Source organism: Excalfactoria chinensis, chromosome 5 (genome assembly GCF_039878825.1).
Source record: "Excalfactoria chinensis isolate bCotChi1 chromosome 5, bCotChi1.hap2, whole genome shotgun sequence".
Classification (NCBI taxonomy): domain Eukaryota; kingdom Metazoa; phylum Chordata; class Aves; order Galliformes; family Phasianidae; genus Excalfactoria; species Excalfactoria chinensis.
The window spans coordinates 12,917,172-12,978,146 of NC_092829.1; the positions used below are offsets into that span (position 1 = coordinate 12,917,172).

General features: G+C 38.6%; 1 protein-coding gene and 1 long non-coding RNA gene across 2 annotated transcripts in view; one reads left to right on the top strand and one right to left on the bottom strand.

Annotated features, from left to right (window-relative positions):
• Positions 1–1,923, bottom strand: part of BDKRB2 (bradykinin receptor B2) — an 18,088-nt gene extending 16,165 nt beyond the window's left edge. The window contains exon 1 of the mRNA XM_072338922.1: positions 1,836–1,923. The gene's annotated coding sequence lies outside the window, so the exon portion shown is untranslated. The remainder of the gene's footprint in view (positions 1–1,835) is intronic.
• Positions 1,924–3,820: 1,897 nt separating this feature from the next.
• On the top strand, positions 3,821–58,385 carry LOC140252679 (uncharacterized). The gene is made up of 4 exons (XR_011903687.1): positions 3,821–3,884; positions 54,197–54,361; positions 55,844–55,902; positions 58,257–58,385. It is a non-coding gene; the product is annotated as an uncharacterized lncRNA (long non-coding RNA).
• Positions 58,386–60,975: the final 2,590 nt, after the last annotated feature.

Below are 60,975 nucleotides of genomic sequence, written 5' to 3' on the forward strand. Positions count from 1 at the left end.
CTCTCTCTTTTAAATTTCACATTAACACTGCTAATGAGCTCAGGTGTACATTTGTTGCTGACGGTTACTAGGAGGGAATGTGTTTGTTTTGAAAGCAAAGCTCAATTCACTAACAAGTCTTCCTGGATTTGCAGTAAGATATTTTTTCCTACTCTGAGAGCAGTGGGGTTTGGGTTTCTAAAAGCTTTTTGCCTCCCTCATTCCAGGAAGAAATAGACTAGATCTAAAATATAGAATAGATCTAAAACTGACCGTTCTTAAGAGCTGAATTTTAGCCTCTTCATTACTAACAAGCTAAAATTCTTCCCAGTATCTCTTGTTTTCTATCTATCTGAGACAAGACTTAAAACATGGTAACACTTGCTCTGAGAATACAGTTCTGAGATATTATTTTTCTAGTGTAGATCTGAGATCCTTAGTTGAGGAAGCTCTAACTCAAGAGGGAAGGCTGGGCTTTTCTATTGGGTTGGCAGTACAAAATGTTCAGGTAACTCTGACTTACTCACTTACTCTTGTTCTAGCTTGTACAGGACTCAGTGGAAAATCTGACAGAACTGTTCTGGAGATATCTCTGCTCCTCTAGCTATCCCATCATCTTTATTAACTTAGGTACACTTATCTCCTCTGTATGTTTGTGCTCTTTAGACTGAAAAGACAGATACACTTGGAAGTGTCTGAATGATTCTGAAGTGTGAATATGCTTCTCTTCAATTTTTTCCTTAATGAATTTCCAGGAAAGAAAAAAAAAAAAAAAAAAAAAAAAAAAAAAAAAGCAGAGAAGAGGGGAACCATATGACAGATGTTACACAACATCCTGATACTTCAGATTTAGGGATTCTGCTGCAAAAAGAAATACATTATTTTCTAGCTCTGATCAAGCTTCTCTAAAAAACTACGTACAACTGTTCAAGATAAAAACACATTCTAAGCTTAGGAGATGGCATCTGTACAATTACATACAACGTATCAGAACCAAGGATTCTAATGACAAATTGTGAACTATTTTGGCTGCGTGACTGTTTTGTTATTACCGTTACTATACACCGCTTACAATACTTAGTAATGGAAAATACTTAGTAATGGAGTAGCACATATTTCAACATTTGGTCCTTTTGTTATACCATTCTAATTACAATTCCAGTTCTAAGCTTTTTATTTTTATAAGCATCTTGTAAATCATGCTTTTGCAGTATTTTTTCATTTTAATATAAATATCAGAAGGAAAGCAATAGAGATATTTGAAGGTGAGCTGAAACCTTTCTTTGTTACATGAGAAATAACTCAGGATGTTTAGTCTTAGCCATTCAGTCAGTACAGATGAGACAGGAAGGCAGCACAAACACATCCACGCTGTGGCACAAAGTTGACAATCAGAACAACAAACAGTGAGAAGACGTTGAGGGCACACAGAAAGAACTGTCACTGCCTTTTCCCTGGTTCTTGTTAGGTAAGTTCTCAGCTGAAAATGAAGTTAGCTACTTGTACTTTCTGTTCTTTCATAGCTAAAACAAATAGAACACGCTGACTGCCCTCCAGAAAGAACAGGTTGTTTCCCTCACGTAGCCCATATCCGACAGTCTGTATGTCTCTGGCATCCTGAGCGCTCTGAAATAAAGCTTTGCAAATATTTCACCTTTGCAAAATGTGCCAAGTTAGCACACTGCATCAGTGATAATTATTTTCTTCTTCTGTTTCTGGAATGTTAATGATGCCAGTTCTTTCCTAATTGAACTAGAAACATATTAAGAATTCAAGAAGCGGCTATGAAAAAGTAACGAACTACTGGATTTAGATAATGAGAACTTTTCATATGAAAAAGAAGTGGAAGCACATACCTTGACTGCAAATTTGCTACCGAAGAAGTACAAACAAGTGAGTGCAACACTTCTCAGTGAGCAGCCACGCTCCTTCTGTTGTATGAATGAGTGTAACTTCTGATTTTCTGCCCCTCCCTGAACAGAGCAGACTCATCCCTCTGTTGATGACATCATATTCCTGGACTTTCTGCTGTACTGTATTTCATTTCAGGATTGCAGCTTTTTTGCTGTAACCAGCATGAGACCATTTGTATTTGACTACGGGTGGTAAACAATACAAATCAAGTTGAGATAATGACATCCCACAGAGTGTGTATGAAACAGCCATATGTGTTTGCAAAGAGCCTCCAGAATTGTAAACATACATGCATACAATCTCAGTCCTGATCTCAGGTGATGGTGTGTGTATTTTATTGTTAACTGCTGTTAGACATAAACAAGAACTAAACAAGCTAGCTTCTTGCAAGACTCGAATCTTTAAAACAGAAAATAACAAATACCTTATTTATGATCTTACATTCTTCTCTTTCATGGGAAGAAATGTAGTGTTTATATTTCTCAAAAAGAAAGAGCATTGCTCTTCCTCAGCAGAAATCCTTGTCTGCACTCAGTCATCAGAGAACTGAAATCCCAAATGCCACTTAAAGTTTTAAGCAGTACTAGAATTTCTCCAAGACTTTGGAAGAAATGTCCGTAGGAAACAGAGTTATACCCAAAGAGTCTTTTTCCTTTGACAGTGACTTTTATTCTGAATTTGAGATAACAGCAGAGCCGATTTTTCCACATTTGTTAGAGACATAGCTGTTTTTCTTCTATTTATGCAATTAAACTGAAAGCTGAAATGACAGTCATGGCTGCAGCATTCCACACAAAGAATACGTCTTCATTCAGAGGAAAAATTAACAGAGACCAGCCTGCTCACTCTGTTTCACACACATTACTAATTCTGAAAGTAAATGTTTCAAGAAAAAACTTAGAGCTAATTATAGCCTATGCGGTCTATTTTGTTATCAGTTTTATCTACCAGACAAAGCATTTGGCCCCTACTCTCCACTCCTTCATCTATTGTTTTCGAATACTGCCCATAGTTCTTCCAACAGGAATAAAAGCTTTGATTTCCAGTCATTTCCCTTTTCTTTTTCTGAACCTGTTCTAATACAAATAACACATTTTTTCTTTATTTACTGCTGAAAGTTGACTCATATTTTCTTATTAACCATGTCGTCTGCTCCATCCCTCCTTGCCCTGCAGTAGTTTTAGCTTATCAGAAAATCCCCAAACTCAAATCTTCCAAGGTCTCAAGGTTTTCATCCTGAACTCCTTGTTTAGTCCTAACTTTTTAGTATCGAATAAAACATTTTAGAACCATATTTAAGAGTTTCTTCTTTTGTTTTTCCTTGAACATAACTTCATCTTGCAACTGAAATACAGTAAACTCCTGCTTTGTTTTTAAAATCTTTTGTTTGTTCATAAGAAGGATTTGCCAAGCTCATTTGTAGCATTGTAACGAAACCCAGAGTTCTACTCTGCTAAACCTGGAGAGTGCAGGTGGCCTTTTGAGGAGCAGATGTGGGGAGTTCTACTCTTCATGAGGCTGAAGCATTTGCTGCCAGCAGCTACTTGGCTACCAGCACTAACTTCTGAAACTGGAAACAAATACACTTGCCCTTTTCAAGGGCTTTAGAGAGGCTAAGCTGTGCAAGGGAAGAATCATGAATGGTTCATGAGTGTGAGGAGGTGATAAGAATGTGAGCTGGGCTTTGTCTGTAGCTATTAAGAAGCTAAAACACGGAATCTTCAGTATTTTAGCATAAAGCTGCAATAGCATGAACTCAGACAGATGATGAAACTTTCTCCTTTCCTATCACACCATTTTCTTGTTTTCCAGAGGGTAACTGTCTGAATGGCTTCAAGAGACCACAGCTGAGAGTCGTAACTTGTAATTGTGGAAGATTTAATCAGCTTGAGTTTGGTTACAAGTGAGCATTACTGTTTGGTTAGGATTTTGCTAGGAAATTGGAGGAGAGGATAGCTGAGCATTCCCTTCACTGGCTTAAACAACAAATGGTGAGTAAATGAATATAATAGAAAAATTAATTAATTTGTTGTTCAGGCATGTTACAATTGCTTTCTCTGGGGAGAGTCTTGCTTAGTGACTTTACTGTCTGTTTGTTGACCTCTTTTAAGTATGTTTTTCTCTCTCTCTGGCTATACTGCTGGCAGTTTGGTTGTCTTTGTATCCCAGGGTTTGGAGAAGAATAGTAGTTCTCTGTTTCTGGTTGGGATTTACAGCTTTGGTTACTGGTATTTGAGCAGGAATCCCTTAACAACTTGCATCCTTTTTCAGGCAGGTGGGAGAGGCTATGCTCAGATCTTCCATTGCTTTCTGTGGATATCAAATGTTGTCTGTGCACATAGGTCAGGATCTTAGAATAAGCTTTTTCTTGCAGCTATGTATGTATGTTTACTTCCTGTAAAAGTTCCCTGTTTTGCCCAAGACTTGATGACTAAAACACATGGCTGAGGAGACTTAGCTACCTTCTTTATAGTGTCTTGTTCATGCGTTATATTCCTTGGCTAACTCTGATACTCTAAGGTAAATTGTATCTGGACCATTCTTTGTCAACAGTGAGATTTTTGTATGATCACTGTTCAGAAAGCTGTTTTGTATGTATTTACTCCTTTTGGTCAGCTGCATTTTTCTGGAATAAGAACTCTTTTCTTTTGGTCTCTTATGTATTTCTGACATTTCAAAGAAAATATGTTTATCTTAAAACTTAATTTTCCTTGTTCATGTAGAAATGCTCTTTCCCAAAGGCAGTCAAAGAATTTTTGTGTCTTTTCTGTATCATAAAGGATATTTACTTATCAGCATTTAGAAGCTGTGTCAGCTACTGAGTGTTTGTAAGGGAGTTATGTTTGAGAATCTCCTAAGAAGGTGAAGGTTGACTACAGATTAATATTGTTTCTCCATCAATATTTTATTGTGGAAATAAGGGAAAAACACACTCAATCTTTTGTCTGAAAACTGGATTTGTTATGTGTGGTATCATAAATCATGCAGTCAGAACTATACTTCTTCAGCTCTGTGAGAAGGGCAGCATTTCTCTTTGGAAGTAATAGAACTGGTCTCTAGAGGTAGCTCTACGGAAATTCATAATTGGACTTGAATGCTGGGATGTTATCTTAACACTAAAACTACTCTCAACTGAATATCTGATGTCTGAAACTGCATTGTATGATATCAAGCAAATGATATTAGAGTGAATGAAGAAAGCAACTGTCCCTGCTTTTCTGTCCATGTGGGTTGTAGCAGGTAGTACTATTGGGATGGCAGAGTCCATCTGTGTGAAGCAGAGGTGTTTTGTTGGTTTTTTTTTTCTTTTTTTAAGCCTGTGTGTGACATAACTATTAGAGGAAACGTCATTGTAAATGAGACTCTTGGATCTGCTTCTCTGACACGGACCATAATTTGACTGCACTAATAAAGATGGTATTATTGCCTTCAGAAGGAGCTGGAAGTCTAATGCCTTATTTTGCAACTCAGTTAAATGCTCATTATGTAGATCCATTCCTACAATGATGCCTGGCATTTATTTTCTTTGTCATGCTTGAAGCCTGCCTTCCTGAAGAAGTTGATGAGTAGAAGCTATTGTCCATAAGCTTAAACAGCAGCATGGAGTAAGTCCTGTGCATGTGATTATATGCTGTCTGTGAAAATCTGACAAAACAAAGACTGTTATGGTTCTACTGGGGTGCTGTGCTGGTTGGCCTGCTTATATTTTAAAAGCTAATGGATTTTTGGTCAATCCACACATACTGAATTTATGTGAAAAGAAGGTTTAGTTGATGTATTTGTATTGTATGCGATAAGTTACTGGGCAGTTTATTGTTTTTTATAGAACTTCCTACGTGCCCTTATATTGGTTCTTGGTGTTCTTTCATCATTAGGTTTGTACATCATTGTGTGTGTCTTCCTCTAGCATTGCTTTGCCAGACTCCTGGTAATGTATTTTCCACCAGCACAAGTTGTTATGAATACATGGAATTAATTAGTGAAATATGTTTGTGTTTGCTGGGAGGTAGAGGAAACACTGCTTGGCAGGGAAGTATTTTTCCCCTTTCCTGCGGCTCAAATGTCATGCTGAAAGTTGACAAATGGATTAGCTTAATGCTATCTTGTCTCTTGATCACACCAATCTTCTGAACTTCTCTTCATTGCTATGCATCAATCTGTGATATGGATTCACCTGCTCCAATGGGTCTTTGTCAGTCCCAGAGATGAGTGCAGTATTTCAGGTGGGTTTCATGAGAACAAAGCAGAGAGGGGATAATCACCTCCTTCACCCTGTTGGCCATGTCTCTTTTGATGTACTGGCAATGTGCATTTGCAAACCAGTAAACCAGTTAAACAGATATGGTTGCCATCATCCAGTAAAACCAAAGCTAAAGATATGGATAGCAAAGACTTGATAATGAGAGTAATTAAGTACAAGAGTAATAGCTCCAGGTAGCATAGGAGTTTTAACTATTGTAACCTTATTATTGTGGCAAATGGCTGGCTGTGACTAGTTTCTGCTACAACTAGCAATAAGTGTGACTCCATCTGCTTTATCTAACTGCCGATTGTTTCTAATTGTGAAGCAGTAGTCCCTGCGATAATGTTTGGCTTCCTTCATTGTAGGCGTTGATTACGTTCTGGACGAGATGCAGAAAAGGACAGAAAACTATTGAGTTGTAACAAAGCTTTGTGTGAGATTATAAAGGAAGAGAAGAATGTTCTTTTTCCTGGATTAGTTAACTCCATTCTTTCATATTCATGAAAACCTAGGTATGTGTGTACAAGTAGTCTGACTGGGATTGTGTGACATATAGGATGTGGAACTCTGGCTACTGAGCCTCTGCTATATCTTCCAGTTTCCCTCAGACTGATGATAACAATCTAGTTTTTGAACATGCATTTATATAGCCATGGCAACCAATTGTTAGTGTGGAATAATCTTTCATCCCAAAGTTCTGTTTATCTTACCCTTCAGAAGATGTGGTCTATGCCTGGCTTCTTATCTTCTCATTTTTGCTGTCTTTTTGACATCACTTAGAAAAAGTCCAACAGAGGGCCATAAAGAACATGAGGGGCATTGGAGCACCTCCCCTATGAGGAAAGGCTGAGAGACCTAGATCAGCCTAGAGAAGACTGGGAAGGCATCTTGTCACTTTTTATAAAACCTCTAAAGTGCAGGAGCTAAATGAATGGGGCCAGGTTCTTTTCAGTGGTGTGAACAGCAACGCAACAAGGAGTAATAGGTGCAGACTGAAACAGAGGAAGTTGCATACAGACAGGAGGAAAAACTTCTTCATTCTTCACTTTAAGGGTTGAAGTGAGCTGCCCATGGGGGTTGTGGAGTCTCCTTTTTCTTGAGATGTTCAGATCCACCTGGGCATTTTCTGGTGCTGCCTACTTTAGGGAACATGCGTTAGCAGAGAAGTTGGGCTAGGTAATCCCCAGAGGTTCCTTCCAACCCCTAAGTTCTGTGTTTCTGGCTGTTGCCTGTATTCTGATTTGAATAACAGGAAGAGAAACGGCACCAATACCAGGCTATTAACTTGTCATAGCTCTGTTACCAGAACAGAGCCTTCAGCTAATGAATCATCTGTGCCATGAACTTGGTATGAGCAGTGCATTCTTCAGTGTTTACCAGTTTGTGATTATTAATTTTGCCCTGTTGGACATGACTTCTTAAACTATTGCTCTGTTGATTCTTGTAATGTCTTTAGATTTGTACTCCAGTCATTCCTTAATATTTCTGTTACAAACCTCTGCGTGACTGGGCTGGTTTAAGGGTAAGACTGATCTAACTGAGTTAGGACATCAAAGGCATATTGTTCACATGGAACTAAACCAAGACGGTATGTTTTTGACAGTTTCCTTTTTCCACATAGAGATCTGTGCTCAGTTCATGGAAAAGTAATTTGCCAAATATTCTATGTTTACTCTTGTAGATGAAAGATATGTTTCTTGCCCTTCCACTAATGGATTATTTATAGTGTCGTGGGGCTTTTACTCATTGATTAATTTCCCAAAATAAACTACAACTACTAGTTGCTTTTGTATACTTTCCCCACCCAGCAGTAGGGCAAAGCCAGGAACAGAGACTTCAGGCAGTTTAGCCTCATGTTAATCCTGGAGATGTTATGGAAGAAGTCCTTATAGAAACTCATGAAACATGAAGGGGTGCTTGGGAGCCATCGGTGTTGATGTACTAAAGGCAAGTAAGTTCTGATCATTTGGGTTGCCTGCTCTTATGAAATGGCAGCAGGCTGAGTGGGGAAAGAGAAGTGGTGGATCTTATTTAACTTGACTTAGCAGAGATTTTGATACAATCTTCTAGTTCTTGTAACTAAATTGGAGAGATAAGCAAGAAAAGATCTTGCGGCATACTGGGTAGTTAGTATGAGCATAGCTGGCAGTTTAAGGGTTGCAGTTATTCTCTACTTAGCATTTTTGAGGCTACTTCTAGGGTAAAGTTTCTACTTCAGCCCAGCTTTACCCTCTCAGACAGGTTGAAAGGGTTCCAAAGCAGAATCACTGAAATTATCAGAAAGCTGAAGCAACTGATGTACATGCAGAGGCTGAGAGAGGTGGGGTTTTTTCCAGCCTGGAGAAAGTTGAGCGGAGATACTGACAATATTGAACTGCGTAGTGGGTGGTAGAAAATACAAAGCTGGAACTCGTCTTAACAGTAAACAGCAAAGGTGAGCATCAAAGGATCTAAAATACGGTAAGGAAAGTTCCAGTCTGTTGTTGGGAATTCTGCATATTTGGAAATATTTAAAACGCAGCCTGACAGGTCCTTGCACAGTCTTATTGAGCTTTGATGTTCGACCAGCTGACCTTCAGAATATTTTTAACAGACTTCTGTCATTTTTAGAAATTCTGACCATTGGAGAAATGACAGTATTTACTAGAATCTTTGGGATGTTTTTCTGATGTCTGACTGCTCACCTTCCTTATTGTTTATTTGGAATATTTGTGTATTCTAAGCACTGTAGTTTGTTTGCTATGCTGGAAAAACCTTCTCTGAAGCTTTGTTCTCTGTGTAGATATCTTTATCCGTAGTACAGTTATTTCTGGTCTTTTATTTGAGAAGGACGGACCTTTATGTTAAGTTTCCCGGTATCTGAACTCGTGTTTTTCAAACTCTTCTCCAATGTGTTGTTTTCCCCATCTGCTGTCAGAAGTAGACAAGAATCCACCTTTGGAATAGAACTAGACCTCTTTCTTACCCTTACTGAAGAGGAGCTCTAATATTTCCCTTTTTTTCTTAGTCATCTCATAATAATACATTAAAAAGGGATGAATTTGTCTAATAAGACTTAATTTTACAGTCTCTCCCAAGTCTTTTACCATTATATAGACAGAATTTTATTCCTTTTTTATTTTTAACCTGTGGTCACCATAAGCGAAAATAATTTATTCTGGCTCTGTTTGTAAGAAAAATATATTTAAAAAAAACAACAAAAAAAGCACAACAGTCTAGATATCCCTTTTCATGCCTTTCCACAGATACATCAGCAACAGGGTCTTTTCCCCTCTCAGTGTCCTGTAAGTATATGAGAAACATCAGTAGAAGTATAAATGCCCTACAGAGATTTATCATTACAAATAATACTGGATTTCTGCCAGCCAACTTTAAGCAACTGCACAATATATTTTTCATTTTTGGTGCCATTTGAGTCTGCTAATAATGATGTTGCACAAGATTATGTTGAATAGCTTCACGAACTCTGCTTTTGGATTTCTTGCTTTGTTAACACCCTCCTCTGCCAGCAGATCTCTTGGTTTAGAAAGATCAGTTTTCTGTTATCTTATCCTGATGAACATCATTATTAATTAAAAAATAAAAATAAAATAAAATAAAAAAAGCTGTTCCATTATTATTAATTGTTTTACCCAGATTTTTCTGTGCTGATGAGCTGACAATTCTGATGAGGGTAAAAGCCATCATTTTTCTACTTGGAAGTGGAGTGGTACATACTTTTTCAAGGGCGTTAGTATAAGTCAGGTTTCATTGAAAAAAGTAGCTACAGCCTCTTTGTCCTGTCTTAAATATTTATCTTTCTTGGCTTAGCATTCCTTACAATCAGGAATAAATTTTTGGATTTTTTGTGATGAGAGTTCTTATATATGCAGGGAATGTAGTAGTGCTGTATAATCTGAAGTGACACCCTGTTTCTGCCAAATTAGTTTTTAAAACAGAAATGAATTTGAAGAAGGAATACAAGCCCCTGTTGGGAAGATATGCACTTAAGTTAAAAATCAAGCTTTTCTTTTGTTATGTTTCCTTCTATTTGAGCATCTAAGCAAAAAACTGGGCTTTTAAAATATCAAGTGACCTTTATTTTTAGTTATTATTATTATTTTAACTTTTAAATTTTGCTGCATTTCACCCATTTCTTTCTGATCTTTCCCCTCTCTTTTAATGAAGCTAGGAAGTCTTCTTGTCTTGATGGTCAGTTGCAATGAAGAAAAATATTCACAGACTGAAAGATGTGTAAGACAATGGACTGAACTGCAGAAAGATCTGGAGACTGCAAAACTGATTTTGCTAACAGCTCAAGGAATAAGAATGGGAAGAACAGTTAACTTATTTGTTTTGCTTTTAAAGGATTCATTGTTATAATGTCCTGCTCTTGTTGCTGAGATCAGAAGTTGAGATTTTTAGCTGTTGTATGAGAAAAGTCCTTAGAAATAAGCATGATGACTGCGGTCTCTGCATGCTAATATGTGTAAACTTCAGCATTTCACAAATTTGTATTTTTAGTTGCTATAATTAATATTTCCTAAGAACTTAGACAATAACTTTAACTGGTAACCTACGAAACTAATGCTTATTGAAATCAGTGGGATCATCAGATAGGCTGGATACTGAGGTAGTTTTACTTCTTTTGTAGGTGAAATGCATTTTGTATCTCCAGGGGGAGGGGAGAAAAAACCTTCGTACTTAATAAGGGAAATATTGTTTGAGTAAATATTTTTCTTTTTCTAATGAATCTAAACCAAGGACATTCCACCATCATCCATTATCATGGAATTCTGTAAGAGTAGTATCAGCAAAACACAGTCCAAACTAAAACATTATATTTACTTGTTGGCCCTCTCAGCCTTTTTTGGGGTTAGATTTATTTGCGGTTGAGAGATAGCTTTCTTTGTTGGGGTAGGGAGGAAGGACTCAGGAAGCAAAAACCCTCTGCATGGCAATGAGATCTCCTTTGTCTGTGATTTGGTGTGTGGTTTTCTTAATAGGGCCACATTTTAAAAAATTTACGGTGTTGAGCTAATTTTACTTTGCTCCATTGCATCTTGCAGATAGTAAACAGCAGTGTGGTCCAGTCCAGTATTTTGACTATAAAGATTCAGGCTGTGTTTTGCATTCTGTTTGTTTACAGACAAACAATGAAAACATGATCTGGCTGAATAAAACTCCCTTTTGTGTTTAGTCAGTAGCTCAGTGGGAGGTGGTGTTGGATCAACAACCAAACCCAGTCAGAAAAAAGAGAGATGCCTTAGCCCTCAAGCAAGTAAAGGAGGCTTAAAAAGATGTGGGATGTTTTCCTATTTTAGGTTATCAATAAATCATGGATGTAAATTGCAGCAAGGGAGATCTAGGCTGAATGTCAGAAAAATCTTTCTAATCCAAAAGCAAGTGAAGCCTTGGTGCCCTCCTTTTTTATTGAAAGCAATTGCTGTAGTGGGCAGGTGTATCTCACTATTTGAGAGGGGTGGGGGAGGGTTAGGGTTAGGATTGTCTAGGTGATCTCTGGACTTCCTATCCAGACCCCACAATGCCATCTGGTTTTATCTGAGCTTTGTAAAACAGTTGAGGGCATAGACTACTTGGCCCAAAATCAGGATCATCCTGTAGCTGTTTAGAGCTGATCCTAGAGAGTGCTTAGGGATGATACCTTTTCTAGCTTAAGAAATGCTGGCGTTAAGAGTAATAGTAATAAAGCATGTTTTATTGTCTGAGTTGCTGGAAATTTCAATGTTGGCTTATAGCAAAAAATAAATCAATAGATCAGAACTGCTGTTATATAGACTAAAAGGCACTGTAAGTGAATTCCTCAGTATCCTCTTTCAAGAGGATAACATCATTGTGAGGTATTGTATTTCTCACTCTAGCTGCTGTCTGTTCTAGCAGAGCTGGAGCTGTGACTGAGAGATGTGGTCTGACAACAGCTAGGGCTGCAATATATTCTTTTTTTCAGGCATCTTTTGGTATTATTAAAATATGATAATTTCCCCTAACTATACAAATCCTGTCATCTTTGTAAGGCAAAAATAAAGTATAGCTTGTTGTACCAGCAGGAAACAGGCATTTAGATATAAAGTGTGTATGGGGGGGCACCTGGATGGTTTTGGTTTTTTGTTTTTTTTTTTAAAGCTATGTAGGGGACCTGAATGGTGGTTGTAAAACAGGCTGTCAGTGTTTTCAGTAGGAGTAAGGGAAATCTCTGCAAGTGCCAACATCTTAAAACGCTGACACTCTTTCCTGAAAGGTATCACTTTCCCAGATGTATTCTCTTCACTTATTTAAGAAGTCAGTTTGTGTGTGCATGTATTTTTTCCTTTTTTTATAATCAGAACTAGAGGTCTGACTTCTTTTTCTAGTCTACATTTGTATTCTGTGAGAATGTGGGAGAATAAACTGAAGAAAGAAAATCTGAATATGCATTAACAGTTTGTAGCCTGTACAGTCATCTTTGGGAAGTGATATATAAGGGACAGAAAACTAGTTTACAAACATGGAGGCTGTAGGCTGCATTCAACAATGAATGTGAAACATACATGTTTCTACTAGGCATCTGCAGTGATTGAGATGTTAAAAAGGTGGCAGCATTTCAGCTGAAGGATTTGTAGCAGTAACTTCAGGTTGGGCATTGTTCACTTATCCTTCTGCTTTTGGATACTAATTAGTGGGTGACAAATAATGCCTAAAAAATAACATTAATGAATAGAATGCAGGTCAATATCTGTGTATTCCAGAATGATGCTTCTCTCCCCTCTATCAAACTGATGTATGAAGGAAAGCACTGCTATAACAAATTGTTAGCTGAACCCAGATGTGGTCATGCAATTGCAGGTGCATGTATATATCAAATCCTTTGCATGCTTTGAAAAGTTATTTGAACGTGAGTGAGTCTGGAGGAATGGAAAGCAGCTTCCCTGACCTTCATTTGAACTCAGTGAGCAGAAATGTTCAGAGAAAGTAGCTATCATGCACATTTTTTGAGCTGTTGCTCTTCCACTGAAGCATATTGACTAGATCAGCTTTAATAGTTTCTGCTGGTGGCACTTCAGTCTCCCTGGGCAGTTCACTTCAGTGATGTTCTCTGTGGGGGTTTGCATATTTGAGATGATTGTCTTCTTTCTTGAAACTGAGTGACTGAATTAATTTACCCAATTAATCTTATTAGTTTATTCTCTCTTCCAGTTAGCTTGCACTAAATTAGTTATTTCTGTTCTTCCAGTCTTCACAACTATTTTTTCACATTTCTATTGTTAATACCATGGTGAAGTTGAGTGATAGACAGTAAGCTGTTTGTATAAGCAAGAGTACTTGTATTATTCAATTCTAGGCCACTGAACAGCTCCTGCAAGAATGTGGAGTACCAGTGGGATGCCTGAAATCCTTCCTGGAGAGGGAGAAAAATAATTCTCTTGGTTTCCGCGAGGTTTCAGGATATTAAACTAGTTCAATTTAAGGCTGAATGATCTGTAGTGATGACAATCCAGTGCTGAATCTAAACTGAAGTTAGAGCCTCCTTTTATGTCTTTTATTAAAGCAAATACCTTCTTTATTGTCTTAAATAATACTGAATAAGATATTAATGTAAAACAAGCTCAGCTTTATTTTTCTTGTAGCCAAGTATGCAAGTTTTTCTGCTTTTTGTTGACAGGTGCGTAGACAGAGGCTGCTTGGTAAAATAAGGACAGAAAGGCAAGTGATAGGTCAAGTGAATGGTGTTTGGAGGTGGATTTAATTATCTTGTGTGTAATAACTTCCTTCAACTGCTGTCCGTTTTGTTGATTTAAGGAATACAAAAGACCTAAAGTACCTTGCTTTATATTGTCATAATTTTAGCCATGAACCAATGGAGGTAATCAAATCTTGGATTTTTCCAAATTAGCGCTTAATGCCTGAGTCCATGCATGTCATGAGAACAAAAAGTAGAATATGCTCAGGGGGGCTGTTTTAAAGCAAAATCCCTTACCAGGCAGAAGACACAGACTGAATTCTGCTCCAAATCTTGTGATGGCCATATCCTGAATTCAGATTTTCCTGACAGAAGCAGGGATGCCCTGAGGCTGAGGTCTGACATTTAACAGCATTTCTCACTGACTCACTCAAAACTCCTCCTGCTTGTTCTTTTCTCTGCTAGAGGTGTTTCTGCCTGTAGCTGCTGAGGTGCATTTGTGTGTACAGAGTTCTGGTCAAGTTGCTTTGGGAAGATAGCTCCAGTTGACTAGTCTGACAAAAACATTCATGTGTTATTTTAATTTCCTGCCTGATCCATCCAAAGAGTATTTGTTGTCCCCTTGACTAATGTGGAGGGCAGCAGGTATGGGAAAGGAGGCTGGTATTGCCACCACATTCTCAGTAAAGACTTGAAGGTTGTACTTTGTAGTTGCAGCTAAGTCACTAAGTCACTCTAGCAGCATTAATAAGAGGGAGGTTTTTCTGGTCTGTTGAGCTATAGAGATCCTGTCCTCTATCCGGTCAGCAACCGCCCTTTAAGTCTCAGCTAATTGTGACTATCTTGGAAGGATGTAAGGGACAGATGAGTACATGTGACAGGACGAGGGGAAATGACCTCAAGTTGTGCCAGGGCAAGTTTAGGTTGGATATTAGGAAGAACTTCTTTACAGAAAGGGTAGTTAGGCACTAGAATAGGCTCCCCAGGGAGGTGGTTGAATCGCCATCCCTGGATGCGTTTAAAAGCTGTTTGGATGTGGTACTTAGGGATATGATTTAGTAGAGGGTTGTTAGAGTTAGGGTACTGGTTAGGCTGTGGTTGGACTTGATGATCTTCAAGGTCTTTTCCAACCTGGGTGATTCTATGTGTAGGTCTGCACTGTAGAAGCTATATGAATTATACATAGAATAGCTTGATGTAGTTTATTTCAACCAGTGCAGAATGTTCTGCTATCATGTGTCTTGTTGCAAGTAGATCAGAAGAAGCTCTTGAGTTTTCTTTAATCAATAGGATGACATGAAAATGTAATGACAACTTGTAAATGCTGCTTTGGAACAAATCTCAACTGGATTTACTGACTTATGAAAGTACTTACTGTCAAGCTGTAAGAAGATTCTACAACTATTACTCTGAAATTCTGGCAGTCAGAATCTGTGTTTTGCTGGGAAGTATGAATTATCACTGGAAAATTCATAATTTAGTGGGGATTGTAGCAAATGTACTTAAAAATAGGTTGTTCATATATGCACAAGTGTGTGTGTATATATGGGCAGAAATATCTCAGCAATCTGTGTGGATTAGATACAGGATTGGGCTTTTAGAACCTGATCTAACTTCAGACTTAAGAGTTTGAAGGGGAAATAAGGCTTCTGCTCTCAACGTCCAAAGCTCTTTTGGTCTACTGGTAATTCTAGAGTAAAGCTGAGGAGACCTAAGCTGAATCTGTATTTGCTGACCCAACAGAGATGCTGCAGCTTCCCATCCTTACTGCATTTATTGTGCTGGCTTGCCTGCATATGGCCTTGTTATGCTGTGTTGTTTACTAGGCCAGGACTACTTGTGGGGAACATTTGCCTAGTATTTTCCTCTAAGAGTAGTGACATCTGTTGACTTCCTTGTTATACTTGTCAGAAAAGCATCAGAGGTGGATGAAGATGACTTGAAGACAAGTTTTTGAGTGAGAAAGACTGAAAGAGCTTGCTTCTGTTGTTTCATTTATATCACTTATGTCTATATCAATGATATAACCTTCTCTTGAAATCCAGAGAGAGCATTAGAGTAGCTTGTGTATGTGAATAAAGGATTTCAGCACTCTTCAAACTTTAATTTGGTACTGCTGTTCTGATGTACTGGGAACAGTAGGCTTTCAGGGAATAGCAGCTGGCCTCCTTTTTCTACAAAGCACTAACTGGTCACCAGAAGTTCAAGTCTGAAATCTGAATGTGGGGGAATGAGTTTCTAACTTTCCAAAGTGAGAGTGAAGAACCACAATCATTTTCATGCCTTGCAGACAGTGAATTGCAATTAGAGTTTCTTGTTGTCCCTTGGCAGAGGCAGGCATTCAAACTTTCCCAAGTGTGTTTGCAAATTCTGAGTGAAAGAAAATTATAATTACAATGCTATCATCATTTTGTACCTCAACCCTTCATTAAGTCTACTCCTCATATGCATATGCTTTAGTTCTGTATATAAAGAGCTTTTAGTTTCTGTTTGAAAACTAAATAATAAGCAAGAACACAGTGAATGATGAATCAAAAAATGTCTTCACAAAGCTCTGAGATTAAGTAAAAAAAAATAAAAATAAAAATCCAGTATTTCTCATTCTCAGTCTTTGACTAAAAATAGGTAGATTACTTTGAGTTAGTGAAGATGGTGATGAGCAATAGGTCTGTCCTGTTTATCCTGCAAGGATATCCAAGCTGCCTGTTGATCACAGATGGAACTGCTGCAGTTGAGCTCCAGAGATTGAGCAAAACCAGATCAGTGATTTCTTTGATTGGAAACACATGGCTGAGAATTTGAGTGGTTCATTACATGACTGAGCAGTTTGTATGTCTGTACAGCTGGTGTAGAAAGCTGATGCAGAAACCTTGTTAACTTTGCCCAGTTGTGAACTTCCCTGCTGACTAAAGCCAAAGGCATGCAAATCAAATGTGTGCAGTGTGCTTGCTCTATCTAAGGATAAGTTCATTGATACGAGTTATTGCAAAACATTTGGGAGAGAAGATAACCGTGTGTTTGAACAAACAAGATATTGCTATCAGTGACAGCAGATCTGGGATGGGCACATCTGAAATGAATCTGTGTCTTGAACAGCTCTTGAAACAGTTCCAAGTTTCTTTGAATCAAAATTACTGTGGAAAAAGTTGAGTAGAATATTTCACCTTTAAAATTTGAAGTTAATAAGATCAGTTTAGTATTTACAATGTATTTTAATGGTAAAATAGCAGCACATTTTACTTACGAGTGATCGTTATTAACTCAGGTGATAGGGCTTAAGATAACAAAAGGTTTTCTTAACATATTATTTGTTATTCTGGCTGATTTGAAGTTAGATCAAGTTCTTATTCAGTACTTCTTATTTTTTTCTTTTTCTTTTTTTTTTTTTTTTGGGGGGGGGGGAAGGTAGGTGTCCTCATTTACATGAATGTAAGTAACCTTCTAGGGTGCCCTAAATTAACATGTAGATCCACTGAAGTTTAACTTAAGGTTCATTCTTAACTACTTGTAAAAGTGCAGATAACTGTAAATCTATTTTCCACATTTTCCCTCAAATCATACTATACATTTTTCCTGCACTTACACGTCCAGCCCCACTATATTATTTCAGTACCACAGTTAGGATGCTCATTAGAGACTGACTTCCTGTACATTAGTTGCTTTGTTTTCCTGTTTCATCTCCTATTTTTATTAATGTTCACTGTGCAACAATGTGGAAAAGACTAATCTATTGAAAACAGATTTTAGGCAATTGCAAGAGGAAAAGTTTGTGTGAGTGGTTCTTATGTCTGAATCAGTTATAATAGCAAAGCTTCTCATGGCTGAGCTATTGTCTTCTGCCTCCAAGAAGGGAGATCTGCTTAGGGGTATTAATTTTTTTTTTTTAATTATTTATTTTATTTATTTATTTATTTATTTTTTCTCCAAAAAAAGTATGCATGATCAATTAAGAATCACGGAATCACAGAATTGTAGGGGTTAGAAGGGACCTCTAGAGATCATCACGTCCAACCCCCCTCAGGTATTTATAAACCTGGATCAAGTCCCCTCTCAGCCTTCTTTTCTCAAGGCTAAACAGACCCAGTTCCCTAAGTCTCTCCTCGTAGGGGAGATGCTCCAGGCCCTTCACCATCTTTGCGGCCCTCTGCTGGATTCTTTCCAAGAGATCCCTGTCATTTTTGTACTGGGGAGCCCAGAACTGGACACAGTATTCCAGATGAGGCCTCACCAGGGCAGAGTAGAGGGGGAGGATCACCTCCCTCGACCTGCTGGCTACGCTCTTTTTAATGCACCCCAGGATACCATTGGCCTTTTTGGCTGCAAGGACACACTGCTGGCTCATGGCCAACCTGTCGTCCACCAGGACACCCAGGTCCCTCTCAGCAGAGCTCCTCTCCAGCACGTCTTCCCCCAGCCTGTACTGGTGTATGCAATTATTTCTTCCTAGGTGCAAGTCTCTACACTTGCTTTTGTTAAACCTCATCTGGTTTCTTACTGCCCAGCTCTCCAGCCTGTTCAGGTCTTGCTGAATGGCAGCACAGCCTTTTGGTGTGTCAGTCAATCCAACTTTGTGTCATCAGCAAACTTGATGAGCGTGGTCACTATCCCCTCATCAAGGTCGTTGATGAAGATGTTGAACAAGACCGGACCCAGCACAGACCCCTGGGGGACGCCGCTAGTCACAGGCCTCCAGCCAGACACCACACCACCACCAACAACCCTCTGCACTCTGCCAGTCAGCCAATTCTCGATCCACTTCACTGTCCACTCCTCTATCCCATACTTCCTCAGCTTTCTTATAAGGATGTCATGGGGGACAGTATCAAAAGCCTTACTGAAATCAAGGTAGACTACATCTACCTCTCTCCCCCCATCCACCCAGCTAGTGACATCTTCATAAAAGGCCACCAGGTGGTGGAAGGAATTAAATATGTCATTAAGAGGAATACTTCCATTAATTTTGCTATACATCAATCTTCCTTACAGAGACACAAATTTACGTGAAGGAGGATATATTGTAAGAGTTAGGATGGGTCAGATGTTAATATTTATGTCTGCTGTCTCTAGCTCTGTTTGAAATTCTGCAAGAAATGTTAATGTGCTTTACTTGCACTGTATCTCTGCAGGTGTTATTTCATGATGAACTGCTTAAGTGCCCAGCTGACACAATTTTCTACAGTCCTCTATAAATCTCTTGCATCAGTAGTTGGAAAGGAAAACTACTGTTAGTTCTTGGATTAGTGCTGACTATGGGGTAAATTCAGTTTGGTCAGATATTCCTTTAATTGTTGTTCCTCCTTTCAAGAAGAGGCATGTAGCAGTAATCAGTGACACAGTGATGAACGCACCAGAAGGAAGAGGGGTGATGGCTTCTTACACAACTCTACTGTTGACATAATCAGAAATGTTAGATGTACCTGTTCTTATAACACTAATGTAAATGGAAGGAACTTCTGTGTATTGAACAGATAATCATGTTCCATGTGATGGGTGGTTGTTTTGACAATTTAATTTCTGTAGTATGTTCTTGGCAGAAGTACCACTGTTTTCTCCCTAGCAGTTGAGAATCTGGATATTAATAAATCAATGCTGTTTGTTGTGAGAATTCTGCAAAGAAATTTTTATGTCTATCAGTCATCTGAACAACATCTTTGTTACTCTGTCATCACAGAAGGCAGCATAGTGTATCAAGGAATAAAGTATGCTTATCAGAAGTCTATTAAATTGTATCTTGTGTTTTGGAGAATAAATTTCTCCATGTGTTTTAACCCCTAACTGAAGTGGGATGGAGGTTCTGTGCTGAAGAGAAAACATGAAGGATTAAGAGAAGCCAAAAGGTGATCGTGTCCTTGTAGTATGAGACATATCCAACAATGGCATAAGTGTAACATGAGCTTATAATTCAGTGACGTGTTTGCTCTGAAGTCACTCCCCAGATTAAATTTTCAACAGTGCTACTCATTAACTACCACTCATCTGTTTTACAGCAGAAAGGCTTCTTGTGTTCCTCCCACACAGCTCTCCTCAAAGATGCTGGGGACTCCTCTTTCATCATTTGGCCTTATCTCTCCGACCTCCCTGGGAGTAATTACAAACTATAGCAAACCAAAGCCATAAATTCTCTCATCGTTGTTTTTTTCCTTAGGCTAAAAGTCTAAGGATCTCAGTTGCACCAAAACATTTATCTCAAAAGTTATTACTTGTGTATTACAGGATAAACACAAGATAGGCTTATATAAGGGGAAATATTTAATTTCCTTCATGACTGCAACAAAATGCATGTCTGCTCAATGCTAAATCGTAGGTGGAAGAATGTATTTGGTTGTGCACCTGGATGTCATTATGTTATTACAAATATTAAAATTCTAAATCCCTGTCTTCAGCAACATAGTGACAGTGCATAATAAAGAGATGTTTTAGACCACAGGCAATAGAGCTTCTCTTGGATATACAATGCAGAGAATAGTCCCTGGATGTGTTTAAGAGCTGTCTGGATGTGGTACTCAGGGATATGATTTAGCAGAGGGTTGTTAGAGTTAGGGTACTATGGTTTAGGCTGCGGTCGGACTTGATGATCTTCAAGGTCTTTTCCAACCTGCGTAATTCTATGATTCTATTTAAAAACAAAGCCTTAAAACATTATATTAGTTATAGGAAGGTTAATTCATGATAAATTAGTCCTATAGTAATATTCCCATTTCACTTTGGTAGCATTTAAGAACATACTTTGAAGGACTTTACTGCAAAGTACTTGTAATTTTTGTGATTGTGTACACAAAATTAACAATTCATATAAACAAAGTATCCAAAGCTCAGCTTAGAAATCTTACTATTCTAATTTTTACAAGTGAAGAAAACAAAACTCCCATTAGGAAACTAGCCCAAGACTGTGAAAGAAGCCTGTACCATGGCTTAAAATTGAATGCATGGCATGTCAGTTACCTATGTCAAAGAGATATAGGTAATGATAGGAATTGCCCAACCTGAATAAAATGGATATGAAGATGAAGTGATGCAGCAGTAGCTAACTTTTTGTTTCATTAGATCAGAACAGCTACAGTTAGATGATATTGCCATCTTGGGACAGTTGTGTATGTGCTCGGTCATTTAAAGGCAATGACAGTGCCAGCCCAAGGCAATGTTGGGGACGGTGAATTTGCCTTTACGGCTTTGTCCTCTAACTAGCACCCGCCTTTTCCAGTGGCAAGGTATTAAGGAAACTGCTTTCTAAGCCGAGAAGACGTGAGAACTATACTTAACGACTGTCTTGCTGTCACCGTTTTAGTTGCATAATTTTTCTCCCTGTTTACAATTGGCTTCAGTACTATGAATGGCAGGTAATTGTTAACTTCTGTAATTCCACAGAAGAGAATAGGAGTCTCAATATTGCTTCCCTTTCAACTAATAAAACTACTGTTTTTATTTGTTTGGTTTTCCCCCTCCCATAAGGGTCTCCTTCTACTACTTTCTTGAGTACTGCTCCCACTGCTGATGTGTGCGATCTTTACTGTGGGTGCTGTCACTGGAGAAGGTGTAATTGTATGGCTGACAAATAATGAACCAAGTGCTGAGATTCCTCTTTATCTGGATTAACTTTTGAGAAAAAGGATGAGATAACAGCTGTGAAAGGGATCTATATCAAAAAGTAAGAGAACCATGGAAAAGTAGCTTCTTTTGTAAATGTAAATTACTATTTTATTATCTGTTCTTGCCACTGATATAAGTTGCCTTCCACATGTTTGGTTTAGCCAAGGGGAAAGAAAATTCCCCCAAATTACAGAGGGACCAAAACAATGCTGTTGGTGCTAGTATTCTATTTCTCAAATCTTAATAATATTATTTGGTGAAGCTGACCCTACACTGTAGAGAGTGGGACAGATCATCATCTTGACTGTTTTATGATGTTCTTGAGTTAAGCTCTATCTCTATTCTGTATATCTTCCTGCTCAATAGTAGCAGCCACCAGATCATGCTAACTTAAGAAGTACATATTAATAAGTTCTAAGCTGAATTAATTAATTCATCAGTTTTTGTGTCATTGCTGCAGCAGCTCTTTCAAGTAATTATAGGTAAAGTGAATAACTATCAGAGCTGTTTTGTGTATGAGGGAATCAGTGCAAAGTAAGGAGCTAAATGTGCAAAGGAAATACAAAGTTAGCCTTGTATTCATACAAACCAACAGAGAAAGCTTTGAGGGGGGTTAGAAAAGCCAGAACAATATCAACTATAAAACTACTTCATGGTAAGCTGTTAAGAAGATGACTCGCTTAGAGGAGGAATGTGGAAACTCTGCCCAATTTAATTCTATTTTATTTTTTAATTATTTTTATTTTTCCTCCCTGCCTCTGCCCCCAGATTTGTTTGTGGCCATATTGGTAAACCATAAGTTTTTCCTTATTTGGGATTCTTTTCATCATTAGTTTACTGACTGTTCTTGAAGCTGCCTGGAGCCTAAAATGTTCCCAGTTGAAACAACTGTACATGCAAATTTTAAAAAGAGGGGGAAAAAAAGAGTGGGGGAGAGAATGGAGGTGAAAAACTGCAATGGCAGAAATATTAATGAGAGTTATGTTGGGATTTCTGGTATTTCAGTACAACCGAGGACATGGCTGAGAGACAGTGTGTAACTAAAATCCCTAATGCCATCTTAAAGTAGCTTAGGTGCATCTGAGAGAAGTAAATGTTGGAAGTGAGAAAAGTATCTTTCCAAGTGGTCAAAATATCTTTCATCAACCTGAAGTTATTTCACGCTGTAGCCCATTATTTCTCATTTCAGTGGTTGCACAGGCTTCAGGCTAAATGCAGAGGGCTGGAAACAGGATACCTTTAGCTTTGATGTGACCATCAAATATGCAGTCTACCAGCAAATGTATGCAGGATAATCTCTTCTTTCCTTTTGCTACTCTTAGTAACATGGCTTCAGCTTTTGCAGAAATATTTTCTTGTTCCTAGCAAGGAACATCACCTCCAGGATTAGCTTCAACAAAAGAAGCAAGTGAGACTATGTTCTGGAGTCCAAAGGGTGACTTCATTCTTCTCAGAATCTACTGGGTCTTGTTCAAAATCTGAGCTAGCCCAATATGAACAGAAGCCAGGAGACAGAGGAACCAAATCAGCAACTACCTTCTGAAATCAGAGCTTAAAATTGGTGTGTTTTACTCCCACTTCCATTCTGGTAATTTTTTTTCTCATCCTTTCTGAGCACTTTTAAATGACTTTGACTTATGCAACAGAAAAGTAGAATCTCATCTCTTGATAACATCTGGGTGCAAGAAATCTTCCCTAAATATAGTAAAAAGAAATGAATAAGCAGAATTTAATTCTCCCTCACAAACATTAAGTGCATTCTCTGGGCTCTGGCAGGTGAGGGATGGATGATGGAACTCCAGCTGCCCCCTCAGCATTAATGGGTGTTGTGTGACCATAGGTTAGCTGTGGGAAAAAAGAAGGTCCAGATTAACGTGAAGTCACTGGGAAATACTGAATGTAGTACTTTGGCTTCCAACCATTTGCTCATCTCATAAGAAAGGGCTCGTGTGTTTATGTAGAAATGCCTTTTTAAATTATTATTATTATTTAGTTCAGAGCTCTTACAGTGCCACCAGGAAAGCAGTTTAGATGCAGCAGTTTTTCCATTGAAAACCTGATAGGAAGATGATAAAACTTAGCTGTCTAACGCAACATGCTTACAAATCCAAATAAATTGCTTTATCATGCTGTCTATACTTGCTGTTCCTTCTGTATTTTTACAATTCTGTTATTCTACTAATGGGGGAGAAAGAGGCTGTTTAGGGGAGTGAGTGCTGAAATCTTTATTTGCTAGGGAAAAAGTTAAAAGTACTTCCATAAATGCTGGAGCTTTAAAGAGTGTTTTATCTATGAACAGTGGACACAATGTTAATTAAGTAGGCGTGTCTTCTCACAGCAAAAATTAATCATAAACTCCTTGTGTTGTGATAGTGTAGCTGTAGATGTCTGGGACTTGCTAGCATGTTCTTTCAGCTCTTACTTATCTAACTACAGCTGGCTAAATTCCCCATCCTGAAGGGCCATTTCTTTGATTAGTCAAGAGAGAACTCTGTGATACATTTGGAGACTTCACTGAGCTAATTTCCTGTTGTTTCTGATTAAAGAAGGAAACCTTCTGTTTCACATTCCTGGAGGCCAGCTGAGATGCCTTTAGTGCCAAATCTAGCCCATGGGACTCATGTTGACCATCCTTAGCTGATCTAGAGTCCTTCTTGCAGCCTGTAATCGAATTATTTTCAGGTGAGTTTGCAGGACTTCTGGTAGACAAGGGACCAAATTATTTTCATTTGAGTTGACAGAGTCTCTAATGACAGTAAAAGTGGAAATCTGGTCTTGTGTCAGCTGAGGACAGTGATGTTCTATATGAATTCATGAATTTTGTGAAGATTAGTATGACAACTTAAAACTATGTATCAAGCCAAATACTCAGTTCTAAATCCTAATGTGTATTTAGTAACTATAGCAATAATATCTAATGGCATTGCTGCATCAAGATTCTATAACCTATACCTAGTTGCTTTTTAGTATTAGCTGCCTAAATCAGTCTCTAACAGGGCTGGACCTTTAGCAGTTACCAATGGAAGTGGTAGATGATTATTTTAACTAGAAAGGTGGTGAGTGTAGCTGTTCTTGTGCTTCAATTTTTTCTGAAGTGCCATGCAGTTTTTGTGCCCAGGAAGAGTCAGTTGACGCGTATGAGTAAATTCTTGCCCCCCCCTCATTTGCCCACCTCTCCCTTTGTTTTTTAAAGAAAGCAAGATTCAAATGTCCTATTACATCACATGTGCTGCAGCTGAAAGTGCTGTAATGGAAATCTGTGGAGAGAAATTCTCACTGAGCAGAGATATAGGATGATTAATAACGGAATTTAACTGACAGCACAGAGCAACTGTGTTGTAGTTGATCAGAGCAAAGTGAGTTTAACTAGACAACTATACAGTTTTCCCTTGGTGTTCATTTCAATATACAAATTGGAAGTATATTGGAAGTAAGTAACAAAAATTTGGCTTAGTAGCTGAGCTGTTCATTTTATTATTAACAGGAAGAGGAACCTTGAAAGCTGATGTGTAAACAGGATGAAGGCACAACCATAAACTTGGTGGTTGTTGAGGAAAAACTGGGTGGAGAAAAACAGGGAAATAAGTCCCTACAGTCTAAAGGCAATTTTTTTTTAAGGGTATAACATCTTGATACATGATAATAGGTTGACTGGGAGGTTGTTTTAAATAATAGAGGAAGCAAAGTAAAATGTTTATGACAGTAAGAGAAAATAATTCTTATTTAGGCTTTAATTATGATGGAATTATATGTAGTTCACTTGTGTGGCAAGTAGTATTATTATCATATTTGCCTCATTGGAATACAGAAGGGTTTGGTGCCTGTTTCGACTCAATTTTTTTGTGGAAATGAATAATTTAAAAACTGTTTGAGTATCTCTTTTCTGGACGTATGTTTAAAGTCCCACTAAATAACAGTCAAAATCTGATGACCTGTACTAGAAAAACGTACTTGTTTGTATTCAGAGCCAGACAGCTTTGCAGTAAATCCTATACATGTATGCCATTTCTCTGCATTCTCATGTAAGCAGTGGTATAAATGCATGTGAAAGCCTGATTTATTTCAGTTTTCTTCTGGATCACTTGTGTTTCCTTGGCCTATAGGTTCTTTGAAGGAAGGCTTTATTAGTTAACAAAACCTTTTTCTCCTGTTGTTATCTAAATGCAGTGACTGTAATGCAAAGCTGCGTGCAGTTGATGGTTTGATTTGCAGGCAGGTCAGATACATAGTTTGCCAGTGCCTGGTTTAGTGCTGCTGTTCACTGACACATTGAGAAGAAGACAGGAATTTCTGTTTAAAATGACTAAATTAGAACCTCTTTATATCCTATTTGATACTGCATGATTTGTTTATTGTTTCAGCCAGTAGGGAAAATGCACCTTGAGTTGCTTTGTGAAGAACGAGCTTTATCCTGTGGTAATAAAGTATATTCATGCTTATTCATTGCTCTTATTCAGAGTCAGAGCTTGCTTTTGCTGTGTGCCAGGCTGGAAACACTGCTCCTGGAGAGAACTGAGAAGTGGTAATGCTGGTCACAATTCACCTGCACCCTCTGGATGTGTTGTGGGTATACAGACAACTCACTACTAAAAATTATGACATATTGCCACGGAATCTCTACAGTTTTCCTGGATATCCAGTACCTTTTCAGAAGTGTGTTCACATACTGCATCTTTCTAATATCTGATTAAAACAAAAGGTCATTATTTTGTTTTAGTTTCTGGCAGATTTTAAGTCATTACTGACTTTAGTAATCCTAGTAGCTATCTGTAATCTAATACACCTCCTGGAGGCTGGTGGCTTATGTGAGCAATTCCTGCTCTAGAAAGTAGGCGGGAGGGTTTGATTCATTCTCTCTGTAAGTAACCACTGCTGTGCTCCAAGGCTTGGAAAGATGACTCTCAACTCAGTCTGTCACTTTGCATCAATTCTATGCTTGCATCAAAGCTATCAGGAATCAATTTTATATGTTATGAAGCTCTACATCAAAACTTCAACTTAGTCTTCAAGCACAAGGTTTAGGAGAAAACAAAGATTCAGCTCATTGAGGTCATCTGGAAATGATCTCTGATTGCCTTAAGCTCTGAACATGAAACTTGACTGATAGGGCAAATGTATTTTATTTCCATTAACTTCCCTCTAAAAGCATGTATATTATGAACTCTTTTCAAGTGTATTCAAAATCTAAGCAAATGTTTATTTCTATTAGTGAAGCAACTTGTTTGCTGAAAGCAGAATGAAAATCCATTTGACACATAAATAAGAAGCATCACAAGCATTTCACTTTGCCAGCATGAAAGAGAGTGCGTAGTCCTGATGCTTTTTGTTATATGGGTTTTGGCCAAAGGGGAAATACAGCAAAAAGGCAAACTGATTTGGAAATAGTATGAGATAAGAAAAAAAATGAGATTGTTAATGGGACTCTCTCTCTCTCCCCCTCTTTTTTTTGTTCTTTGAAGTTTTTAACTTATTTATACAAACCACTCTAATGGAAACACTAATATCTTGAAAGAAAACACTGAGTTTGAAATGTATGACAGGAGTAAAGGAGAAAAGGTACCTAGGGTATAACACAGAAGATCCTGGGTTGTTTGGAATCCTTTTGCTATGGGGAGAAGTGGCCATATCTGGGTGTTGTTAGGACAAATTATTGTGTGGTTTGTTTTGCTGAGAACCATGAGAACATGACTGAACATCATGTATAGAACAGCAAATAAATGAACTGTCTTGATGTGGGGGTGGTGAAATCTAGTCTCTACAGGGAGGAAGTGAGTAAGGTAGCACTTTCCCTCCACAGCTGAACCCCACCCATAGAATACAATGGTTATGGAAAACTTTGACTTTGTTGAAAGTCCTGTTTAGAAAGGTCTGCAGTAAATAAATAAATAAAAAGCAACAAAAAAGCTACTGCGTAGCAGTGAACACAACTTCATTTAATATAATAATAATAATGAATAAAAAAATCTCTTTGATGGATATATGCTGTAAAGCTTTTTCAACCTAAGGAACTGTCTTCCCTCTTGAAGACTGACAATAATGAGCAGAAAACAGTTGTGCAAAGTCCCTTTGTTTGGACCATGTTATGTGTAAACTGTCTCCAGGATGGACAGCTAGGGTGTTATCTCAGTCAGTTGATCGGTCCTCTGTGAAAACATAAACTTTTTTTTTCTTTCCTGTGACCTGGATGTAAACACCTTCCTGTAGTCTGCGTGCAGAAGATGTGACAGTGATTCCATTGCATGTGCACTGCTTTTGAATGCATGAGGATGTTTTTGTTTGGGTTAAAAGAAATGTTCTGTGTTATGTTCATTCTTAGTGACCTCTTACTTGCTACTTTTAAGATTTCATCTTATTTTATTCATGATTAGCAGCCAGCTCTGTCTGAATTATGTAAATTTCTAGAAATTCCTTGCTTGCATTTGAACAACCATGAGACAGAGAAGCTCTTGTAATGAAGGCCTAAGAGAGTAAGGACTATTATTGTGGTTATTTGTAAAGTTATTTATCTCACAGCCTTTGCCAAGATGGATCAACTACTAATCTTGCCCTGTGGTATCTGGAGGGGTAGCAGCCTGCTGGGGTTAGTGTGGGTAAATCATTACTCAGTGTTTCAGATATGGCTCCATAAACAGTTGCTTCTAGAAGGAGCCTGTTTGTGTTTTGAAACCCTATAATCAAAGCTGATACCATGACTTTTCCATAGTTAGATACTGAGAAAGAGAAATAGCCTGGTGGTCTTCAGAGTTCTCTGGAGACTGACCAAAACAAGCCAATATGGTTCTACTTCAATATATGTTTTTGAATTTTTTTTCAGTACCTCCTCTCTCTGTGCTCCCCTCTTAAAGTTTTTGGATGTGGCTGTACTTAACTCCTTGGGAGGTTATAAACTTTCTTCTAACTTCTAGTTACTGGCGGTCAGTATGTAATGCCAACTTTCTTTCTGGGTGGCTGTGTCTGTCCAGCTGTTGCATGATAAGTAAAAGCATTGTGTAGTGGATCTGTTTGCAACAGCAGAAGACTGAGCAAAGGGCCTCAGGAGGTACTTCAGTTTCTGTATTCATTTTGCTTTTCTTGTCCTTCCCTCTATGTGCTTATTTATGCAACAGCTCTGCCTGGACAGCACTTGAAGGTCAGGAGCTGCTTTACCATTCTGAAGGAAAATGTAATTTCTTTAGGCACAGGATTCCTCCAGAGAGACCTGAAAGTATATACTGATGTTCTGCTTTATAATTTATTTTTTTTTTCTGCTGCCAATTTTATTTTTTCTTGAGTAAAATGAGTAATAGTAATGTCTGTCTCGTTAAGAAGGTGATCTCAAGTCCGTGGTCTAAATGAAAATATACCTGCCCTTCTGCATTAATTTCATCTACACGGTTAACTTTGGTGCCAATCTATTTGTTTTATTTTTTATTTTTTCTGATTTACAATATTTACTTATAGCCTTGTTTTATTTATGCTTTTTTAGGGTCCAAATCAGGATTTTTATTTGTGTGCCTTTTATTGTATTATTATTATTATTATTAGTTTAATTAGACCTTTTCAGTAAAACCTAATCTCAAGTGACCATACCAAACAACTGTGAGAGACTAGAAAGGGAGGATATTACCAAGCAGGGTCAGGGTGTACGCAGCACAGTCAGCAACTGAAGGGATCTGAGACTTCACATCATGCCAGTGCATACAAAGCTGCTTCGCTGGTTTGGGGTATGGAGAACATGATAATAAATTAAAAAACTAAGCTAAACAAGGATCTGAGCAACATGATAGAACTGGATGTATCTAGAGGTAACTTTGGATGTGATTTATTCTGCAGTTCTACTGTTTATGCAAGCCAGATGAACAGGATAAGTTTTATCAGAAACTATTTGTTATCCAAAACATTTACAGTAAACTGTGAGGTAGAAGAAGTAGGTTCAAGGTTTTAATGGATTTAAGGAAGGTTTTAATGGATTTAAAGAAACCAGGAGAGACTATTAATTATTTACATTGCTTGATGCAATGTAAATACACAAAAGGTTTTAAGGAAGAGCCAGTGCACTTAGAGAACAATTTTGGAAGGATTAAGAAAGATTTGGTGGCCCTGGGTGACAACAGTCAGTGTCTTGCTCTAAAGAACAGGAGCCTTTGGGAATTACCAACAGTGAAAAACACTGAAATCATGGAATTTCCAGATATCAAAATGTTTTCTTAGAAACCTGGATATAAGTGAATCTTCCTGTCATTTCCCTACTGACTTAGTTTACCATGTTATATGTGTGAGTATGTATAGGTATTGGAGGTATCATCAATCATACCACTAATGATTTAATGTGATATGATGCAGAACATGCCTTAGCTAAAAAAAGTGTCTTTTCCTGTTTTCTTTTTGTTCAGTCTGGATAAGAAAATGCACTGTGGAGATCTTAAAACTGCCTCACTGTCTATGAAGGTGGCCTATTGGAAAGGTAGGGAGTGTAGTGATAGGACAAAGGGTACTAGCTTTAAACTAAAAGAGAGTATGCTTAGATTAAATACAAGGAAGAAAACACAATGAAGATGGTTAGATACTGGAACAAGCTGCCCAGGGAAGCTGTGGATGCCCCAGCTCTGGAGGTATTTAAAGTTGGACGGGGCCTTGGGCAGACAGATCTAATGGGTGGCAATCCTGCCACCCATTACAGTGTTGGAACTGGATGGTCTTTAAAGACCCTTTCAACCCAAGCCATTGTGTGATTCTATTATTAAATTATCAGTAGATACATTTTACTGCTAAGATACTGAAGTAAGAAAGTAGTGTCTAACAGTGAGCTTAAAGTTTGCGTTCTGATTTCTGATTCATTGTAAGTAGTGCCTTATGAGAGGAAGCAAGCACTAGAGCATTGTGTTCCCTTACATTCTGGGAATGGTTCCATTCGTATCTGAATTCCTGCGTCCAAATCTGATGTAAAGAAATACCTTTACTAATTTTTTAAAGGAAGTCTCATAGGCTTTGCTAATCATTATCTTATGCTGGTCGTTTTGTTCCATCATTTTTGTCCTTCTGGTGAAAGAACTGCAATATTTCTGAACAGTGGAAATCCCTTAATGTCTCAATTGTATTGCATAGTGTCAAAATGGATGAGTATGAGTAAGGCTGCTCTTTAGGCAACATCAGCTTTTGTTTCACCCATGAGGTATCTGCAAGTAGTTCAGGGTGCGCCTTCCCCTAACCGCTGCCTTGACCTTACTTATTCTGAAAATCCTGTCTGAAATTCTGAAAAGCCGTCTCTGGAAGGCTTCAAGTCTTAATTAAAAACAAATAAAGAAGAAAAGAAGCAAAGCCACAAAGCCACAAACTTTGTACATTTGGATTTCCAAAATGTCATACGACACCCTTGTGGTAGCTCAACTATGAGTTAAGTCGGTGAAAGCAGCAGGCCCTGTGCTGTCTGTTGCTGTCTGTGCTGTCTGTTGCCTCTTAGTTCAGGCCCAGTGATGATTGTGTGTGTGCTCTGCCTGTTGTCAAGAGCACAGACTCCAGAATTCAGTGTCTTCTTGCTGCTTGGTAGCTGCTACCTCAGTACAAAAACATAGACTACCAGAGCTTCAGGGGTGTATGTGTGCACACTTAGCCAGGCTTTCTAAGACCAGCTTGGTAGAGTTCATAGAGTGTTTAGACAAGACAGTTTTGTTCAAAACAATTTAAATTAGTAAACGTGCTGGTCCCATGCTGAACAGTGTTGATGAGAATGGAGTATTAGAATACTTGAAAGATCAGGAACGGGGAATCTATGACAAATGGAAGGCAGCGCATAGAAAGCAGTTTGTCCTCGCTTGTCAAAGGTTTTCTTAATATTAAAGGTTTTCTTAATAATATATGTCTGTTTGCTTTTATATGGGAATGGCAACTGTGTAAGCAGGAGTGTTTTATTTTGTTTTCTTTCAGGCAGGATAATTTTAGCTACGTGTTCCTTTGAGCTCAGACAGCAGTATCTGAGAATTTTTAACTACTAAGTTGCAACCGGTGGTGGAAAAGGCAGAATCTGTGTTCAGCTCATTGACATCATGCGCAACATCAGGGCAGGAGATACTTTTGCTGCTTTTGACTGTATTAGGTTTGGATTAGCGAGTGTTCTGCTCCATGATGGCTTTCCAGCTGATAATATCAGGTTATCTAATTTGAGATGCCTCTTTCTCAGAGCAGAATGGGTATTTCAAGAGTATAAACTAGGGCCTTCTGCCAATTTCTGTTCTTGGAAGTTGTCCACCTCACTGTGATGCTCCAGCTTGAAATCAGCTTTCTCCGTGCACTTAATTTAGATATTTGATTTAGATACTGGGTAATTGGTCAGGCCTGGGTGTTCTGAACAGGATGGGCTGTGAGCTACTAGGCAAAGCCCTTCAGTTACCAGTGGGAGTGTGCAGGAATAGCTTCTATGTTGGGTGTGTTCTGCAGGCAGCTGCTGAATGCAAAGCAAATGACTCCAAGGACTTAATTCCCAAAGAAATACTTGCCAAGCAATGGGATCGGGATGCTGCGAAGCAAATAAGAGTCCCTCTGGTCTGCAGTATCTTTCTTATTAATTTCATTTTTCCCCCTACGGAGGAATGAGAAGTGGTTCAGAAATGGGCTGAGGAGTAGAGTGTGGGAGTTGTTTGCTCTTTTTATCCACGCAGTAAGATCTAGGCACAGCCACTGATACCACCTGCTTAGTGTATTAGTGAGAGGGGAATAAAGATTACTGCTCAGTGTTTAACTTAATGAATTCGTAGCCTGCTGCCTGCGCCCCATCTATGTCTGTCCTGATGAATGGTGTCTCTCCTGTAGAGAGCTCATCTGCCTCTCTTATTTTTCTTTTTTAATGCTGTGCATGTATTGAAATGTGAGTAGTTTCTGTGAAAAATAAAGGACTGCAGCAAATAAGAAATAAGCAGCAGTCATGGATGAATGCTTTATCTTGACATCCAAACATCCAAACAAATTCTCAGTAACAAGGAAGGGGATAATAGCTTCATGGCAACAAACAGCAGAATTTAGAAACATGGGGTTAGGGTGAAGTGGCATTTCTTTTGTTATCATGGCATGTTTTAAGAGTGTTTTTGAAAGGTGCATAGTGAAGAGATAATAACAGCGGAGAATTAGTTACAAATACTATATAATATTCAGATTTGTATGCAGTCTCTCCCTTTCCATTCCAGGGAGCTGTGTAAACATATTTTCATTTAACCTTCTCAATTATCTGTGCAGCGGTTAAGAATTGTCTTTATCTCATATGTGAAGAAATTATGATGTAGGGCCAAATTTGAAGAAAGCAGCAAACCTCCTGGGTCCTGTTTCTCTGCAAACTCAGAGTCCCTTGGTGCTGACTGCCCAGCTGTGTAGTGCTCCAACACTGGGTGGGTAGTGCTATTTCTCTGAATTGTGGAGGAACCAGAAAGAAGGTGGTAACTGAGGGAAATTGAAAGAGATAAGGATGAATTTACTGGTTTGTTTGTTTGTTTCCGCTTCCCTAGGGATTATTGTTATTATTCTAAAGCAGACATTTCTAGTTACCGATGCTGAATTCCCTCTCTGTTTACTGGGTTGTTTTTGTAGAGAAGGAACCTATGCAGCATTTTTGTGATTTTCAGGGATTTTCTTATCCTTTTCTTGAGGTAATACGTACTGCAACAACAACAACAACAACAACAACAACAACAACAAAAGCCATTAGTTTACATTGCAGGTGTTTCAGACCAGATCCTGCCATTGGGTGCTTGGATGTAAGTCTACCCAAGTTAGGAAACCAGACCTCAGAATTCGCTCAGCAGTGCATGCGAAGCTGTACTTCTTTGTGCCAAAGCTATGGTCAGGAGAGACTGGTGGCTGGCAGATTAACAGGAGGAGCTGGTTCACCTGGAAGTATCCTTCTCTATGTACTCCTGGAGATTTCTGTTCAGCCTTTTCATAATTCAGCTGGACACTAATAAATATTAGAGTCATGGTTACTGTGCTGCCTTAAACAGTAACCTACTTAGCATGTCTGGATTTGGCCTAACCAGTTGAAAAAGGAGGGACAGTTTCTACTTCCACTGAATGTGCTGTGAATATCTTTCACCTGAGCAATTCACAGGCCTGAAACTGTGTTAGCTGGAGCTCAGCTGTGTTTGTGAGCACAGACTAGGATTTTGTGCCTCCCTGGGAGGGGTGGACAAGCCTCCTGCTTGCTTTAAAATGTCTCTTTTCTCATTTGGGTTCTGGGTTTGAGATTTTCACAGCAGATGTGAGAGTGAAAAGCAGATGGGGACTGGCCTTGTGGTGATAAAGGTGGTGTGACTCTAGCCCTAAGATAAGGATCGCAAGCATCTGCAGCACCAGAGCTTTTACATGTTTCTACTTTATGGAACTGATGAGGAATGAAATTCCCTTGTCTGATTTCCCACTCCTTCCATTCCTTTTTCTCTTTGTTTCAGTTTGTGGCTTTGCATTAAGAGGTTCTTGCAATTATACTGCCCTGTAATTCTCAGGCCTGACCATCCACTTGTCACTGTACGTGGCTCTCTGCCTTCTGAGAAGTTACTGGATCCCATTTATGCTGCAGATCTGCAGTCCACTCAGATCAAGTGTGTGTCACTTTTTACCCTTATATCCTAACTACTTAGTGCTTCTCCAACTTTGAAAATATATGAATGGAGATGGAAAAAATATTATCCACCAATTTTACTGTAAGTTACCTTGTAGAACAGCGAGACAGATTGGAAACGGGAATGAGAAATAGGAGGGAGTGCGCGAATGTGGAACGGAACAGTTACAACATTTGTTCACTCAAACTTTGCCAGATTTTCCTTGGAAAGTCCCACTGCAGTGATGCATTTCGTACAACAATTTGTTGATCTTTTTTATCGAAGGAGAAGGGGCTGTGCAGGACACCACATGGAGAATTCACTGCCAGTTCCACTGAGTTAGTGATTTGTTGGAAGTGGTTTGTCAGATTGTGTCATCTTCCTTGGAAAATGATTCATCACCACTACAGATGGCTCAAACTCATCAGATAACAGGAGGGAGAGAGTGGGTTTCATGTTTATGAAATTAAAGCTTAAATACAAGTTATTACTTTTGTAACCTGTAATCAGATAAAATAATCACTGAAAGAGCACTTAGAGTGCTCTGGAACAAAACTGTTAGCTGGGATCCCTTCTGCATTTGCAAGCAGATTTAAAAACATTACAGTAAAAAAAATTATCTGTCTTAATGCGAAAATACGCTCAGTAAATGAAATTAAAATCCTGAATTTTGCAATGAAACTGTCCTCTGCTTTCTCTCAAGAGATGGAAATCAATAATTTATGTAGCGCATCTCAATTATGACCTTGATTAAACTTCTAAGTTTCCATGTGCCTCTGCACCTCCAACACAGCTGCAGAGATGTGTCAGTCTGAATTGCTGGTGTAAAAGACCAATTTGTACAATCTGTTTTGTGCTTCTGACTTGTTGATTTAAAATTTTCCTGCCCTGATTTAGTCCTTACCCTTGGCTAATGTTGAAGAAGGTGCAGTTAAATGTGTTGTAAATGGACAATAACTAGTGGACTTCCCTCAGAGTGGGAGGCAAGATAGCAACAGCTCCAAAGTTAGACTCCCCCTCTCCGTAGCAGGTATATTCACTACTACAGAGCTGCTTGCACTGAGGAACATCGAACCTTCCTTGCTTCAGGGTGTGCAACTGTGTTAGTAGTAGGGAGACAAAAGGGGAAGGATGAGCTGCAGGTTTTTGATACTGTATCATAAGACTCACATAACAGATTAAAAGACTTTTTTCTTTTTTCTTTTATTTTCTTTTATTTATTTTTTTAATAACTATGAAGGGTAGAAGACAAACAATATTTACCATACATCCATAGCAAAGCCGCTATGAATCATTGTGATGCTGCTATGGAAGTCTTTTGGGCTCTGAATGGAAGTGAGATCAAGGAGATAAAAAGAAAGACACGAAATATTGTTAGTTCGTTGTTGAAAGAGCATGACAGACAAGAAGCATTTTCAAAGGAAAGTAACAGGTTGCTTTGAAACCCAGTGTTACAGCTATTTGTTAGACACTATACTGCTGTCCTTGTAGGACTCCATGTTTAACCAGTGCTACCAGTACCATGCAATAAGTACTGCACTGGTGATACTGTTGTACTTCGTACTGTGACACCTGGCCCCAGTGTGATGCTCTCCTTGGGATTACGTAGATAAGACCTATTGCATTAGTGGTTGTCTCAGCAGCAGATGAGGAATGATTGTGGGAGAATATCCTTCAGACTAAATACTCGGGTCTGCTGACAGTGCTGATGGCAGGACTGTGATATTATGTCACACTCAGATCTTGCAGTGATACTGTTCAAGAAAACTTTCTCTTTGCTGTTTCTACTCTGGACAAGCTGATGGGTGGAGGCACAGGGTACTAATGCAACTGGAGGAAGACACTATTCTGTGTGGTCTTTGAAAGCTGTGTCATCCTTGTCACCTAGCAAAGCATCCTTGTTCTTAGTACTATCTTACAAACCATGTTATTGCAATGGTGCTTTGACATCTATATACATACACATATGAATCAGTCAGTTGTATTGGTAAATACAGAAATATGGTGCCCAAACTTAGAAATTTTGTTCTATCTACCAAAAACTTGCTTTGTCATTTTGTTTTCCTCCCACCTCATCACTGTCCAAAACTCCAGAGGAAAAAAAAGTTGTGTATTCATCTGTAAAGGATAAACAAACCCAACCTGTTTTCTGTGTACTTCACAAAGCTTGAAGCTCATCAAATGTTACAAGTGCTAAGCAGCAGCAATGGCCACTGCAGCAAAGAAACCTCTATTAATGCAGTAGGATTTTTATTCTAATTTCTCACCAAATAAGCATCAACTGTAACAGCTTAAAGGGTTTTGACTGAGTGTCAGCTGGGCGAAGGAAAGATGACACCTTGTGAACTTAAAGAGCTGGTGAGGTGACACTTAGAGGGATAAGAAGGCAATGAAGCAGAAGGCTGATGTGAAGATGAAGTTGGCCTTGGCAGGATTGTTTTTCAGCTTTTAACTACAGAACCCACTGGGGGAGGAAAGAAAAGAAAAAGGAAATAACAACAGAGAGACTCTGTCAAAACCAGAACTAACAAGATTACTTTTGTCTTCTCTTGTATCCCTTGCTATTCAGAGGAAAAACCCATGCATAAAGATTTATGATACAAATAGAGTACTTCCTTTTTTTTTTCTTTTTTTTTCTTTTTCTTTTTTTTTTTTTTTTTCCTGCCAGCCTTGATCTTTTTGCCTGTGCTCCACCCTCTCTCTAATCTGTTCACATCCCATTTCTGTGCTCCCCTCTTCACTCTGTGTTCTATAAGGCCTCTGCTGCTGCAACTCCATCCCTCCCTGTTATCACTTATTTTACCTTTTGTCTCTTCTTCTATATCCAGCTCCCAAAGCACTGTTGCCTTTGTAGGCACCTGTCCTATTTTGGCAATTGAAATAGCTCAGTGAGGGAACAGGGAGGAAACTGCTTCCAGTATAGGCACAGAGAAAGGTAAATTAATGTTTAAAATCTAACATTTCAAACTGATTCACAATTCTGTGGGAGACCTCATTACTCTCTACAACTCCCTGAAAGTAGACTGTAGCGCAAGGTGAGGATTGGCATCTTTTCTCAGGTAACAGTGACAGGATGAGAGGTAATGGGTTCAGTTTTGCCAGGAGAAGTTCAGGTTGGATATTGGGAGAAGTTTGTTCTCAGAGCAGTGAGGTATTGGCACAGGCTGCCTAAGGAGGTGGTGGAGTCGCTGGAGGTGTTCAAGAAGAATGTAGATGTGACACTGAGGGATGCAATTAGTGGGCATAGCAGTGATGGATTGATGGCTGGACTACATGATCTTAGTTGTCTTTTCCAACTGTTGTTGTGATTCCCCTCACAAAGCCTCTCTGATTCCTTGTCTTCATTTGCAATGTGCAGTTATGGGAGTTAGCTGTAAAGACTAGGAATAAAGATATTTGGAAGCAATAAGAATTGCACAAAGGATGTTTCTGCCTTTCGGAACATAGGCATGAGTACCAATGATTCCCATGGTCTCTTGTAGGACTGCTGGCTCTGTGGGAAGCCATGGGGTGCTCTGTGCACCAGACCTTGCTGCACAGGTTAGAAGTTCATATCTTGCACACAGGGACATTCCTGCTTTGTTGGCTGATGAGACATCAAGGCAGAATGTAACAGGTGAAACAACTTGTGTACATCCCCTTTTCTACTGTGTGTGTTGTACCATGCACAGTGTCTCCATGTTTAACCAGGAAAAAGAGATCAGTTCTCAGGGTACCGATTTAGGACTTTGCTCTGCTGCAGACATAGACGTGACTTCATGTTTTTTAGGAGGAATGCACTGAAGAAGCTTTCAAAGCCACTGGTATATTTAGACTCCAGCATATTCTCCTTTCAAATTTTGTGTTTGCTTTTAAGTTTGTTTAATTCAGTGGGTAATGGGAAATAGCCATTCCTACTCTTCGAATAATGTTATAAAGAAAGTGCGACTTTTGCAGGGAAGCATAATAAGCAGACTTGTTTGGTGGTGAGCTTGTTAAACATTTGTTGGGGATATGCACATCTTTAAATAATTAAAGGCTGACTGCAGTATATGTATCAAACTGGCTTTTTGGAATGAAACTACAAAAGCTCTTAAGTGATGGTTACCAACCTTGTAAAAAGATTTTTCTATAGGTCTCTGAATATTAAATATTCATGGTTAATAGCCTTGAAAGGTGTGTGCAGGGAAAGAGCAGAAGTGTGTATGCTGGGTTGGGAGAAAGCTTTTATTTGATGTCAATCTCTCAAATAATTTTACTTTTATGATATCTGTGAGGCACAGAAACTTATGAAGCAGAGCTGGGTGTGGTGAAAGGCGGCAAGGGCTGTCCATGGCATGTGTTCCATCTGCCCTGTGAGGTGGAGTGGGAAAATATCTGCACATTGTGTTGTATAAGTTGTGGAGATCCAGATCTAGTGCTCATCTTCTCTCATTTTAGCTAAAGATCCCTCACTTATTTAAAAACAACAAAAAAAAGTTCAGTTTGCATTTTCTTTGTGACATCTCACATGATTCATTTTGTTTTCACATTAAATGAAAGTCTTCATGTTGTAGCTTTTATAGGGGGGAAAAGAAGGTGTTTTTTTTATTTTAAGAAAAAATTCAGTTACAACTGAATTACAAGGGGGAAAAATACTCACAGCATCCGATGTTCCATCTGTAGATATGCATTCTAACTCTCTTAAGCTGAAAGCCATACCAAATGCTCTGTTGCTTTTAGGTACGTGGATTATGTTGTTTGTGCTAGTTTTGTTTCTGTGCTTGTTTGTTTTTTTTTAACTGAAAGCTGTTCTTGAACCCTATTTATCTATCCCTGTTTCCAAATAGTTTTTCTAAGCCAGAAACTGTGCTATTAGATTATAAATATTGAAAGAGTGAAAGTCTGTGTGGACATGTTCAGTTGCTGCTGTTTTAGCAGATCTGTTATCCTAAAAAACATATTGGACAAGCAGCTTTAAATAAAACAGTTTCTCTTGCATCTGAAGGGAGTAGACAGACCCTTGCCTGATTAAAACTTTAATAATTATCTGCATGAGAAGCTCCGGTAGCAGTGGAACTGGTGAAGACCGGAGGGCAGCAAAGGATAACAGAGGCTCTGCCTGCTTCTACACATTGAGATTAGTAGCTGGATTAACCACTTTCTGCTTCAGTGGTTGGCAGATCTCAGATGCTCCAGCACAAAACCAGGTGTATTTGCCACAGGTGATGCCTCTGCTGGATTCATTGCAAAGGACAACCTAGAGCTATGATTTCAGTTTCAATCTTGATTTCTTCTGGAAATGGGAAAGAGATGCAATCTTTGTTTCCATCCTTGGTCTTTGCTTCAGTTCCAGATTTTATTTGGGAAGTGGTTTTCTAATAGGAGAATGCTGATAGAAAGTCCTCTCTGAGTAATTTTGTTGATAAAGCAGAAAGTTCCAGTAGGATCACTGAGATAGAGAAACTGTCAAGTGAGAACCAGAGCAACAGGTCATGTCAGTTTACTGGACTCCCCTCCATTCATGAAGAAGGTGCTTGGAATGCTTAAAGGAGGGTGTTAATGCTTTTTTACTTAATTTGTTTAAAGCTAGGAGACACAAACTTAGCACACACAGCACCAGTGAACTTACTCCATGATTTTCTTTTGCATCACCATAGATTTAGTAATGTTCAGCAGGGATCTTTTTTCCCTTCTAGATTTAAAATGTTGAAGGAAAAAAGAGTTGTTAAAAGCTTTTGTATCTTGCTTTGTCTTTCCTATCCCACTTTCACCCCCTTTTCAATCAAACTTTACTGGAAAACATTCTCAAGGATTCTTATGACACTTGAGAATACATCCCAGCTTGAGAGTAATGGCTTTGAATTATAGCAACTTAGGTCTTTGTTGGTCTGCAAAAAGTATTTAATTATTAAATATGAAAATGGCTTCTTACTGTTATCTGAGGAGCTCCTGTTTTTTTTCTACAACGGGAGTTCCACTATTTCATTCCAGCTGTGTGTGCAGTTTTAGAGACAAGACAAACTTACAAGAAATAAAACAAAATCTGAGTACAATTTTTTTGTTTGTTTGTTTTGAGGATTTTTTTTTTCCCCAAAATGCTAAAATATCCTGTTTTCAAATACTTAATTACATTAAAATTGTTTAGGATTTTTGGAATTGCAAGCAATTTTCTTTTAAGTAGTAATTGAAAAAATATATAATGTCAGATTAGCTGGATTTTAAGATTTTTAAAAATCAGTCTTACTGTATGTCCTTCTACCAACACATTTTATTTACTTATGGGTTTAATTTAACATAGATTTTTGTCTTCATTCTTAGGGAGCTTTTGTGAGTTTGTTTTTGACAACAGCAAAAGCAAAGCACACAATTCAATTGTGCACAAAAACGGTCCCAGAGCTTTCTCATTCTATAGATGCTAATGAGCATGAATTTATATATGCATATATATACATATGCATATATATGCATTTTTACACGTAAATTCTGAACAACATAAACAGGTGACAAGAACATGACAAAATGTATATGCCAGCAGTTTCATCCAGACTGGTGCAGCTCTTGTGAGTTGCACTGACTATAAAACAAACTGAAACTGTTTTCTTCCAACACTATTAAAACAAAAACCATCAATTAGAATCAACAGACTCGGTATTTCTACAAGTTAACTTGAAAACATGCAGTCTTTGTGGCAGAGATTTTTGAGGTCAAAGTCTCCAATAAAAATAAGAAGGTTTCGTGCCTTGCACCGGGGAATTCCATACCTATTACTTGCCTCTACAGTGCTTCATTAATTTCTAAACTTATTTACTGTATACTGTGTGACTTCATGGTGTTTCTTTTCAATACTGTACTAACAGTATTTACCTTTTCTGAGGATTGGGTCTGAGGATACTTGGCTTACCCTATTTTAACAAGGGACAAATCTTGGCACCAACTATGGGGGACTGGTCATACCCTGTTGATAAAATATACCCTCACAGTTTGGTGAGATTATATCAGTCTTACTTGTGACCTTCCCCATAGTACTTTAGGGTACTGTGTTCTAGTAAGTATAGCTACAGGGAGAGTCTGGATTCTCTGGAGTATGGCATATTCTAGAAGAAATATGATTTGTTGCTGAAGTCTCTCAGTTTTCTAACATCTGCCCCTGACAATGTGCATTGTCTGTACTTGGTGGCAAATTGCGTGTACAGCTTTCATCTGTGCTCTGTGTGCACTCCTTTTGTAACTTCCATATGGTAAAACATTATCTAATTTAACACTTTAGAAATCTTTATTATTGCCACATGTTTATTAGGGATATGCATTTAGTCATATCTGTGTGCAGTGCTCCTTTCAGTTGCTTTTCTGCAGAATGTAGTTATCCCCTGAAATTCCTTTAACTTAGGCTGTCTTGAGTTGTCATCTACAGTGCAGACCTGTGCACATTTTGCTTATGAATTTCCCAGAGAATATTTTCTATTAGGCACACCTGTAGAGCTTGCAAGTGCAGAAAGGCATCTTGCTATGAATCTGGCTGGTGCGGGAGCTCAAACACTTCTCTGCTATGTTTCAAGCTAAATCATCACATCAGCCTGTGCAGCCACTTAGATTGCATAGTGGCGTGTTCAGGAAGATATTATGTCATTTCTTCCTATTACACTACTTGTCCTAAGAAAAGTAGGGCTTATGCTTTTTTAAAAAAACTTAAAACTCAATTTATAAAAATGTCCTCTTCATATCCACTCTCATAAGCATTGAGAAGACCTGGTTTCCAGGGCACAATTTGCATTCCTGAATTAAGTGTTGAAGTAAAATGAACTTGCATGTATTCAAACTGTCTGACACAGAATCCTGTTGAAGTAGTTTATCGTGCTACTGACAACTATAAAGTCATTAATCTTTTCCCATTTCAGTAAGAAACATGGGAAAGGACTTCAAAGTTAACTGTTGTCAGTAAGTGAACGCCAAGCATAAAGGAAAGGGAATTCTCTGTAAACATCTATTTGTTTCCCTTTTATTTTCACTCTTTCCTTGGTTTAAAATAGTGTTTTTCTGATGTTTCAGTATCAGATAAATATGATACACTGATACCTGAGCCTGTAACAACGTTTTCAAGGGATTTTTTCTTTCTGCTGATTTTATTTAATTCCAGTGCATTTGGGCTTCATCTCTATATAGGGTTCAAAACGAAGAACCTTGGTGTGCAGAGCTCAGACTCCCTTCAGAACCTGTTTATAAAGCTTGCAACACCAAGTCTAACTACAGGATAAGGCTAGCTAAGGCAGTGGCTCTCTGTGCTTTGCATTCAGTCCTCAGAAAGAGAGAACTGTATTCTTGGGTAGATGATAAATAATTCTAGAAGTGAAAAACTGAAGCATAGCTCTGTTTATCACTGTTGCTAGAGAACTATTTCTGCTTCCACAAATACCGCTTTATGCATAACCATACATTGTATGTATTTGCAATCATCAGTGCTAACGTTTGACACTCATCTGGCTCTGGTTTGTGTCAATGTCATGCCTGTATTCAATAGCACTGTATCATACATCTTGCAAAATTTGCACCACAGCTTTGAGTTCATGAACTTTTTCTCTGATATTTATTTGTTTGAAGGAAAGTATGATTAAATGCAAATTTTAAGTGCTTTGCAGCTAAACAGAAATCTGTGTTATATCTGTGGCTGAGTGCCTATAATAAAGACTAGCTGATGGATCTGTGCTAGCAATTGCTCTTACTGTAAACTTGCTTCACAGAAGCAAAAGAGCATGTAAGGTTTTTTTATGATACTATTTTGTCTGAATAAATTAAATTAATGTAGCAGAAGCACATTCAGCTTCATCTCTACTTCAGCTGCATCTCTACTTACGCCTTTGCTGATTATAAAAAATCACCTTTCTATGACTTTTTCTGTCATAGAATGATCAGAAAAAATCTTTCTTTCTCCCATGTCTGCCTGCAAAATGAGTTTTCTGATTTGATTTTTGTGCTTTTTGAAAACGTTGCTTTTCTAGACATCTTTGTTTGCTCGCCCAATAAGCTGATGTGTTCGCTCATTCTGTGTTAAGTACACAGAATCCTTCCTGTTCAAGAATATTTCCCATCTCCCTTTGATAGTGTAAAGATGCTGACAGAAATCACAAAGTCCCATATTTCCTGAACCGTAGGCCTCTAAATGTCACCTGTCAAATCAAAACATTGCCTGATTATTGCCACTCACAGAGAGATGATATGCATCAGCCTTTGACTAATTCTTACCTCTAAACAGTGACAAAGCAGGGCAGCTTCACTCATAAATGTAGTGCCTGAAGGTAGGGGCTGCTCCTCCTGGGAGACAGGGTAAAATAGTGCTGAAAATTCTGTGCATGTTTCTTCCTATTCCCTTTTCCAAGATGTTTCTTCTTCCTTCTCTTTGTTTACCCAGTTGGTTTTGCTGATCCACTTTACCATCCTTTACTTTTTTCCATCCAACTTGAACCCATTTCCTGAGAATTATTGGCATGTGTTCAGGGCTACTGTCAGCATAATCTTATTCTGTATTAGGTATACAGTCATAAGAGCAGCTTTGATAACCCTGCAGTGGAAAGGTACTCACTCCTCCCTCATACTGTGTGTTCTTGGCCATCTCCTACAGAGTTGAGTTTTTTAAATACTTGAATGTAGTTTGGTGCAAGTTATTCTGTGTTTGCAAAGAAGGAAAATGAAGTTCAGCTAGCCTGGCTGGTTTGGCAAAAATCTTCAGAAAACCTGTGTGATCTGCCCTGTGTGGTCTGTCCATTCAGGCTAAACACAGGGAACCTGTGTGCAGAACATACTAAGGTGGAAATATGACACTCCTAAGCTGGCAATATCTGGCTACCAGAATGCTCCAGTGAGTCAGACAGTGATCAGCTCAGTATTAAAGGAAAGCTGGGAATACTCTTAGAATAATTCATGGTATGGAGTTTAACAGTAGTGCTTTGCTAGAAAAAGTCAATGAGGCTGTCTTGAGAGATGAAAACAAGGATATCCTCATTAAGATAGTCTAAAAAGACTGACTGAGCTGCTAGACAGTATCTTGCCATAGTCTCCTGGTGCTTTAGTGAGATTCTTGCTGATACACAGGAAAGGTATCAGCACATGAGTGTTGCTGAGGCTAAGGCTGCATGTCCACATATAGCTCCTGGATAACCAGGAACACCAGAGCAGGAGATGCACATGAGAATGTAAGTAGTACATAGCATCAAATCAAAAGTTCATCTAGATCCTTATTCTGTGCACAACAGTAGCTGATGGCGTTGACTTAAAGAAGAAAATAAAAACAGTAAATGTGTGGATAATTCTTCCGAACATCAACAGCCCTAGGGATTTCCTAAATTGGACTATGTATCCATATCATCTCACTAAATAGCTTCAAGCAAATCCATCCCCATGAATGATTCACTGGGGGAAAATAATCATAGACCGTAAATGTTTTTGACTTGAATTTGTTTCTAAGATTGTTTAGAGTGTTTGTTTTTTTTTTTTTTTTTTTTTTTTTTCCTTCTTCTTAGTTACAATTCCTGCAGTAAACACTTTAAGTAGGAAAGTTTTTATAAACGTTTTATTTGCTATGTGGGCAAATCTGAAACGATTTTGCTTAGTTTATGTTATTTTTTTGTTGTCAAAGAAAGTGCATGCTTTTGCTGGACATTTGACATTAAGCCATGTCTGACTGGGCTGGAAAGCACCCTGCAAAACCCAGTTCAGGGACTTGACTTGAGGTCCCTGGTCAGACTGTTTGTCCTGAGCATGTCATCCATTGCATTTTGGAAAGCTAAGATGTAGTCAGACTAGGAGGCAAGGAATTGGGAGGCTTAAGAGCAACAGCCCACATAGGGTGACTGAGGTTGTTTGGATGAACAGAACTGTAATGGAAGGCATTTCTGAGTAATCCAAAAGCCTCAAGCATGTTTTAGTTTATAAAAGGCTCTTGTAAAAGTGAGCAACAGTTAAGGCTAGAGGAGTGTATATCTAAACAATCGTGTTTAAATTTTCCATTTAAATGAGAACAGCAAATCACGTGCTAGGCATATCTGTGCCCAGGGCTTTCCATTTTTTTCTCTGGTGCTTGCAGAACAGCCAGCACATGGCTAGCACTACAGAAATAAGGAGCATTTTCTGAAATCAAATATTGTTCCCCCCAGAATCTGATTGTTTCCCAGTAGGAAATATTGCCACCATCTGAAGTTTTCCCTGTATCTTTGTGGGGTGAATTGTGTAAGTCTGGGTAAGTAGAGATGGCTCTGGCACAGTATAGATAGGCATGCTGCCACTGGGTGTTGACGTCTTGTAGGGTCTAGCCCTAGAAGTAATGTCATTTCCATCTGGTCTCCCCATTGGATGATGAATTGGAAAGCATACACTTTTGTGTAGTGCGTGACCTTGCTGGTTCATGTAGGGAAAAAATAAAAGTGTGTGTGTGTGGGGGGGGGGGGGGGGGTGTTTAAAAAATTGCGTACTGTTGTACCACATCAACAGATGTTATAGATCAGTTCTCAAAGGGTGTTTTTTTTTTATATATGAATGTGTATACACAGGGATTCCTTTAGGCTTCTTGTTAGAAAAAGTCTTTGTGTATACTTCTGCCAAGCACTCCAAATCAAGTGGCCAGGCTTCTGGAGTAGCTCAGTGGAGGCCTCTCAAATGCTTAGATAAAAATATTTCTATTAGAACTGCTGAGGACTTTGAACACCTCACATGAAGTACCTAAGCATGATCTGAGCTCTCTTCATTGTCCTACATGTTACTAATGCCATGGGTAGATTTTTCTGCTGTGTTGGCCTTGCTGAATTCACAGAGAACTGATTCTTTATCCATTTAGTAGTCATGGCCATTTTACAACTATGTTCCTGTTACTAATGTGAAGACCACAACTCACTGTTTTTTGGTGGTGTGTACTGATACCAGTAAACAGAGTGTATTAATTAACTTGGAAAGCAGCAGGGGAAGAAATCCAAATGGACTAGACAGCCATCTCTGCAGCTGTGTATAAACAACACTTAAGAGATGAGGGAGGCAAATGCAGTGCCTTTGTTTACGGTCAGATTAAGTGTGGGATAAATTCCAACTGGTTATGCAAGCAGCTTGGCAGGAAGGGTGTTTTGCTTCACAGTGAACCAGGGTACACACACTTGTGAGAAAGGTATGTGCTTTCCCTTACCTTGTCCAGGCTCTAAGGAACCTTGGTGTAATTATAGCAAGTACAAGGAAGTGCACAGAACTGGTTTTCCCCCAGTGTGGCTTTGTATTTTAATGAGTTTTAGTTTTTCATAAGCTTGTATTCTCAAGCATCCTGAATGTTATTTATCACTGAAGCAAGTACTCAAGGTTTCTCATAGTGAAACACAGGCCAGAGCTCATGTTGTTGACAGGAAATATCAGCGCTTAGTTTCAAGTGGTGCCATACAGTGAGCAGAGGAAATGACCAACCCCACCTGCTGTCTCCCCAGGTTTTTACATGGCCCCAAGGCACTTCCTATGGAAAAAGAGGTGTTGCAGCAGGCATAGGCGTGAGTCCTAAGGAGGTTGGGGTAGGGGAGCTGGGATTAAAGTGGTCAGTATAATAGGACAGATGCAGGAGTGTGATCATTGGCCAGTAAGCCTATGCAGCAGCATATGGACACTGCAGCAAAACACCAGAGACCAGAAAGAGGGTGACTTCTGCCTCATCTCCACTGGGAGGTCAGCGTGTTCAGTGAGAAGATGACAATCCTAACTAAGGAACTTCCTTCCTGCTGTGTAGTGTTTGGGTTATGTTATGCTTTGCTCTGAATAGCCCCTGCAAGTGAATTTCTTTTCCAACAACTGCATAATTTATAATGGAGAAACCAAACAGTTATTTTTAATTTAAAAAGAAAAAAAAAAAGGGGGTGGGGGGGGGGGTGGGGTATTACACAAACGTAGTAGGTGCTGTCAAGCAGGGATGCTCATGAGAATTTTGGCTTACACACTGTAAGACCTGAGCCCAACCCTATCTGCAGTGCAGCTCAGTACATCTGGTTCTGGTGGTGGCAGCAAGTGTCATGTGTTTCCCCTTTCCTGGCCAGGCTGTTGCTTCCTATTGTCAGCAGCAGATTATGGGGCCAAAGATGGCAGTGATACCATGCTGATGTAAGTGGTAGTACTGATGAGAGGGAATATACTTTCCTCTTGTTGCTAAAAGAGTGATAGATCACAGTCATGGTATGGGCATATATTGCTGTGTATTTTCTGATTCCTTGCTTATCTACCAAGGATGGAGGTGGATGGAGAAGTGTTGGGTTTGCAAAACTGAAGATTTCCCTTTTCACAGAGGCCTTTTAGATAATATGCAATTTAAATATCCAGTCTCCTTGCTTGTCCCTTCCCCAGCTATGGCACAGAGAATGACCAGGTCATGCCATGGCATGTAGCTGCTTATGAGTTATTTACAACCTGAAGAATTTGTCTGAGGATGTGAGACATGCTTCGCTACTTTATTGAACTGATACTCTGGCTACATTTCTTCTTGTGGCAAGCAATTTATTAAGGACATAAAAGACTGTTCAGAAAAGCTAAATAGATTTTATTAGCAGCAGTACTTCCATTGGAAACAATGGATAAATAATAGCACAAGTTTGGATTTAATAGCAGGCTTTTAGCCTAGCTCCTCCTGTCATCTTTGACTCCTGTCAAAGTATTACAAATGCATCTACTTTTAAACTATTTGTATTAAGAAAATACGTTTGTGTATCAACTTTTGTAGATGAATTTGTTTCTCATCGGGAAGGCTTACAAACTTCTCCAATTTAGAGCAGGACCCAGTGAATCATTTGAGCAATTCCATCCATGTAATTAGCCATGTTCAAAATTGCTTGAGTTGGAGTCTTTCCCTGGAGAATGTTCTCATCTATGCCAAGAAAATGTTCTCTGAATTTGGGCAGACACTTGCTGGACTTATTTGGACAGCTGACCTTTGCCCGTGGGGAAATTTGAGCTCCCTGAAAAATGTGGGGAATCTTTTGTTTTAATGGCAAGGCTTGATTGAAATTATACAGCTAATTTTTGTTCAGTGTATTTAAATATTAAGCTGACAGGTGTCCCATGTTTTCTGATAGCAACTGTCTGTACCATTACTGTAAAGCACCCTCTTGAAGCAGACTACTGTATCACCATGTTGACTTATTTTGGTAATATTTGGAAAAGTGCTTTGTTAGCTCTGTCTTGGTTCAGGTGATGATTCCCTTGAATATACCATATCTCCCTCCAGACAGACATATTTCGGAAGCACTGTATAAACAAAGGTGAACAATGTCTAGTTCATGGGAGCCAGTATCGGGAGGCCAGGATGAGAACAGAAGTCTCCTGGTACCCAGACTGCTGCTTCTGGCAGACGAAGTTTCCTCTCAGTCTGCTTTCAGCTCTGATTTGAAGAACAATTGTCACCACTTGTCCCTTCCCTAATATGGCTAAGTTTTAAACAGTGCAATACACAATTGTAGAATTTTCCTGGGTTTCCTCTATGCTATTCAGTTCTATTTTCCATTACAAAGTCAGGACTAGACTGATTGTTTACTTTCAGAAATATAGCCCCAGAGGAAAAAATTATGGCTTTCCTTTTCTTGGCCGTCTGTCTTTCTGATAAATTGTTATGCTGTGGACTCAGTTTATTTTTAGTTAATTGTGAACTGCAGCATGTGGCTTTGTTGTCCTTACACTTTTTTGCCTGTTTCACAATCATTTACTCAGACGTTTCCGCTCAGTCAAGTTCCTTACAGTCAACATCTATCTGAAGGAGCTTGCCTACCATTCTACTTGTGTCACAATTAAGAATGTGTAGCATGTGAGTGTAGAAATCAGTCTTTTGTGGGATGTGGTTATTTATTTGTTTGTTTTTTAATTAGTTTCATCTCGTCGCTTAAAATTCTTAGGGTCATGAGGAAGAGACAATAGTCACTTGTTTTAGAAGACATTATATGTAAAGATTAAAAAAATCCCCACAAAATAAATGCAAAGTATTTTGTTGTACGTTTTGGAATCTTACTATTTAACTGCCGTGTTCCTGACTTTAATACTTGGAAGAAGTAAAATATCAGTCTTCTTCTAATACTGGATTGCGCAAAAGCCTCCAATGCTGGGCATTTTGAGATGTTCTCGTTTTTTAGAAAGAGAAGCAGCTGTAGCTCCATTAATCTTCAAAGCTGTGTTATTTACTAATACTCCACTCTAAAAGTCAATGGGTAACAGCCTTAGGGTGGTCTTCCATCTTGCTTCCGGAGGTCAAATAATCACATATGATTTTCTCTAATCTGAGAGATCTGATCCATTCATGGGCTAGGTTGTGCCAGTGTCTGTTGCCTATAAGAATTGTTGATGATCAACTTGATATCTAGGTTTATCAAAGTGTGCTTCAAACAGCAAGCTGTCTATTAGGAATTTACACCATTCATCAAGCTGACCAACTTCTACATGAAAAACAATCTCTTTGCTTGAAACCTGCTTCCTATTAGATTTACTTTTTGCCATTATTTTTTGTGTTGGAAGTAATGGTGACTACCTCGTCCCTGCTAATTCTCTGAATGTTGGTCCTGATGTTGTAGATCTCTTTCAAATGTATGTTGTCAGATTTTCTTAAGAGGCACATTTTATTTATCTCTATTCTCTGCTGTTGCCCCTTGCTGAACTTTTCCCAGTTTCAGCATATTGAATTCAGATAAGGGAACAAGATGTTTGTATGTATTGTGACAAATTACATATGACCAGCAGATATCCATTATATATTTCTTCAAGTATAAATACATAAAAACAACTGTCTTCTTCTCTGTTTTGCTTGTTATAAGGAAAACAAATTAAGAATTTGAAGGAACATAGAAAAGGCACTGCATATAGTTTAGAGGCAAAATAAAGAGAAAAGGGAAAAAATAATAGGTTAGAGATTGAATGGATAGAAGGTTATGAATTCATCTCTAATGAATAGAAATTGAATCCTTAGGTACCACATATCTTGAAGTGAAACACAAGAAAGTGAGAATATTTATTGCTGATGCATAGAATCATAGAGTTGTTCAAGTTGGATATACCGAAGTGAGACAGAATAGCACTTGTGAGAAAACAGAAAGAGCTATGCCCAAGGGTGGTAACAGGAAATACAAACCCAGCAATTTTCTTCAAGGTCCTCTGCCATGATATGTATTGCCTTTAAAAATCCAGAGCATGAAGGGCAATAAGCGTTTATCTGTCAGCTAAGCAGCAGTTCTCATTTCCTTGTGCAGAGAACTTTCCCTCATTGACTTCAGGGATACAGGTTCCCATGGCAAAGAAGGGGAAAGTACTGGAAGAACTTGAGGAATTGATGCACTCTCCTAATGTGCCAATTCTAAAAGAGAAAATCCAGTCATCATTCGGTAAATGGAAATATTGACAGAAGTCATGGCAATTCTAGGGATGAGGGTTTTCAAACTCCTGAGAGTTCTTTAAAGCATGACAACTTGGGTGGCTAGGTGAACTTGCTTTGCTCTTTTCCCAGGCCTGAACTTAGTCATCACACTTCTGGTCATTTTCTGGGCCATATATGAAACAAAGGCTCTGACTTAATTTACTGTTAGTGGTCTAAATCAAGAACAACTTTACTGGAGCCAGTATCATATTAGGTGGAGTCATTTAAAATGTGTATGAAAAAGACAAGTAAGATCATCTCTTGGACATCAGCTGAAAATATTGCTCAATTTAGTCAAATTGATATATTACGGTTGTGGTGTTTGTTTTTTTTTTTTGTTTTTTGTTGGTTTTTTTTTAAAGTAATGGAAATGGAATTCTAATGTCTTTGATTCCAAGCATTCTCAGTAGTTTGCCTAAAAATATGTTGAAGGTCACATAAATTTTTACAAAGTTTAAGCTGCAGAAAGAGAAGTGTGAAGGTTGTATACCATTGTAGATATTTACGAATATTTAATTAATATAATGAGAAGGAATATGTATTTTTAAAAGTACACTATGTGGTAAGTCATATCTAGGACAAGAAATGAGATACATTTTTGTTTCAATGTCTATTTTAAGTTTATGATTCATCCCTATGCAACTAATGTGACTATATCTTTTGTGACTTAGGAAAAACAAACAGTAACAGGGTGGTGGGTGTGGGTTGCCTACTTTGAATTTCTCATATACTAATGGACAAATGTAACATAAATCATTTTGTTTTTGCAGCCTAATAAGAAACAGATTCATCATTCACTGTAATTGTGATATGTTTTAATGATTAATTCATAGTAGATAAAGTGGCATTCCAGTAGAGAGCTCTAATTCTATCTCAGGGCTATAAAGTTACGTTAAAAAATGTTATTAAACAGTATTCATTACTGCCGGAAAATGAAGGAAAATCCTGCAGCTCTGATTGTAGCAGAGCTACTTATTTTCAAAACAAGATGGGAGAAATACCACTTTAGGCTGTTGCACAATATTCATAGTATTATTCATGATGAAAGCTATCCATAGCTTTTCTCTTGTCTAAACTTTTCAACAGTCCAAAGAAACCTATGTATTTTTCCAATATCTGTAGTCTGAAGAATGAAAGTTACCTGTAGTGTGTACGCTGACATAATCTAAGAACACAGGAGAGAAAAGGAAGGGGGAAAAACAATCAGTATAGAATAAAAACAGTTCTTAGGTATTGTATCACTTGATAGCACAAAAAGAACTAAGATTCTCATGGCTGGACACTTAAGCAGTAGAGGCTTAGAGACTGTTGTAACATCCAAGCAGATGGAGCAGCTTTCATTCAGAGACTTCTTTTAGTTCCTTGAGAGGAAGCACTCAAAAAAAAACAATCAACAGAAATCATGATGCTGTCTTCTGACAGCCTGGCAGATTGCACTGAAGCAATTAAAATCTGTATTTTGGGGCACAGACCAAACAACAGCAACAACAAAAGGAGGCAGAGCATGATGTATGAATGATGAAGTTCATTTATGAGGTCCAGTGTACCACTGGACAAAACTAATTCATGACAAGAGACTAAGGTCATATTCTTTTTCCTCCTTCCCCTCAATGTTCAGTGTTTGTTAGTCAGAGCACTTACCTAAATGTGGTGGAGAGCAGCTCAGGATCCATCTCTGCTTGTGGGGACATGAACTTTCATTTCTAAGGTGACAGATGCACTCACTGAACTGAGGAATGCTATTTGCCACACTCCCATTTTAGCATTCGGGCTCTAATAAAACATGAAGTGCGTGAGAGACAGTGAACGTAAGTGGCTTAGCAGTTAGGTCACTCAGCAGGGAAAAGAAGCTGAGTTTATCACTGCTCCTCCACTCGGTGATTTTCTACTTTACAAAGGCATGACAAAAGCACAAATATACAGGCACAGTTTGACAAAGCCACTGAAACTGTTATAAGTTTTCTACATAAATACTATGCAGATTTCTAGCTGACTAACATGCATCTGAAGAAGTTCAAAGATATCATGATTTCTAGTCAGTGGACTTGATTCTAACTTATGGATGCCTGTATTGAACTGAAATGATATTCAAAACCAAGGAGTAGGCAGTGTGAGATGCTTCTTTTTGTATGAAAACTATTACTCATTTCAGATATCTAGGACAAAGTGACTTTTTTTTCTCAAGTTGATCAGGGAAAGAGAAACCTTAAATTGGTGACGTAGAAACCGCTTTTGTTTTAAAGTCTTGCTACTCTTCTATTTGCAAGGTGTGCATGCAATAGGCTATTGAGATATACAGAAGGAAAAGTAAAGGATATTAGGGTTTTATTTGTTTCCAGTTGTTGAGTGCTTTTGCATTCAGGGTTTTTACTAATCTAGCATGGTAGCATTTTCCCTAGCTTATGTTATGTCAGAGAAGAAGTACTGGAGTGTTGTAAGAGGGACATAATGCTCAATTCTACACCGAATTTAGAAATTTAGTCTGCATTTTTTTTTCTTTTTTCTTCTCATGATATAAAACAGTACTTCACCTCTTGATTTTACTTTTATTTCCTTCTGAAGATTCTTTCCATTTGAAGTGGATGTGTCACAATTAAGGCATCCACACAGATTTGAAGGAGATGCTTCCTATATCTCTGGGGTGACTCATAGAGCTCATTCACAGAGAGAAGCCATGGTAATCCCCAAGCAGTGGTTACTCTGCAGTAATTTCCAGGGCAGCTGTGTGCCTTGCTTTGATGGGTATTGCCCCATTTACCATCCTTGGTCCCAGCCCAGTGCTGTACTCAATCCCGGCAAAAGTTTCTCAATAAAACAACATGTGGTTTTTGGCAGCATCTATGATACCTTCCTGTGGTGTTCAAGTAATCAGTTGGTTTGAAGAAGAGCTTTTTAGGTTCCAGTCATCTGTTCTCAGCACAGCTGGTTTCTGAGGCAGCATGCGCACACACACTGTGAACAAACATGGTAAAGATGCAACTGCTGAGCAAAGCAGGGCTGGTTGTTGGGCGATAAAGTAAAGGTGGCTCCTGTATGACAGAAATTGGCCTCGCTTGGGGAGGTATCCATAATGCCAGCACTTGAACATGTTAAAATACCTGATGAACTGATTTTCTTGTGGGAGAGATTATGAAAAATTTCTGTGTAATTTTTGTGCACTGTGCTTTTTGTTTCTCGATAGTGTTCTCAAAGTGAAGTTGCTTCAGTCGTGAAATCCAGGAATGTCACATGTAGGAAGGGACTGTAGAGCCCATGTAGTTCGAACTCATTGCTGTGGCAGGTTGCCCCTCACCAGCTCAGGGCCCCATTCGAACTGACTTTGGATGCCTTGAGGGATGGAGCATTCACAGATCTTCACACAGCCTATGCCAGTGCTTCACTGCCCTCTGAGTGAAGAATTTTATCATAACTTTTAATCTAAATCTCTCCTCTGTTAGTTTCACACCATTCCCTCTTGTTCTTCCACTAGTAGACCACGTAAGAAGTCATTCTCCCTCCTGATTATAAACTCTGTTTAAGTATTGGAAGGCTGCAATGAGGTATCCCCAGATTGTTCTCTTCTCCAGGCTGAACAAGCTCAGCTACCTCAACCTTTCTTCATAAGAGAGGTTCTCCAGTCCTTTGAGCATCTTTGTGGCCCTCCTCTGGACCTGCTCCAATGGTTCAATGTCTTTCTTGTAATGGGGGTCCCAATGAAAAGATTATACAGCAAGTTTTAGAGTATCAAAATCCTATGATTATTTACAACTACATTGTTACATTGTATTGTACAAAAATGCTTTGACTTCTGTTAAATCTTAAAGCACCTCAATTGAAGTAACATTAAAGCATTTTGAAATAAGACAAAATATCATGGGCTTCATGCTTGCTTGTTTTGTGGATTGTTTTTTTTCCCCATTTAGAGTGGATTTGTTTTTCCAAAATCACTTGAAGAGGAATTCGAAATTGAAGTTGGAAGACAGAAATACCCAGCTTTCATCCAGAGTATCCTGCAAGCAGAAATGAAGCAACAAGCACAGCAGCCTTAAGAATGAGCTCAAACATTCTTCTACCAAGGAATCAGGAGGGTAAGAACAATTGTTATATGATCTAAGCTTGAGTCTGGCTTTAGCAGACTACAATCAAGCTGTACTTTAGAAGACTGGGGCTGATCTTTAGTGATGTGAAACTGGTAAGCAGCCAGCAGAAATTACTAGGGAAGGTTGCTAAGAAGTTAGAAACTTGAAAGGCTAAAAGAAATCTGTACAGTCATATAAATCATTAAAAAAGAAATACAAACAAAACCATGAGACTTTCAAACTTATTAATATGTTCTTTGACTTACCAGAAGGTAAGGGAAATAATTACTTTAAGTACATTACTTGCATTAGCTGTCATCACAGAGAACTTTGAAGAATATTTACCCTCAGTCTTTTCTTTTCAAATGGTAAATAATGCCAGAGATCAGAAGAGCTTGAGTATTAGCACAGGTTATAAACGAAAGAGGAGAAATATTACCAAAAATAAAATGCTCCAGCACTTGAAAGGTGAGCTGAGCTGCTGAGAAAACAGAACAGCTGCATTTAAAACCATTTGCTGCACTGGAGACAAAGGGGAATAATCAAACTTTACCTATACTTTAACTGCTAGGGAAGAACGTGCAGTAAAACTTGCTTCTGTACTTAACTAGAATTTGCAGGAATAAAATTTTATAAGTTAAAACAAAAACTGCAAGATGAAACTTTTCATAAAAGGAACATCTTTCTTGCCTATAACATGCATGGATTATTTGAGTGTGTGAAGGAAAATGTCCCAGTGCCAAACCCTGTTCTGAACGTGGGCTGGCAACTTCATTGTGCTGTGCTTTCAGCCTGCTGCCTTTTCAAAACACTAGGGCATCTCATAAGAATTCAAAGCAAAACATGAACTCCTGTTTGGTGCTTTTATCTCTGCAGGTGATGAAATGGAAAGCAGGTTGTTTACAAAGTACTTCTTCAGCCCTAGCAGAAGTATATATGCTGCCATGAAGTTGTGCAGTCTTTCCAAACAGTTTTGAGTTATTCTTCAGCCTAAATAAATCCGTAATGTAGCACTAAACAATGCAAAATATGATAACGGAAACCCTGTTGTGGACAGACTCTCTTGGGCTAAAAAATTGATATTCTTTCTTTTTATGAAAGAATTGACATAAACTGGGTACTAATGTATTTTAATGTAGATAATGCTGTGTGAGAATGTATTTCCAAGAATGTGAACTGGTTTTGTTAGTATGAACACATAAGCTAAGGCTGTATGTGACTGGTATTTTCCTCCTTAACTGTTCAACAGAATATTCCCTTCTGCTTCTAAATTATTGTCATTTCGAATTATTTTGTAGAATTCAAAAACAATCTGAATCGAGATTTGTGAGATTCTAATATGCAGCAAGATTTTCACAGTGCAACAGAAAGTGACTTACTATTGGACATCACTGTAGTGTAATAATTGCACTCATATTCAGATGGGTCATCTCTAATGTTATGTTGGTAAGTTGGGAGTAGACAAAAATGTCTTTCTGTGTTTTTTGTCAGATTTCCCATCAGGATTGGTGTAGCAGCTTTGTGATGTTCTGAGTTTGATTCATGGAAAGGTAAGTTTTACGTAAAACTGTGCATGAGAGGTCACTTAGCAGCACGTCCTCTTTTCCTTTCCTCAGTAGATCTGAACATACTTGGTTCGTTGGGTCTGTTTTGGGGAATTATGAGGTAGGTGGTAATCCTCATGTAGGTAACTGCATTAGCACAGCCAAGTTTTCCTTTCTTCCTCTTGCCACTGTTTACTTTTATGAAACTTGCTGAACATCCTTCAGTGAGATCTGAAGCTCTTGAATTCCTAAAAAGTCTTCCACATGGCTGCCGTAGAACAGCAGTTTGGGGGGCATGATCACAAACAAATGCCTGTGCTGTGCTATCTGAAAGTAGGGCTGTGCTAGGCTGAGGAGTGAGCTGAGAGAGAGCACTGACTTTCACAAGAGTTCAGGGTATAAGGACTTCTGAGCTGAAGTTTGAGGAAGCTAAGATAACTTTTTTTTTTTGGCTCCAAGGTGTGCTGAGATGCTTTGACAGATGGCTAACACATTTCTATAGAGAAAGCCCTAGTGTTGTGTTTGTACCATGCATGAAATGGGGAAGTTATTAGTATCTGTATGTCGTTGGAGGTAATAATAATTAAATAGATGCATTTACAGACTTCTAAATACTGCCACAGAAAGAGACTAAAATAAAAAATTACACATTGCCACCAATTTGAAGAACTTTATCCAAAAACACAGTTTCCATCTGATATTAACAAAACTCGTCATCTTCATCATAATAAAAGAATGAACCAGTACCAAGTACATACATAGTGAAAGCAGTCAGTAACTGGATAAGAATATAACAGGAGCTGAAAAGAATACATTTCTGTTAGCTAAATTTGCTTATTACAGTAAAATTAGAGAAAAGAGAGGGTATTCTTTAAGTTTTTTTCTTTACAGATAGAGATCCACATTTCAAGAATGATTATTACAAGAGTAAATGTTTTTGCTGAAACCATATACTACAAAAAACATACAAAGTGATCCAGCAAACCTGCCAGTGTGCAAAACAAGGTAGCAGAGACAAAGAACAAGAGATTAAACTGTCCAGTATTATTAAGAAAAATAACAGCCTGTAAAAATGTTTTTATATGAGCTGAAGGAGGATGTCATTTCCAAATGACTTCCATTTTATGTGAAGCACAGATGCTTTTTCAGAAGTGCCACTAATAAGTTTATTTTGAAAAACAAAACATATCTCAAATATTGCCTATTTGTTTTACTGAAAAGTAAATGGCATAGACTACCACATAAAAGTAGCTACTGAATTTATTTACATTAGATTAAAATTTCATTGAGGCTTTGCACTCCCTTCCTTCCAAACCTTTATAACTTCATAACTGAAGGAGGATTGGAGAAATAACAAAACACTTCTCAGGTTTGGTGCTCAGACAGTAGAAAAAAATAGTGCAACAGTTTGCTACATTATCCACCTTTCCAGCAAATCTATTAAAATATTCAGACTTTTGTCTTTTTTTTTTCTCATTTAAAAAAATACAGCACTCTTCTTGTTTTCTTTTGATTAGGGAACTATGAACATCTTTAATGTGTCTGAAGCAGGCTTTAGAAGTGTTATTAATCCAGTTGACTCCAGGTGGAGGCAAAGATCCCTCTGCAGAGAGCAGCTTGCAGGCTTGGGACCATCAGCGTCCTTGTGAAGGCAGCAACTGAAATGTGTTTTAGATCTAGAACTGTAAATAGTTTAATCTCACTCATTAATGGAACCGAACTCCTCAGGAAACACAATATAGCTTGGTGACTGGAGCTCAGAAAGCTCCTACATCAATATCAGAACAAGCATGGACTGAGGGAAGATTGTTCACTGTTTTTTAGTTCCTCAGGACTACCCTTTGCTGTGTTTAAAAATAAGCCTTAGAAATGCTTGAGCTGATTATAACAGCTTTACCACACATCTGAAAAGTACAGGTGTTACTTTGATATGAAATACCAATGGCTCAGCACATTGTGCTTGTTTTTCTTTACTGAATAGCCTGTGGTTCTGGGCTTGCCTCTACAATAAATCATACAGAGCTTTCCCACTCTTCTGTGTATGTTCTTTTTTAACTGAGTGCTTTCAGTACCTTTCACTTTACCCTAAGTACTTTGCTAATGATACTGATTTGCAAAGAAAAACAAAGGACTTGGGGCTGGAGAAAACTCAGTAAATGCAGAATGATGCAGTAGTGATTGTGGGGAGGGGGGGGGGGGAATCTAAAAGGTGCCTTTCTGTTACACAGATACCCGATGATTCAATGTTGCTATTCTGCCCTGGAGAAATAAATTGCAGTTTGCTGAAGTAGATAATGATTAAGATCTATTTTCTGCAAGGGACATTATTTTACTGATCTTTGTGTAATGTTACTGTGAAGGTCACCAAAGGTTAAGAATGGCTGAAGAACATTGCTGACTTCCAAACACTCGCGTGCTCTGATGCCAGAGAGGATGGCAAGAAGACAAAGGGAGAAATAAAATGAAGGCATGAAGTTGCACAGTGACGAGTGATTTTGAAGTGACTGGTGAGAGTTCACATCAGGGTACTTTGGGAAGGTAAGAGGAACAAAGTGATGTCTGACACATTCCTGAAAAATGATTTGTCTCTGCTTTCCACTTCTGTTAATTGACAGTAATAATGAGGTTGCCTTTAAGACCTGCTGGCATAAAGCTGTAGATTAAAGTAGCAAAGTGAGGTACTGCTACTGTACAGATAACACTTGACTCGTTAACATTCCTTGTGTAACAAACCTGGATTGTTGGTTTGGTTTTTGTTTTTCTTTTTTTGCTTTTGTAGGAGACTGAGCAGCACTTTAGAAGATGATTCTTGCAAAACTGGAAGCTTTCTGTGCATTTTCTACAAATGAAAAATATCTTCAAGCTTCAGTGGCAGCTTGCACTGGAAAGGTAAGAGGTCGGTAGCATAACGAACCAAGTGGTACCAAAAAGATGAAACCATTGGCTGTGTTTGTATGAAAGGGCTTTTTTACCTTGGTACTAACAGGCCAAAATGACACAAAATCACCATTCCGTGTTGGGGGGGACACATTTCCCTAGAGATGCTGGAGAGACAACTGGAATCTTTTCTTCAACTTTGTGCTAGAAGTGCCAAAACTGAAATGGGACATGGTTAGTTCTGGCCTGCTAGGGTTTCCTTATATGTCCATACACAAGCATAGAGGTGACTTCATTTTTGCCATCTTGAGTTGGGAAGACAAGGTAAAAGGCAAAGAGGAGCTATATGATGAAAGACAAAAGTCAGACCTAGGGCATTTAGAAGATTTTAAGACCGCAAGATGTTTTGAGTTCTTTAGGGTGTTCCCTGATCAGCAGCAAAGGGCTTACTGCTTGTTAAATCATCCTAATCTTATAATGACTGACCAGTGTATCAAGTAACAATGTTATCAAGTAACAACATTCCCAACAGAATATTGATCACTGCTCTTCTGCTAAGGGAATAAATACTCTTGTTTCCCAGAGGGTGAGCAAGCCAGGAGGGACATGCTGTACCTGATGACTAGCTCAGACTGCGTGTGCAAAAAGGCAGCCGGGCTCAGAGGGGCAAATGAGAAGTTAATGAAGCACTAAGCTTTGCTTGTCAGAACCCTGATGTCTGACATTATCATCAGACACCTGATTGCCCTTTTTCCTTCTGAACATTTGCCAGATGAAATCCAGTTACCAGAGCTTTGTGTGCTCCAAAAGCACAGAAGCATTTTGGTCTACAATTCTTATTTTCAGCCTATTTTTCTCTATAATGGAACTCTGCCTTAGAATGAATGATTTTCTAGATTCTGCTCTGTGATTAGCCACAGGAAACCCAGTAAAATTACATTGTATAAACGAACAGAGCTACATGAAATTAATAGCTCTCAGCAGCCCGCAGAGTGATGTGAAGAGGATATTAAGAACTGGAATAATTTTGAGAACAGCAAAAAAGAAAGCTTCTAATAATAGATAAAATGCAGAATGTCCTACAGACCAAAGACTCGTGTTATAGTTTGGTCACAGACACAAAGACAGATTTTCCCTTTTAACTCCAAACAAATGTACAAGGCTTGGAATAAAATGTCTGGCTGCCTCCATTCTGCTTAGGGAGGTAGTGGAATCACTGTCGCTAGAGGTGTTCAAGAAATGTTTAGGTTTTGTACTGAGGGATGTGGTTTAGTGGGATACACTGGCGATAGGTGGATGGTTGGACTGGATCATCTTGGAGGTCTTTTCCAACCCTGGTGCTAATATGATTCTGTTCACTCTTGCCTTTGTTATTACAGGCTGCTCAGCAGTTTGATGGGATGCTGACAACCCTCAAGTCCTGTTGCAATCAAGGATTTTGGAGAGGGGACCTCCTTACTTTCAAGGTAACTATCAGCTCACTTTTTCATTTAAATTGCTAAATTCATAATTCATAGCAGATGAGTCCCTCTGCTACTGTGGCTGCATCAGCTTCAAAATCTGTTGCTTAATTTTGTGAATGCATTGACATGAAAATACAACTCACTCCCTCATTTTATTTTGGGGAATATTTATGCTGTGGACAAGCACAGATAGCAAGCCCCGGAGACAAAACCGTAACAAGAATGGATGTGTGGGTTTCCTCACCCAGTTCTCCTATCTAATGTCCCTTTTCACCACCTACCTCCATGAGTGCTCAGCCTTCTGTCTCCTTGCTGCAGTGGCTGCACAGAATTTGCATTGATCTGCTGGATGCTTAGTAAGATTTGTAAGTGACAGTTTGATTATTTGATATGTTGTCACAGATCCCCAGGGGCCACGGCTAGAAAAGGCACAGAGGGCATCCAGTTTGTTTCCCTGCTTCCTGGAGATCATTAATAACACTGCAGAGCAAAGTATTGCTTTTGTGCTTACAGCATAGCTAGGAGTCTAGTAATGCAGGTAGTTGTTTTGCTTTACCTGCTACAAAACAAACTCCAATCAGGCTCTTGTAAGTATTATCTGTGCTAAATGCTATTATTTAAAGCACAGATCTTCTACAAGTGGACTCCTGCTCTGAAGCTGATACACAAAATACTCAGCAAAGCACAGAAGCCTCTTCAACTTTTTTTACAGTACAGCTCTGTAGAGTGTATTTGGGCT